This window comes from Micromys minutus (genome assembly GCF_963924665.1).
Source record: "Micromys minutus genome assembly, chromosome: X".
In the NCBI taxonomy this organism is placed as follows: Eukaryota; Metazoa; Chordata; class Mammalia; order Rodentia; family Muridae; genus Micromys; species Micromys minutus.
The window spans coordinates 46,689,439-46,755,773 of record NC_137970.1 but is presented as its reverse complement, the minus strand read 5'-3'; the positions used below and the strand labels follow the sequence as shown (position 1 = coordinate 46,755,773).

Below are 66,335 nucleotides of genomic sequence, written 5' to 3'. Positions count from 1 at the left end.
AGATTGCTTGCTGTGCAAGCATGAGGACCTGAGTTCAGATCCCCAGCACCCATGTAGAAGATTGGGAGTGGCAGTGTGGATCTCTCCCATCCCAGTGCTGGAACGTGGAGGCAGGAGGCAACCGAGGGCTTGCTGGTAAAGCACTCTATCTAGTTGGTGGACTCCAGGCTCAGAGAAATGTATTGTTTTTAAAAATATGGTGGAGCCAGGCACAGTGGTGCAGGCCTTTAGTTCTAACATTTGGGAGGCACAAGCAGAAGGATCTCTGAGTTCGAAGCCAGCCTGGTCTACAGAGCGAGTTCTAGGATAACCAGGACAACCCGGGCTACACAGAGAAACCTTGTCTGGAAAAAAAATACTTCCATTAATTAGTTAATTAATATGGTAGAGAGTGAAACTTTTCAGAAGAGTGCCTGGCCGGGGGCTGTCTCAAGAAGGACATGGGAACTTATTACTGGGGAGTAAGAAGTTTATTAGAAAAGTTGTTAACACTATAAACAGAGAAACAACAGTGTTGTGGGGATTCTGAGGAGAGCTCAGGCCCCAGCACTAGAGACAGACAGCATGGTGGGGTCTCTTCAGAGAGTCATTACCTATGGGGCAGAAATGGGTCTTCTAATACCTGGAAATTGCTAAGCTCAGGATTCACAGATAGGCTCTTAATACAGGGTCTGTCAACATCTGTGAAAGAAAGAGAGCTGCATGAATTATCTTGGCCTTGCCAGCAGCTGGATACTACCATTCCAGTCTTATAGACATTTCCTGAAATTGACCGCTGGTTCCATATATGCTTATAAACCTGTTACACACAGAGAAACACACACACACACACACACACACACACACACACACACACACACACGACTCCCTCTAGTTGCAGTGATACAAACACATTTGAATGAGCATATTTGTATAAGTTAGAATTTAGGGGGAATGCATGCAACTGCTTCTTTAAATAAGATGGGGATGTATTTTGTCTTTGTGTTATGTGTGGTGTCTCTGTTCTGGGGCTGGGCTCTCTCACTTTTGGTCTCATCTTATCTGGATGGTCAAAGCTGGCTGTTAACACATCTCTAAGGAACACGGTAGTATTTCCCTGCTTAATGCTGTTCTCCTTAAATTCCACTTCCTACAAGCAGGTAGAGGAAAAGGCTTGTAAACTCGGAGTCAGTTTTTGCCATTTTTCTGCTCAAAACCTCATCAGGGATAAGGATGATCTCTAGATGATGATGTGAAGAACTTCACAGGACATTGTTTTTCTTGTTGTTTTAGTTTTTGAGACAAGGTCTAATTGTGTAACTCAGACTGCACTTGAACTTATGATTCTTCTTTCCCAGCTTCTAGAGTGCTGCTGGGGTTATGGGTGTGGACTGTTACTCTCAGTCCTCTAGGTCATGCTTAAGTAAAAAATAAGTATGATACATTTTGTGCAAGAAGACTTAAATTGGAATGTGTACATATTCACATACACATATGTCATGCATATGTATTAGGGTTTGTATATACACAGACAAATTTGTATATAAACAAATTCCTATGACTACACACACACATTCATACATGTGTACAAATTTCTTTAATTGCTAAAAGAAATTTAGAAGGAAGCAGGCACCACATTAACAAATGGAGTTAGCTGTGGAGAGTGAGTGGAGGGGCACTAGGTAGAAGGTTTATTGTTTGAGATAAGACTTTCCTGGCTATACTACACTATATCAGCTAATAAATGTGGATAGAACAACAGAAATAGAAAATTATTATTGTACAATCTCTGAAGAAACAATAGTGTCAGGCCATCCTCACTGACTGCTAACACCATGAGGTGAAAGGTTCCCGTGGAGTGTCACAGTGAAAAGATTCAGCATGGCATGTTGGCTCATACCCTGCAATCCCAGCACTTGGGAGGCTGAGGTGGGAACACTGGGGGTTTGAGATCATCCTCAGCCTTACAGCAAGTTTGAATCCAGTCTGGGATACATGAGATATTGCCTTAAAAAAGGAAAGAAAGAAAGAAACAGAAAATGAAGACAAGGAAGATAGAATTACACTATCATCATCTGCATTACTTATCAAAACCTTTGAATAACTAAAAGTGAGATAGCTCTGTGACTCTAAAGTTGAACTTACACAAACCTCAGGCTGACTTCTATTTTACTAGGGAAAATAAATGACCGAGTTAAAATACATCACAAGGAGGCAAACAGACAAATCAGGAATATAGGACTTGCTTTTATAGGGCAATGATGTATTTTTCTCAAGAGATCACTGAAATGAGCAAAGTAGAGTGAACAGAAAAGGGGGCACATTGGACAAATCACTTATAGGACATCATAAAGCAACTGGGAAAAAAAATACAAGCCAATCAGAATAGTTTAACTAAGAACAGAGAGAAATGGTTGGTTTTGTTAGGTGTGACCATATTTTTAGATGTGATATACAGAAGGATAGACTAGCTAGGGTAAGTGATAGTAAAATTTGACTGCCTATCAAAATCAGGTGACGAGATTAAGGACATTTACTGTCTTATTCTCCATACTTAGTTAAAAAAAATCTTTCTACTTTCCCTATATGCCAAAGATTTTAAACCACCCATTTATTATTTATATAAAAACATATTTACAGTTACTAATTTATCTAGTCAGTCCTACTTGATCAAGCTTCCATTGACCTCTGGCCTACTGTTCCACTCTTCCCCTATTTAGTATGTTCCAGTTAGCATCTTTCTGCTTCCTGACAGTTTCATGTCTAGACTCTCCTTCTGGGTGTTTTGGTTCCCGTCTCTGAACTATACTTCCCCTGCAGTAAGCATAAATGTGTCTTCTCCTTCAGATCTCTGTTCAAACAATACATTGCTGGAAGACTCTCTTACCGCTATAGCTGAACTAAGATTCCCTGCTACCTATTAATTGATAATTAACTTTTCTTCATTGCAATAACTGAGGCTGATGCTGTTGCTTTCTTGTTTGCCTGTCTAGTTAGAATACCAACTCTTGGAGGGCTGGCCATATTTTATTTCAGCTGCATCCTAGCATCCCAACCAGTGTCTGCCACGTAGTAGGAATGCTATAATTGTCTATTAGAGGAGTGCACGACAGTTTGAAGACATGGAACACCACACCAGGATGACTCATCTGCTAATGTGCTAATCCTCTAGGAACACTGTGTACTGGCCTGACCTCTATATGTCATATGGTATGGGTGATCTTGGGGATGAAGATAAGTCATCTACTAGACACTGCTTGTCTTCAGGGAGGATTTGTTTGTACAGATGCTTTGAGGCTCTTGCCTGGCTGACCTCCAGGTCGTCAGGTTTGTAAAGAGGGTGGAGCTCTCCTCCAGCTATCCGCCTAACTGCTTCATCCTGACTCACCCAATTCCTGTCCCGGGCCATCCCTGCAATCTGTTTTCTTCTAGTTACTATGGTAAACAAGAAAGCTAGTTGTTGAGAAAAACTTTACCAGGCTAGGCAGGGGTCAGGGATGTCACACCACATGTGCTAAATTTTTGTTATTCTTCCTTAGACAGTATGTCCTACGGTTGTGATGTAGAGATTTATGTTCTGTATTGTTTTTCTATGACAATCTTGGGTCTGGGGACTGATAGTAAATTTGAAGGTTTCTTATTACAAGGAATTCTGCTCCCCCAATCTCCTTTCCCCCATTCTCTCTTTGTTGTCCAGATTGATACTTTCATGTCCTGCAGTCACAGGACAGAACTGAATATGGGCCTTTGGTCCCCTAGGGATACCGGATGAGAGATACTTGGACAGGAACACAATTCAACTATTTTGAGCTCTATGCAATGTAAAGGACCTTAGCCAATAATTTTGCTGTACACTTGGGTAATAGTGTTGTGTCATTGAAATTTGGAACAAAGATGTCACAATTTCCTGATAAGCATTGTCACAGGCTTTCTTTATTACCCCCAGCACCTTCCAAGTGCATTTCAGATATTTTAAATGTTATGCTTCTAGTTTTCAGAAGCAAACATGAAAAGTGACAACTTGCTTTTGCAAAAGGCATTAAAGAATGTCACAGTAATAAAGTATATATCTCAAAAAGACAGAAGTCTAGCCGGGTGGTGGTGGTGCACACCTGTAATCCCAGCACTCAAGAGGCAGAGAAAGGCGGATCTCTAGAGTTAGAGGTCAGCCTGTTTACAGAGCTTCTAGAACAGTCAGGCCTAAGTAGAAAAACCCTGCTTCAAAAAACAAACAAACAAACAAACAAAAACCCAAAGAAAAACCCAACAACAACAACAACAACAAAACCAACCAATTAAACAAAAAAGGCAGAAGTCTAAGAATGGATTATATAGGTATTAGAGAAAATCTTATTAAGCAGCTGGAGAGATGGCTCATTCAGAAAGTGCTCCCAACACAAGCATGGGAACCCAACTTTGATCCCCAGCAGCCATATAAAATGCCAGTCTGTAATTTTCGTGTTCTGAAACTGAGACGGGACAGTCTGCTGGCCAGCAACCCTAGCTGAATGGCTAATAGCTCTAGGCCTTGGTTTGTATTTCTCAGCACTGGCTAGCATTAGTTAGCAAAAGGTTCAGTTCTGTCTCATTGAGGCTTCTTTGCAAATGATAGTTTTTGCTCTTCAGCTGATTTCTATTAACATTGACAGAATGTCAGGAATCTCTGTGAGGCCCATGGTTACTCTTCCTCAGTTTTGATATTCTGTAGATTTAAGGTGGCATACCAACATGTTAGGCAAGAATCCCTTAAAAGGTTAAGGCTATCAGCCTAAGAGTTAGTTACATAGTTTTTATTTTCTAAATAAGAGGGGGCCAGCGCCATGTTGAGTCATGTGATGTCTCAAGTGTTGAAACCTTAAACAAAAAGAACCTCTGCTGGCAGGCTGTGGTGTCCTGTGGTGAAAAAACAGGCAATCAATTTATAGACAGACATACACACATGCGTGCACGCACACACACACACAGAGACAGACAGACAGAGAGAGAGAGAGAGAGAGAGAGAGAGAGAGAGAGAGAGAGAGAGAGAGAGAGTAGTAGTAGTAGCTTTTTCATTCTTTGACAAATTTGTTTTCAAAGATTAAAAAGGCTTGTATGTTTAAGATGGTATACAGAATTAATGATCAAGTTAAGTTTGTTTTTCTAGTTAGAAGCAGAGATTACAGAGTTTACCAGAATCACATGGGAATTTTCAATTTTCACCAGCAGTTCGTAACTAAGACAGGAGTCTGTAAACCAGGCAGAGTGAATACAGAAATATGTTAGGGAGTTATTAATAAATTAAGATCTGATGCTCCAGACTGAGAGAAGGACAGATTGAAATACTTTGGACTAAGATTCTGGTCTTACAGTGTTGTTTAGAGAATGTATTAAGAGATATTTGTTTTAAGATGGTATACAGAATTAATGATCAAGTCAAGTTTGTTGTTTTGCTTTTTGTTATTTGTTTTTTTTTGTTTTGTTTTATGTTTTTTTTCTTAGTTAGAAGAAGAGATTAGAAGAGATTACAGAGTTTACCCGAATCACATGGGAATTTCCACCAGCGGTTAGGAACTAAGATAGAAGTCTGTGCACCAGACAGAGTGAATGCAGACATATATTAGGGAAGATATTAATAAAAGGAGATCTGACGCTCCAGACTGAGAGCTGGACAGATCAAAATACTTTGGACTAAGGTCCTGGTTTTACAAACTGCTTACTTATTGATTTATAAGTGATAGTAAGTTAGTTTGTTTTGTGAATTACCCTGCTAAGGCCACGTGGCTCCTCAGATACTGGCTAGAGATGCTTTGTGATTATCTTAATTATTTATATTGTTTCAAAATGGGTGTGATGTTGAGTTTTTTGTTTATATTATTTCTCTGGGAGAGAATACAAGATAAAAGATATTCTAGTTGCCAACTAAGGGACACGCTATTTGGGGAGAAAGGTTTTGTCTTTGTGTTTTTAGAAAGTGTGATTTAGCTCTGTGTGCCTTCCAGAGTTATATAGGTTAGATTTGATACAGGTAGACCACCTGAAAAAGATCAAACAAAATAATTTTCGATACTAAAATGTTTTCTGTTGAGTTTTATATATATATTACAAAATGTGCAACTATGGTGAAGCTTGTCATCAGAATACTGAACTGGCCTGATTCCAGACATCAGAGACTACAACAACCGTCAGGTGGCTTTAATTCTTGAGACCTGTCCCCCCTTCTAAATTCTCAATGCCCATATATTCAGCTTGAAAAAACAATGAAGAGTCTTTGCCCTGATTCCCTGGACTTCGTGGGGGGGGGTGAAAGTGGTTATTGTAAGGTTATTTTTTATAAAGAATTTAGAAATAGTTATAATCTTACAGGGAGAAATTAGCCAGAATGAATTATATAGCCATAATAAGTCTTCTTTTGGTAACTAAGCTAAAGTCTTATCTTCACTGGTAGGAATATTTCTAATTGATACAAAGCTAAAGTTATAATCTTTACAGTGCTATAAAATTTATTTGATACATATTTAAGGTTTATACACTGTTTTTAATTGATTGAACAATACTAAAGGCTAAATAACAAACTCATGGTTCTGAGTCAATAAAAGGGTGTTTTTGAGATATTTCAATTAAAAATGGCCAAGAGTATTTGAGGCTTAACAGTTCAGAAATTCTTTTGTAGTTAGATGTTTTTCAAAAAAATGTAGAAATCCATAAATTCTGACATTTAATGTTATTTATCTTTTGTTGAGACATATCTGCTCCTCATGGTTCCCCTTTGCTGGATGTAATGAAGAAACTGAATATCTCTACCTTGAGGTGAGGTATAGTTTGTGGCTAGGCAGCCACTGGGCAGAAACTACAGATTTCATCTACAGACTAATACTGTTCAGAAAGGGACTCTTTGTGCAGAATAGTTGTCTGATAATCTTTGCCGAGCCAAAATTATCAGCCCTTCAAGATTTCTGCATTTCAAAGTCTGTCAGTGATCCTGGGCCAGAAAACTGAAGACTTGCTCTCACATGTTGCTAATAGGGGACTGTTAGTGGAGATTTGTCTCTACAATCTCTCTCAGCTCTAGGAACTGTGTTAGGCTTCATATGATTTTAGATATTTGGCCATTCTCAGATTTCTGACAGAGTTGAAGACTAATTTATTTTTATAGCTTACCCAAGCTAATTAACTTGGAGAAAACATAATCATTTAAAATATTTTCAAGTTGTTATAGTTGTACACAGCTTACATTTAAAGGTAAAGGGTTTTATGGTTTTTTGTTTTGTTTTGTTTTTAAGTAAACAAAAGGAGTGATATGTAGATTTATGTTAAGTCTACATATGATTGGACAGTCAAAGAAAAGGTAGGAAAACAGAAGAGGAACAGAGATTGAGAGAAATCTAGATGGAGCCAGGGAAAGCAGATTTAGATCCTGGTGGCGGTAATCTGACATAGGTAGATATAAATATTTAAAGGGATTCTATAGGTCTTTATCTCATATGGAGGGGCAGTTTGTATCTTTGTCTATTGGATGTAATTTTATTGTGTAGAGGGTTTGTGGATTGAGAATCTATTATATAAACCCATTTGAAAAGTTACCGGGCTTTGAGGTGATGTTTGTTATGGGCGGTGGAGGAAAGAAGACACCGGGGCAGTAATTCCACCCAGGACGGAGGCAGCAGGGCAGGCAGAGTGAACCACCTGGGAAGGGAATCGTGTGGAGGGGGCGTCATGCAGAGTGAGTGACAGAGTCCGTGTGCACTAGAGCGGCATCCGTGGAGTGAGACCACGGGTGCTCATAAAAGGTTAAGCCTTCTTTTTTTTTTTCCTTGCAACTTTATTTAAAAAGAAAACACAGAGATACATGTACAGATTATTAAAAATATTTTAGCATAAAACTATATGACTATATTTTTGTCAGTACTTGATTTTTTAAAAGGTTTGATAGTAGTAAGCCTTCTTTTTAATATTTAAAATAATTTTGCCTATAGCTGTCATACTAGATAAAATAATTTCCTTTGATTCTATCTTTTATGTACTCATAAGATAAATAATGTTTTTGCCAAAACAGTTGCTTGGCTCATTATCTATTTGCTGAGTCCAAAATCAAAGGTGTATAGTTTATGTTTTTTATAACTTTTGTTGATATTTTGAATTGATTTGACATTTCTCATGTATTGGAAAACTGAAAGGTTGTTCAATTTGAAGGAGACTAACTAAAATAAGTGAAGAATACTATAAAGGGGATCAGATTTCATGACCTCTCATTTTAGACTTTCAATGGCATTCCATTCAGTAACTTAGAATAGGGTCTGGAGAGATGGGTTAGTAGTTCACAGCATATACTGTTTTTTTTTTTTTTTTTTTTTTTTTTTTTTTTTTTTTTTTTTTTTTTTTTTTAGTAGACCTGAGATCTGTTTCTAGTACCCCATTCAGCTCACAACTGCCTTTAACTCCAGTTCCAGGGGATCTGATATCTCTGGCCTCATCAGACACCACCCCCCCCAATACACACATACACGTAACCACATACACTTACTCATAATTAAAACAAGAAACAAATCTTTAAAAAATTGCTGTGAGGATTTTACTTGTGATAAGAAGAGATTGCCTATAAACCCTATAGGAAGGCCAACAGTGCCAACTGACCTGAACCCTTTGGATCTCCCGAGACTAAGCCACCAACAAAAGAGCATTCACAGGCTGGTCCGAGCCTCCTGACATATATGTAGCAGAGGACTGCCTTGTCTCGCCTCAGTGGGAGAGGGTGTGCCTAATTCTGAAGAGATGTGATGCCCCAGCGTGGGGGAAACCCAGGGGAAAGCCTCTCAGAGGCAAAGGGGAGATGTAGATGGAGGCAAGAACTCTGTAAGGGGGGCTGGGAGGGGGCAACATCTGCGATGTAAATAAAAATAATTAATAAAAAGGGATTGCCTGCCAACATAGTTCTGCTGCCTGCTTATTTTGTATTACACACACACACACACACACACACACACACACACAGAGAGAGAGAGAGAGAGAGAGAGAGAGAGAGAAGGGGGTGGGATAATCCAATGTCTTTCAGTGAATGAGTGGTTAAACAACAGTGGCACAAACAGGCCATGAAACAGTGACTGCTCAGTTAAAGGAAGACTACTTTGATACATGCTGACTTAGATCGTGAGGGCATTGTGCTCAGTAAAAAGAGCAGGCCTCAGAAGATGATATGATTTTACTTGTATACCTTCCTTGAAATAACAAAGCTTTAGGGATGAGGAGACAGTAGTGACCTCCAGGGGATTGTTAATATAAAGGTGGTATCTTAAAGGATAACACGGAGGCATTTCTCTGATGATGAAACAGCACTATATTATCATGGACATTAAAACTACTCCAATCTGTACAGAGAGACAGTTTCTTCACATCCATGTGCTCATAGACACAAGAGGTGCACATGGATATAGTGAACACAGAATGAAGCCTATAGCTAGTGCATAGTAAACCATGTCAAGTTAGTGTTTTGTTATTGTACTTCATTTCTATAAGATAGAGTCATCAGAGGATTCCAGTCAGATACACAAGGGATTCTACTTCTGTGACTTCTGGTGAATTGACAAGTCACTTTAAAAATTAAAAGAAAAAGCATTACACTTTCACTGTGATTATTTTTCTTATAAGACTCTTTTCTTGCCACTAAGTGGGATTGAACCCAGAACCTCATAAAACTAGTCAAGCACTCTTCTACTGAGCTCCATCCCCAGTAATACTTAGTCTTAAAAAGCTCCCTTCCTTTGAGACAGAATTCATATAACACAAGATTCACCATTTTATGGAAGGCTAAGTCAGGAAGATCATGAATTCAGAACTATCGTAGAGTATGTAATGGAGTCCTTCTCAATAAAGCCACATATTTTTAATGGGGAATAAAAGGAGCTACATATAGGCTTTAAGACTTTAAAACTTCACCTTTTAAAAAAATATTTAATCTTTTTTTTTACACTCCAGATTTTATCCCCACCCAGTCTACCCTCTGACTGTTCCACATCCCATACCTCCTCCTCCCCCCGTCCTGTCTCCACAAGGATGTCCCCACCCCATCCCACCAGACCTCCCCACTTTCTGGGGCCTCCAATCTCTTGGGGATTAGGTGCATCTTCTCTGATTGAGTCCAGACCCCATAGTCCTCTCCTGTATATGTGTTGGGGGTCTCATATCAGCTGGTGTATGCTGCCTTGTTGGTGGTCCAGTGTCTGAGAGATCTTGGGGGTCCAGGTTAGTTGAGATTGCTGGTCCTCTTACAGGGTCACCCTCCTCCTCAGCTTCTTCCAGCTTTTTCCTAATTCAACCACAAGGGCAGCAGCTTCTGTTTATTAGTTTGGTGTAAGTATCTGCATCTGACTCAGCTTCTTGTTGGGTCTTTTGGAGGGCAGTTATGATAGGCCCCTTTTTGTGAGCACGCCATAGCTTCAGTAATGGTGTCAGGCCTTGCAGCCTTCTTTTGAGCTGGAGCTCACTTTGGGCCTGTGTTGGACCTTCTTTTCTTCAACCTCTTCCCCATTTTCATCCCTGACATTCTTTCAGACAGGAACAATTACGGGGCAGAGTTTTGGCTGTGGGATGGCAATCCTCTCCTTCACTTGATGCCCTGTCTTTGATCCCCCTGTCCACTGAAGGGCATTTCATCTAAGGTCCATCCCTTTGAGTCCTGAGAGTCTCTCACCTCCCAGGTCCCTGGTACACTCTGGAGGATGCCCCCACCTCCTACTTTCTAAGGTTGCCTGTTTCCATTCGTTCTGCTGGCCCTCAGGGTTTCAGTCCTTTTTCCCCCACCCAATACTTGATCTTGTTACTCTCTTCCCCTCCCTGTTACCTTTCTCACCCAAGCCTCCCTCCCTCATTTCCTCCCTCCTCCCTCCCTCCTGTGATTGCTTTCTTCTCCAAAGTGGGATTGAGGCATCCTCACTGGGGCCCTTTGACTTGTTACCCTTTTTGAGTTCTGTGGATTGTATCATGGTGGATATTAGCCAAATGAGTACAGAAAGCATCACCATTTTAAACTGAGATTTCAGCATGGCTTGCTTATCTTGCTTTCTTATAGCACCCAGTGCCACCAGCCCAGGGATATCAATACTCACTGTTAGCTGGATCCTCCCACTTTAACCATCACTCAAGAAAGTGCAGCACAGACTTGCTCATAGGCCAGTTTGGTGGGGACATTTTCTCTTCAACAATGACTCTAGCTTGAGTCAAGCTGAAGTAAAACTACCCAGCATATCTGGCATTTCTATGCTTCACATTTTGAAGAGTGTCAGTATTTTGCCAAAGTAGTTTCACCATTTTCTATTTCTATAAGCAACAGTCGATATGAATTCTGATATCCATACATCTCTAAAATTAGTTAATATGTTGTTTTTTATCATTCTAGATATGAAATGCTTTCATGGTGACATTGGTTTGCATTTCTTAGTGATATATGATGTTGAGCACTTTCTCATTTGTGTAACTTTTTTGAGGGGGGATAAATATCCATTCATATCTTTGCCTATTTTTATTGCTTTTTCTTTGAATCAGAGTCCCCTCATTAATTCACATTTGCCTTAAACTCATGATCTTCCTGCCTCACAGTGTTCATGTTACAAAGCCTATCACCAATTTATAGTTTTCTTTTAATTACTGCATTGTAATGTGTGTGTGTGTGTGTGTGTGTGTGTGTGTGTGTGTGTGTGTGTGTGTGTTGGCGAGAACTTTGGTGTGGAATTAGTGAGATATGGGTTTGAATGCTCATTGTATACAAAATTGTTTGGCTTTGGACAAATTACTTAACTTCTAAGGACTTTAGCTAAGGGTGACTGAGTACAGTATCACTGAGCCAGTGTTAACACTAGGCTAAAGGTTGTGAATATAACTACATGTTGAGTGGCCCATAGTATGAATTTGACATTAATTTGATATGTCGCTGTTGAATATTGTTTTCACCTCCTCCATTCTGGCCCAAGGTGGTGTTTGTGGGATCAGAGGCAGCTGCTCTGTGGATATCTGGGTCAGTTTCTGGATTTCTGCTCCACTGTGAAGCAGCTGTGCTTCCATCCCCTCAGCCTTTCTATGGAGACACATAAAGGAGGGCTGAAGAGAAGGAATAGGTTGTGTTATTAGAAGAACCATGGGGTAACTAGGAAAGAATTGCACAGAAGTTTATTCCACAGGGTTTTATTTTTGTGGGTTAAACAATGTGACAGCACTGTCATCTGAAATGTTAGCATAACTGATGGAGTCTTGCCTGTTTGAATTAGGAAGCCACAGTTTAGGATCCCCATTTTACCTAGTCCTTAAGTCATAAAGGAAGGGCCTTGCCTGGAGCATTCAAACCAGCCCTGTGCTAAGTAAAGCTGCTAAGGTGAAACCTAAATACGATGTCACTAAGGTTTGTGGGGAAGGGGCACAGAATGTCTTGTCTTCTCATTACTTTCATTGGGAATTTGATGAGAGTGACTTGGTTTATTGTCATAAAACAGCAACATGTGACAACCAGTCCTTTCTTGCCTCCCTTTTACTCAAATCTGGCTACTTGGGTGGGGATTCAGCTGCTGGACTGCCAATTCAGTGAGCATTTCCGGCTTTGTTGGTATCTCTTCACATCTTTAAAATCTGTCTCTCCTCAAATTCTTCCTTCTATGAGGCTTCACTTGGATCTCTTGTGTTTTGATCTTCAGTTACAGAGACTTTGACTCATAAAATTGTCAACTCCTGGGTCCTGGAGAAGTCGTAATCAGCTTTGTGTTGGTCAAACAGCTTTCGTAGGGCACTGATGTAAAGTTCAAAGTATTTTGCCACTGTCTCCTTGTCGGGATCAAGGATCTTGGGGACTGGCAAGGGTTCTCCAACTACGGAGAAGGAGCAGAGACAAGTGTCAGAGTCCCTATCCCAACAACTCTGCCCACACCACAGTAGGAGGGTGCATTCTATCACTATTTGGGTTTGTTCCTCTCCCTTCATTCTTTTCCCCTCACTCCAGCCATGTCCTGGCTCTCATTTTGTGCTTGCTTAAGTCTCATCAATGCTCCAGAGAACAAAAGCAAGCACAGAAATGAGCTGAATGAATGTATTTAAATATTGATGCTCCTACAATACCTGGTGAGCTCTGTTCCATCAATGAATGGCCCATGTCATCTGTTTGGTTGTCCTACCGTCCTGCTTTCAGCCATACCTATCACAATTCCCTTAGTGCACCCTGGTTGTGAGCCAGGTTGCCTGGGGATTGATGAATGGCTTGGAATGGGGGACCAAGAACTTGAGTGGCCTTAGAAAAAGTAGAAAGCTCACCAACAGTGATAATGGGATGGTTGAAAGGCAAAAAGCCCCAGGATCCCTTAGTGAGGCCCCTGCCATGAAAAGTACAGAAATTTATGCCTAGGATTCTTTTGCCAATTTTCTGGAAGTTTTTTTGGAAGAACCTTAGCCATGTGCCTTCAGGAAAGGTCTCTTGGTTGAAAGACTCGTTCTCACCAAAGGTATAAGAAGGGACAAGATATGATCTGCAAAGACAAGGACAACAATATAAGCTTTCATTAAGTCAAAATCTCCCCTAGGAACTCTCTCTCTGTTGTGGGAAATGTCCCAACCACCCAACAATACAACAAGATTTCAAGCACCCAGACATCCCCAACCTCATGTTTCATTCCTCCAATGAAACTTCAGTGTGGCTGCTGCCCATGATAGGAAGAAGGAAGATAGCCCGGGAGACCTAGCATCTTCATTCAGCATCCAGCGTGATCTTCCCAAATTGGGCATGCATACTTGCCACATCTTTCTCTAAAGCCCTCCCAGAGCTTCTCACTGCAGCCCTCACTGCTTAGCATGAATTCAGTGTTCTAGCCCTCCCTGCGTGGCCAGTTTCCCCACTACTTAACCATACAAAGTGTGCCAAGTCCTCTCCCATCTCTGCCTCTCTATTCTGTTCCCTTTGACTCCTCCCTCTTTATGTGGCAAATTCCATTTTACCTTTCTGTTCTAACCACATCCCCTTAAAGAAATCTTTGATCACCCAGATTCCCCACTGTAGGTTTGTTATCCCTCAGCTAGATTTTCCTCCTGTCCTTCTTTCCCACCTCCAGGTTCTGCCTTAAAGTCGTTTTCTTACCTGTCCGGCCAATCGAAAGTAAAAATCCTGACGTTCTCTTTGAATCCCTAGGATTTGGTCTGGTCTGGTCTGGATATATCATATTTCTCATTGAATGCTCAAGTTTTCACATTTGTTTGTTTACTGTATCATTTTTGAGGTGTTGGGGATTCAAGAGCCTTACACATGCTGGATAAGCTCTTATTACTAAGATGAACTCCAGATCTTTACACATTTTTAGCTGGAGACTGGATCTTGCCAACTTGTCTAGGCTGGTTTTGAACTTGAGTCTTCTTTCTTCAGACTCTAGAGTAGGGGGGATTACAGGCACATGCCTTTTTCCCCCCATTTGGTCTGATTGGCAACTCCTACTCATATTCTCATATTTTAACTTTACCACAGTTCAGCTGTCACTCTCTGCTACATCTTTCTCCATTATCATACTTCATTTATACAATAAATTCGTATTGGGTTCTTTTTTATGTCCTGGCACTGCTTTAGGCCATGTGGATATATCAGCCAATACAAAGAATAAAAAACTCTACACACTCAAGATGTTTACTTGAAGTGAGTGAGAAGGCTGGGGAGACTAGTGAGGAGTGAAGTCAGGGAGGTGGCAAAGATCAGGTTCTTCAAGATCCTTTGTTCTGGGTGGCGTGGGGATCATTGGAACATTTTGTGACACGATAGAACTTGACTCATGGTTACCAGGATCATTCTAGCTACAACTAGAAACTAGAATCTTCTGTAGAAACTACAATTCTGGGAATAGAATCTTGGAGGTGAGGGAAGCAGAGACAGAAGCAAAGTTCCAAGTATTGTAATGAACCAGTAGAGAGATGCTGGGTATTTAGACTGTAAGGATGGTAGTTGAAGTGGTATGTACCTGGATTCTCCATATGTTTTGTTATGATATGCGCATGGATTTGTCACCTATCTTACACTGTGAGTCTACAAGCACCAGGTACCATTTATTTCTGTATTCCGCTGGCCTGTGCTAAGCCTGACACCCAGTAGGTATTTGACGGCTGCTGAAAACACTATCTAGGGACATTCTCTGAGCGCCTATTTCCTGAGCACCCAACCAGTGCCTTCATCACTCTTGGGGGAGGGGGGTCTCAGGGACTCTCAGTGAATGAATAAATGCAAAAACAGCACTCTTGATCGAAATTCCAGACGCATGGACCTTCTGCTTTTCTTTCTCTAGCTTCAAGATCTAAAAGTACCCACCAAAATGTCTAGAGGTCCCAACACCCACCCCAGGCATAATATGAAGGATAAACGGGAGTAACCAGAGTAAAGATGGGGTATCTATTAGGTTTCCCAGAGAGGGTACCATTGTGGCTAGAGCTACAGAGGGAGGGCCCAAGGCACCCTGACAAGAGAGTCCCTGAACCTAGGGACCCACCCTGTCTTCAGTGCTAGCTTCACAAAACCTCTGCGCTTTTTGAGGTAGATCATGGAGACTCCTGGGCGGCACAAGAGGGATTCAGAAGCTCCACCTGGCACAATGATGACAGCATTTCCTGAGCCTTTCTGGGTCAGCTTGTGCTTCAGAGCCAACTCACTCACTGGACACATACCTGTGAAACCAAAGAGTCAAGCAGTGGATAGGATTAACTTGGTCTGAGTGTGGGAGTAGACTTCTTCTGGGCTCTTTGTGTTGGAGGCAGTTACCATTTTCTGCAGTTGGTTTTGTGTCTTGGGTTAACCTGAAAAGGTAACCTTAGTGACAGTTGCTTGCCTGCCTTGGTAGGGCTCCAAGGGTCCAGAGACAGGGCTGTAGTGATTTTCTCTGCCTGATTCCATCCATAGTCTCCTATACTCTGGATGAACAGGCTTTAAGTTGATCCTTTCCATTTCTATCCACAGGCCGTAGAGTTATCTTTCTCTCTGTCTAGACTGAGCACTCTGGAAACTCTTCAGAGGTATCTCCTCTGGGGATTATCATGCTAGCCAGTGATAGTGCACATCCTCCCTAAGATCAAGCTGCCAAAAGAATCCATTGAGTAGGATTTTAGGTGAGCAGGCTAACTAAGTCTCATTGAAATATAGATGAACAACAGAATGTGGATTAGATCCTGTGGTTCAAGGAAGGCCACAGACACTCATCTCTTTGGAATCCCATTATTTTTTTTTGCCTTAACATTATCTTCTGTTCTGTACAGGGGTGGTAGAATTTTCGCCTGAGGTCTATCAAAGAAACCCTTGCAACATGGTCATATCAACCTAAGAGGGGAGCTGAAACATGCTCTGAGATTTCTCTCAAGATAAATTCATCTTACCTTTTAGTTTTTCTTTAGTTGTTTTCTGAAGTCCAGAAAGATGAATATTCATCCACAGAGAAGGGAATCTGTCACAATGCCCTTGTTTGGAGCCTGGCACTAGAAAATTGTTCTGAATTCTGATGGATGACTCTCCTTTATCATTAGGCATCTTAAACAAGGATGAAGGGGTTCCCCGGAGGTGCAGGACATAGACCAAGTTGTATGTACTAACTGGCATGAGAGACTTTACAATGTCTTTAAGATGCTTTGAAATGAGAGCTCTCTCTCTTACTCTCTCTCTCTCTCTCTCTCTCTCTCTCTCTCTCTCACACACACACACACACACACACACACACACAGAGCTGGAAGAAGTCAATTGGCATCCCAGAGAAGACTCTGGCATGCTTTCCCCTGCACTCATGTTTAATTTGTGGCTTTTGCTCTCTGCTTTCCATTTCTATCTACACTTAGTCTTCTGATTGCCCTCTGTAAGGGATCCTAGAAACTCATGAATACCTGTAACGTTCCTTGCTGCCCAACTGAATTGCTTCTCACACTTTGTGCAGAATCTGATATTTGGGCACATACTCCAGATACTGAATGAACTCTTTAAAAAAATAAATCAAGTCTTCTTTCACAGAATGACTGCTAGGAATTATTGGGGTGGGTATAGTCAGTTGAATTTCAAAACAGGATGATTTATTGTACTCACCCATGGACATCACATAGTCTCGCACAAATGGGATCCAGAAGATCCCTTCCAAGGTTGCTAAATAAGGAGTGATAGAAGGGAAAACCCTGGAAAATCCAGTGGCTTCAGTAGCAAAGTTGACGAAGGCACCATAACTGAGAATGCCATGGGGGTGGCTGAGAATGATGTAGTTGTGCTTGGGAGAAAGGTCATGGGTCTTCACCAACTGTTAGAGAAAGATTGAGGAAGACTGATTAGGTAGAAGGAAGAAAGGATGTGAAAACTCAGAGCCCAGCTGATAGTCATGTCCTTGCTCACATGACTGTTATTGTCACAGAGATTCCCAGGGATTATGGTGGTAAGAGATGCTGGACTGGATTTGCCACCGTGGAAATGGTATTGTTCATCTGTCTCCCCACTGGCACATTTATTTTGGGTTTCTGTTCTACATTATACTGCTAGGCCTTCACCTTCACTGCTGGGCAGGAGAACCCTTGAAACATAGATCTCAGTAGGAAATGGAAATTCAAGCTCTAAGGAGCAAGGGTATCCAGAAGAAAGATGGGCACCCAGAGGAAAGATAGTTACCTTTACTGGGAAGTAGCTTTGGAAATACTTCCAGAGGGTCCAGTTTCGTACCCAAGCTGAACGCCTACCATCTGTGCACAGACAAAAGAGAAGGGCAAGTAGGCCATCACCAGTCCCTCTACCTCTCCTAGAGGTAAAGAAGTTGGCCGATGCTCCTCAAACTACAGAAACATCCTCCTTTGTGCATTTCAGATGTCCCGAGTCCAATTCCCAAACAAACAAGCAAGATAAATGGGAGACAGGTTGAGGCTGGAGGTACCTGAGCACAGATCTCCATGGGCAGCCAGTCAGAGACCTTTGTTCTCCTCGTCTCCTCACCCTTTTATCCACCTCCCTCTTCTGCCTTTCTATGACTACACCCTTAGCACAGATGGGGCTATGATTCAGCTCCTGTCTCTTACCTTGGTTATGGGTGTTCCAATCATAGGCAATCCAGGCTAATAAGAGCACAGACAAGAGCCATAAGTTACTGAATATCAGGACATAGGGTATACCCAAGATGGAAAGAGCTCCTGAGGAGACACAACCCACATAAGGCCTCTGGTTACTTTTAAGGTTTGATACATTTCTCACAATCTCACCTCACCAATGCCTCTACACTAAGAGGGATGGCAAGGCTGATATGGGGACCTTCTTCCCTTGGCCATTGCCTGACTCTTGTTCTGGTTCCTTGGATCTGGGTCCTCCTGAAGTCTGAGATCTTGTTCAAGAAGGCTGCAGAACCATGAGTTTCTCAGAGTAGGCCTTCAGCTGGGGTCAAAAGGTAGGGCTGCTTGGCAAAAGGAACATTGGCACATTGGCCTGGTGGTGGATTATTCTCACTCGGGCAGTTCAGAAAGTTACTTATGAAAGGTTTATTTTTCTTGCTTTGTTGAGCAGATAAACCCATACATGCTTGTGGTAGAGGCCTACCTGCAGTGTCCAGCTGTTTGATGATGAGAAGAAAATGTACATTAGAAACTGCTTCACTATGTTTTAGTCCCCTTCAAAGGATTTTAAAACATTTATAATGGGCAAAGTCTGATTTTCTTAGCAAATAGACATGGCCAGACTACAAAATGCAAACATGTTATGTCTTAAGGCAGTGAAGATTTATTTATTTACTTATTTATTTCTCCTAGGATGGAATCCAGGACTTGTTCATGACAGACAAGTGCTCTAGCCCTGAGCTACATCCTCAGTAACGTGTTCCACTTGAAATCAGCATGTAGTCTTAGGATACTTGCTCTAGGTATCTCCAGAGTGGACCTCACAGAAGCCCTTATGTTGTCAAGGCATCAACACAGGTTAGGCATCATGGCTTCAATCCCAGCACTTGGGAGATGGAGGCAGGCAAATGTCTGAGTTTGAGGCCAGTCTCGTCTACAGAGAGATAACCAGAGCTCCACACTAAAACCCTTTCTCTAAAAAACAAACAAAAAAGAGACACCAATACAGCAGGGGTGAATTTGGGATGGTGTCTGGAAGCTACTTAGTCCACCATTGAGCACCCATTATGAAGAGGAAAGGTTTTTGTTTTGTTTTCTTTTTTGTTTTTGTTGTGTATGTGTGTGTGTGTGTGTGTGTTTCTTTAGCCATCACTGCCTTGGGCACAGCTTTTCTCCAGCTCTTTGAAATGTCCATGAGGTGCAGATTTTCTATACCATTCTGACTCCCATAACAGCCTACTGTTGACGATTCTTCTCACAGGGAGTGCTGAGCTCCCCAGATCCTGTGCATTCCTCTGATATAAACATCCTCTACTGCTTTGTGAATTTTCCTATTTCTATTGCTGTTTATGCTAAAGATAACCAAGACCCTCACCCACCTCTTCTGATAGCTATTCTTTAGCTTTGTCCAGTCTCCATTCTTCTCGTAGACTCTAGCAGACCATGTCTATATGTTGCCACTATCTTCTGACCATAAATTTGGTATTTAAACATGTAGCAGAGCTGCTGGGGTGGTGCTCACTGGTGATCTTAGCAACTGGGAGGTAGAAGCAGGAAGATCAGGAATTCAAGGACATCTTTGGATGCATCATGAAGTTGAAGTCATCCTGGGCTACATGAGACTATCTCAAGAGGGAGAGCAAGAGAGTGAAAGTGAGAGAGTAAAAACTTACTGTGTGTGTGAGAAAGAGACATACCCATTTACATTAGCACATGGTTCCAAGATCTTTTGCATTCCAGTGAGAGGCATTCTAAAATATTTTACACACAAGTACTTTGTCTATGGATGGTTTTATAAGTTTTCTTTTCAGCAGTACTTTCCTATTAACAAGGTATTTATTTCATAGTATAAAAGCTTTTTTAAAAAACTGAAGTTTAACTTGCCAGACATTTTTGCCTTTGTATATTCCGTTTACAGTATTTTAAAAAACATCACTGTTCTGTGAAATTTCTTACCTTCATAATTTTTTCTCTTTATTTTTAGTAGACATTCTAGCTAGGAATGGTGGCACACATCTTTAATTCCAGCACTTGGGGGGCAGCTATAGGATCTCAGTGAGTTTGAGGCCAGCTTACTCTACATAGTGAGTTCCAGCACAACCAGGGCTATATAGAGAGACCCTGACTCAAAACAATAAACAAACAAACAAACAAAGCTTTCCTAAACTCAGAATTCTGTTCCCCTCATCCCTAGTAGAATTTGAAGTTAGGGCAGCTGCCTTTCAGCCCATTTTAACACATAACACAACATAAGCTGTGCAGAACAGATAGAGGCTAACTTTTCCAGTCTTCCCACTTTGTTAAACTGTGGTGCTATCAAACACATTTCTTTTGATATGAAACGTTTGGTAGCCTCTGGTGGGCATGATCACTGGCAGTCCCTCACCACAACTAAATCAAGATCTGTAGGCCCTAACTTGCACAGCCTTCACAGGAAGAAATTCGTGTTCAAACAGATGTTGCTACCATGCAAAAATGGTGTGAGACAGCAGTGTCTGTCCTGCAGCATCCAGACATCTTGCGAAGAGTCCAGGAGCAGGTAAGCCACAGAAGAAGTAGGAGTGCCGGGTGGCCAACCCAGTCAGTGGGTTCTGGGTTAACAATCTCTCTGCTTTTAGGGAGATAGGAAAGCAGGTCCTGGGCTACTGTAATGGTATAGCCACCTCCTGGAAGGCTTCACATTATCTCTCATTTCCAACCGTGTTTTGTTGGAAACTGTAGAGCACTGTCTAGATTAGATCAAGGTCATTTATTAACAGACAATTCCACTCTTTTTTCAGTTTAGTTTTTTTTTTTTAATCAATTACTTTTTCTTTCCAAGTTACCCTAGCTAAGATTTCTAGTTCTCCATTGAATAGAAATGATAAAAGTTGGAAAAGAGTTATCTCATTGTTCATCAAGTATGACCTAACTGTGGGCTTTTTATATGTGGCCTTCACAATGCTAAGATACATTTCTTTTACATCCAATTTGGTGAGAAAATTGACCGTGAATGAGTATTGAATTTTGTCAAAGTCTGGTTTCTATAGTTATTGAGCCAACCATGTGACATTTATTCTTCTTTGTGTTAATGTGATTAGCATTTACTCATTCTCACATGTTGAAGTTGCACGTATTCACATCCAAGGGATGCATTTTACTTGATCATTGTGAATAGTTTTGATGTGCTCTTGGCTTTGGTTGCTCCCATGTTTATTATGGACATGCCTTTCTATTTGTAAGTAGTCTTGCCTGAGTCTGCTCTCAGAGTGATGCTGACATTGTAAAACAAACTGGGCAGCTTCTCCTCTTATTTTGTGGCGCACACCTTTAGTCCCAGCACTTGGGATGCAGAGGCATTGGATCTCTGCAAGTTCAAGGCCAGCCAGGTCTTCAGCGTGAACTCCTGGACAGCCAGTGATACAAAGAGAAACCCTGTCTTAAAAAACCAAAAAGAAAAAAAAAGACATGCTGAGATGAACTCTTCTTTGTGTGTTGGTTAGAATTCAGTGACATTGTCATTGCCCTGTGGTTCTTCATTTAAGTTATACAATTTTCTTGTTTGTATGAGACTTTTCATAGTGATCCCTTGAGATCTCTTTCTCTGGTGGTAGTTTTAAAGTCTCTTCCTCATTTGTTTTTTGTTGCATGTAATATTCTCTTTTTATTGGTTCATTGGCTAACCATTTGTTAATTTTATTTTTATCTTCAAGAGCTGAACTTTCACTTTGGTTGATATTTTCATTTCCTTTCTCTATGGCCCATCCCTGTTACTCCTTTGTGCTGACATCAGTGGGCCTGTATGGTTCTGCTTCCAGTTCCTTTCAAGTATAAACTTAGGTTCCTTCTTATTTGAATTCTTTATTTTTTTTAGGTAGGTGCTTATCAACATAAACTTTTTTGTTGGATTTGTAAGTATTTAATAGTGTTGAATTTTAAATTTCTATTTTAAGTTGCTTCTTATTTTGACCCCTCATTTCTTCTTTCCTTCCCCCCACCCCTGTCTTTCTTTCTGTTTTGGTCTGTAAGTCCCCCGTCCCCACCCCCATGATAAGACCTCATTGTGTAGTCATTCCAGACTTGATCTGACCTAGAAATCATCCTACTTTAGTCTGCTGAGTACCTAAAAAACAAACAAAAATATGCAAGTGCACGAATAGGTGATACATTTCTTAAGATTTCCTCTGGATAACCATCATATCTGCAAACCTTTTAGTATCTTGTTACACTAACTAGAGTTTTTAGTGTATTAATACAAGTACTGAAGATGCTTTTCCCATTCTTGGAGATTGTATTTTGTCTTTCTTCACCAAGTATAGTGATGTTAACTGTGGTGTATTCTGTACATATTATTCTTCTTTAGATTGACAATGTTCCTGTCTATTCTTAGTTTGTGTCGAGGTAAATGCTTCTCCCCCACTGGGTTGCACATGTATCTGGGTGCATATGAAAGTTGATGTCAGTTGTCTTTCTTAATAGGCTATAGGCTTTCTCTCTGAAAGTGATGTCTAGTCTAGCTTGCCAGTGTACTCTAGGATTTCCTGTTTCTGCTTCCCCAGTGCTGGGATTACAGGCAGTTGACACACCTGCCTGGCTTTTATATGGATTCTGGGGATCCAAACTTCAATCCACATGCCTGTGCAGCAAGTGCTTTTTTCACAGAGCCCTCCTCGATCCCCTTTGTTTTACTTAAAAAATATTATCTTTAGAAATTTTTGAGACTATAATACAACTGTCCTTGGATTAGAATTATGACTTTCTTTGAATCAGTAGAACTGATTCCTACCAGTTCTAATATCATTCAAATGAGTCTACTCCCCACTTTCAGGTTATCACCTGGTCAAAGCCATCATTATCTCTCTATGTGAATATCAGTGTCTTTGAAACCAACACCCTACTTTCACTGGGATCTGGGTGCAGCCAGTACATCGCATTTAAATCTGGTTCTGCTGCTGTGCAGCACATAACAGGAACATGAGTCAAAAAGACATGCCGTGGCTTTATGAACTTATTAGCTCTTTGCTATAAATACAGAAAAAAGTTATGAGAATAAATGGCTTGGGCATGCCTATAATTGCAGTACTGGGGATACAGAGCCTGAGACAGAGGCAAGTTCACATGTGTGTTAGGAAAGTGACCATTATGAAAGAAGCCAAGCCTCCTAAGTTTGGTCTAAAGGGTCCTTTGTGATCCAATCTCTGGATTATTTATTGTGCTCTGTTTTAGGCCCTTCAGCTCACTCTGATATTGGGCTCAGGGTTTTTGTGCATTCTGCCTTCTTTGCCTGACAAGCTGGTTCCTCAGCTGTTTGCCTGGCTAGCTCCTAATCACTTTTCAGACTTCAGGATAAATGTCATATGTTCAATAATTTGAGGCCACCTTTGACATGTCTCTCTTCCCTAAATAAATGAGTTTCTCGCATCCATTCCCATCCCTCCATCTCTGTTGCCCCTGATATGCTCTAGGTGTGGGTTTCTTCCAGTCTCCACTGTGGCCTTTTGTGTGTCTTCAGCTGATGTTCCCCTTCTAGTCATTTCTGAAGCTTCTCCTCAGCATCTTTGAAATGTACATTTCCTTTTCCAAAACCCATCAATACTTCCCCGTTGTTGAGTAAATCAGGTCTCGACGAATTTGTTCAGCTCTGTTCTGAGTAGACCCAAGTATTCCCTAGGTTTGTCTCACAGTACCCTTCCTCATAACTTCCTATGCTGTTTGTCAATGTTTCTCAAAGTGTAGTCCCATATGGATGGGATTTTTTTAAACATATAAAGACTAAAAAAAATGACTTTGTGGTAGTGTTATAAAGATTTCAGTTCACACAAGCTATTTAAACTACAGAAATTGTTCATTTAACAAAAGCATTATGCTAACTCTCACAGATGGTATACACAGCGGTAGAGAGAACAAGAAACCTGAAGTGGAGGAATCAGGTGCTTGACCACTTGAGCACATTTAGATACATTCGGCCATTCTGCCCTCTTATTTTGATTACCTTCTCCCCAACTTTCTGTCTACCAAATTCCTTCATCCTTCAAGGTTTACCTTAAGATACTTCCTTCATGCTCTCTGGTAATTCCACGGGAAGAATTAAAAGCTTCTTTCTCTACACACTGAAAACATAACATCGCGCCCCTGTTTATTATTGTTTTATTTATGTTCCCTTGTGCAACTAGTACCACATCTGTCTGTCTCCTCAATAGACAGTGATTAGCACATTGCCAAGCATGGGGTGATGGCTCATGATAAACTGTTGCTACATAGAGCTGTACAATATCAAGTGGATTTCCAAATTCTCCAAGTGGCAGGTGAAAGTTAACAGGATGAGAAAACACCAGTGACCTCATTCTCAACAAGAAAAAGTGCTCTGTGGGCCTCTTGGCATGTCAGGCTACAGTGGCCAGCTGTTTACAGTATTAGATGAAAACCCTTCTAGGAGGAAACATTATGCTCCAGGGCAATGGCCAAAGTCAGGGTGTTGGCAGTTGGTTCAGTGCTTTCAGAAATCCGAGAATGTAGTTAGATTTTCCGAAAGAAATGTCTGTGCTTCTTCAGATTATTTATTGGAACTAAATCAATGATAAATACTACTTGTCAGAGTAGACGTCAGTAAAATAATGGAACGAGCATTGACTGAGCCTACCTCTTAGGAAATCTCTGTGCTAAAAGCCAGGAGGAGATTGTTGAGGACAGGAAGAGAAAGGTAAAGTGACTAAACATGGAAGTGGAAGTAAGAGTGACCTGGGATGGTGAGTGCTGGACGGTAGTTATGAAACTGTGCTGGTTGACTTCAGCTTGGCATTATCTCATTTGATTTTCTCACTACTTTGGGAGGTAATAACTTACCTTTTTATAATAATAAATTAATAACTTATTATCCTTACTTTACAGATGAAGAAATGAAGGCTCAGAGAAAATACAAATCTTCATGCCAAGACCGGAAAAAAAAAAAGAGATTACATTTGTTGGGTCTCTAGCAAGTGTCTGACACTTTTTATGTGACAAGAGCTATTTTAAGCACTTCTCTGTGTTAACTCATCAATAGACAGAGACACAGAAAGCAAAGTTCCTTCCTTCCAGAACCTCTTGGCCTTATGTGGAACATAACCTCCCAAAATGAACTCTAGTTGTCAGAGGAACAGAGCAAGGGTGAGCTCGAGGAAGGTTCTAGAAACAGTCTAAGGTCTTCGAGTAACATTCTAACCTGCTTGAGTACATGAAGGAGCCATAGAATAAGTTGGCTTTGGGAAGAAAGCTTCAGAGATGAACCCTAATGCTAGAGGGCATACGTCATATCAGGTGCCTGTGGGAACAGGAGAAACTAAAGGCAGGGAATTGAGTGAAGGGGTTCCATGAGTCATATGACTAGGAATGGAAAGTCTAACAATGCTATGGCTTCTCCAGCCAATTTGAAAGCTGCCATGGAAATCAAGTATGATGATACATGTGTGTTATCCCAGCACTTGGGAAGCTGGGCTTTAAAATGAGCTCCTGTCTCAAAATAAAACACAAAAGAAAAAAAAAAAGGAGGAAAAGATGCCATGGAGATTGTGAAGTTTCAGCCCAGTGCAGCTAATTGGCTGTAGGAATGCAAAGGCATCGTGTAGGATATCTTGTCTGGGACTGCAGGGATGCATCAAATATGCTCAGTTTTCTAAAACCCCATTACCATTCTTCTTAAAGTTGCAATGAAATCAATGTCTTTGTTGCCCATGTTTGAAGCACTTGTCATGCCTCTATGGACCAAACAGCAAGGCTGACATAGTTGTGAGATGTGGTATTGTGATTTGAAGTTATGCCAGAAAAAGTTCATGTGTTGTAAACTAGATCGATGCAAATGTTTAAGGGATGGGTCCTTTAAGCTAGAGTAACAGTGTTATTTCTGGGGTGGGCTCATGATAAAGATGAGTTCTGATTTCTCTTGCTCCTCTCTTTCTTGCGTACTCTCTCACTCTTCTGATTTCCACCTGAGAATATCACAAGACAGCCCTTTGCTGAGGCTGGCACCTTGATACTGGGAGTCCCAGTCTCCAGCACCCCAGACACAATACTATTATGCACGAGCTGCTCAGACTGTGGTATTTTGCTATAGCAACAGAAAATAAAGGCAGATGGGACAGTGGAGCTCCAAATGATGTTAGTTTCTATAATAAAAAGGAAAAAAATTAACATGGATTGAGTATTTTCTCATCTTGTTGGTCTGTGTTTCTATGGTGGATGGGACTTGCCTGACTTGCTGAAGGTCACATAGAAAATGGCACTTTCACGCACAGGTTTTTGTGGCAAGCAAGTGACAGAATGGATCTGACATCCAAGACTATGCCCTCTTTTATTCGTAGTAACAGAAAATCAGAGGAAGGCAAGCACCCACATTAAAAGGATGACTAAAGGAGGAGAGGACATGGAGTTAATGGTTTCTCTCAAGGAAGATGAAGTCTAGGAAGAAGATATATTTAATGCCACGTTAGCGTCTATAAAAACAAAACAAAACAGAATTGGCTTTAATTCTCATGGAGCTTATTAGGTAGAAGGGTAAAACTGGGGTCTGCAGTAATGTCCCTGAATGTAAGAATTTAATGACTAAGGGGTAATAGGTTCTAGTTACACACTACATACTTTAATAATTTATTTTTTATAATAATATCTTTGGAGGCCCTTGTTATACAGCCCTGACTGGAACTCACAATGAAGCCCAGGCTAGACTAAAACTCATAATTCAGCAACTATCCAAATGCTGGGATTATAGACTTGAACTGCTATGTCTAGATGCATCACAACTTTTTGAAATGTATTCATTTGGATGCCATACTTTTTATCTTCACTGCTCCCCAGAAAGCCAGAGTGGAAAAGAATTTCTAGGCTCCTTGTTTGAAAGTTAATTTAACTTCTGTAACTAAATAATTGAATGTTGTGAGTTTTCTACGATATACAAGATGCTATCCAGTATATTCTTGAAAAGTGCCCTAGGCCTTCAGAAGTGGCACAGTCTAGAAAGCATTACAGAGAGGATATGGGTCAAGTAATTTCCCTAAGGAAAGGGACAGTCTAGGAAGAACATTCATCATCCAGTCAAGGAACTAGGCAGAGTAGAAGTGAAGGGCCATTCTCTCATATCCCATGAGTAGATTGCTTGAAATAAAAGCTATATAAGGGGATATGAGCTGATGCAGAGAGTAGAAACTGTCAAGGATGCCCAGGTTACTAAACTTGTACATCATCAAGCTAGCCATGGGAAACCATTATTTTTGAGCATCAAAGGGATATCAGTGTTATTTTTTTAAAGCTCACACTGGGAATCAAGTTCAGTGTGATCATGAGCTTGGGTTTAATCCTCAAGACTGGCGAAAAAGACTTTTGGAAGCATGCAACAGAATATATTAAAGAAGGTGGAGATCTAGAGGGCCAGAACTATTTTCCATAGCTTGGAGAAATGGCAATGCCAAGCCCAGAAGGGACACAGAGAAAGGAAGCCTCTGAAAGGAAGCTACCATCTTTCCTAACTCATCTTTTCACTCTTTCTTCCTCCCTCCATTGTACTTAACCTTCTGTCTCTTGGCTCCCATGCCCCCTGCTTTCCCTATTTCCTCTGCATAATCCAGCAGCAGTCAATATTGGCTATGATTCTGATATCATTCAGAGAAAATCACCGAGGAGGCACAGAGCAGGACAGAAGGAATAAAGGAAAGAGAGAAAGAGGAGGGAGGGAGATTATTTCCATGCAGAACATTTCCCATGAACACTGCTAAGGGTATAAGCCTTATAGAATTCTGAAGCTTGGCTAAAGTTACATAGTGAACTGTAATCTCACTCTGATGTTCTTCTGGACTCATGACCTGAACACACCATACTAGTCTCCCCTCCCAGCCTCCTCAACCTGCTGTAAGATTTTCTTGACTTGGCACTTTAATATTCCTTTTTCATGGCTCTTTCACTTACTACAGTCCACAATACAGTATAGTGAGTGGTCTCTTTTCCTAGCCCTAGCATATGAAATGCATATACTGGTTGAATAGTTTGTTTCCGTTAGTTGATAGCAAAGAGCCTATAACTACTTCATTGTTATAGTCAACAAAGACAGCTCCAGGTCTTATAATGAATATTCTTTCTATAACAGAATTTGTGTTTGACGCATTTGATAAACAGAATTGAATATATTTGACACCTCTGCCATTACACTCTATTAGACTACTGTTTTGGTAATCTGTAAGACCCAGGATTCTTGAATTTTCTTAGCATAATCATTAAAGAACAGAAACAGAATGTTATACAAATGGAATGATAATCAGTCTAAAACAAGTCAAGACAGAGGGCCAAGAAACACAGGAAGACATGCTCAGTATCATTAGTCATTAGGAAAATGCAAATCAAAACCATAATGAGGTTTCATTTCACACTCATTAAAATGATAAAAGAAATCCCAGAAGCTAAGAATATTAGTGATGAGGCATCAAAATCTGAACCCTTGTGCACCGTTGTGAGAAATGTAAAATTGTGCAGCCACTGTGCAAATCGGGTTGGCAGGTCTTCAAAACATTACAAAATAGGATTGTCATATAGCCCATAGAATCCCTTTCTCTTTGTATATCCTGAAGATTAGAAAGCAGGGATTCAAAGTGGTTGTTAAGCATTCATTCTTAAAACAGCATTACTCCTAACAGCCAAGAGGGAGACATGCTCATTAATGGATAAATGAGTATACAACATTTAGTGCAAGCATAAAAGTGATATTTGATTTTTAAAAGGAAGGAACTTTTGACACATGATACCAAATGAATAAACCTGTATCGCTTTATTAAATAAATAAATAAGCAAGTAAATAAATGAGTTAGTAATAAAATAGGAAAAACTCATATGGACAGAAATTAGAATGGTAGTTTCTGGAGCTGGGCAGCAGGCAGAGAGGAACTTAGGGTTTGATGGGTACAGAGTTTCAGTTTAGGATGATGAAAAATTTTGGACATGGCTTATAACACTATAGAATACAATGTATAACACAGTGGTTAATGAAACTGAACTGGTGTTTAAAACAAGGATTTTTTTTCTCTCTATTTATAATAATAAAAGAAAAGCTTTAACAAAGCAGACAAAACCCCCCTTTATTTTTATGAGTTTTCACTGGTGACACAATGGTGCCATCATGTGTCCCTAACATTCCCATTCCAGTCCTCCAACTTTTCCAGGGTAGCTCATAGGGAGCCAGCGAGCTTTAGTAAGGAGGAGGAGGATGCCCCTTGCTTTCTGGATATCTTACATAAGGCGTCACCTGATATACCCTCTAGCTTAGTCCTGCTGGAAATCAGTGTCTGTCCTTTGAAAGGGAAAAATGGATAAAGAAAAGGAAAGTCGAATTATTTTCTGGGAGCAAAGTAAAACTTATACTGAAAATAGCTGCCAGAGTAGCCAGAACAGCATGAGCATGTGTGTTCAAGCCATACCAAGGAGATCTGCCTGAAAGTACACATTTATACTTCTCTCCTTGTTTAATGGTGCTGGGGTTGAAGCTGGTACTTTTTTTCCCTTGCAACTTTATTTTTAAAAAAACAGAGATACATGTACAGATTATTAAAAGCACTTTAGTATAAAACTATATGAATATATTTTTGTCAGTACTTGATTTTTTAAAGGTTTGATAGTATGCATTGAATTTTTACTATTTACAATGATCATAAAGTATATGTAAAACAAAACATAACATGGAAATAGTCAACGTTTTCTTGACTATAGAGATTAAACAATGTATAAAGATTAAACAATGATTTTTAACTACCAAAAATTGCCACAGTTTTAGCTCTTGGATTATTAATGATTTGAGGTCCAGGTGTACCCCACTCTGAGAGGGTGCTATACACTTATTGTTTTTTTTTTTTTTTTCTAAGAAGGACTGAGGCTTATACTTTTTGGCCTTTATTTTCTCTTTCTTTCTTTCTTTCTTTCTTTCTTTCTTTCTTTCTTTCTTTCTTTCTTTTTTTAGCTTCATATAGTCTGTGAGTTGTTTCTGGGGTATTCACAGCTTTCTGGGGCTAGTATCCAATTATCAGTGACTGCATATTATGTCTGTTCTTTTGTGACTGGGTTACTTCACTCAGGATGATATTCTCTAGATGCATCCATTTTCTTAAGAATTTCATAAAGTCATTGTTTCTAATAGCTGAGTAGTACTCCATTGTGTAAATATACCACAATTTTTGTATCCATTCATCTATTGAAGGATATCTGGGTTCTTTCCAGCTGGTACTTTATATTGAGTCACAGCTAGTGTCTGTCTGCCTGCTTGCCTGCTTCCCTCCCTCCCTTCTTTCCTTCCTTCCTTTATTGCTGAGAAAGGGTCTCACTTTATAGATCAGGTTGGCCTGGAATTCAATTGTCACTGTGCAGCCCAGGTTGGCCCTGAACTCACAACACTCCTATCTAGGCCTCCTGAGTAATGGGATTGCAGGTGTTAACTACTACGCCTGCCCAGTTTTGACTTCCTTTTCTTTAAAAAGATATTTATCTATTATTATTATTATTATTATTATTATTATTATTATTATTATTATTATTAGTGTATGTACGTGATGTGTGCTGGGTGAATGGCCTCATGTGTCATGTGCTGTGTGTAGAGCTCAGAGGACAACCTGAAGGATTCACTTATTGCCTTCAACCGTGGGCTCTGGGAACTGAAGTCAGGCTTGGTCAGTAAGAGCTTTAATCTGCCGAGAAAAATCTCAGCAGGTTTCATTACTTTATCTCGACACAGCTAAAGTTGGATAGCTGATGAGCTTGGCATGATCTGTTTTTAATGAGGCACAGGAAGCTTGCATCTTCTGGGGGCTGTGGATCCCCTCTGACAGTCTGCTAAAGTGTACAAACCCCCATTTGAATAACATTTTAAAGTGCATCGATCCAGTACTCGCCATACAAAGGCAGCCACTATATTAAAACACAGCTATCACATCCCTCACACAATACAGTAGCATACATGTTTCTCGCTCAATTCCTTAAAAAAACAGCTTAACAGTGGTTCTAGTAACTACTGGGATTTTTAAGTCACCTTCAGCTTAGGCAGATTTTTGAGGTGCCTTTAATAAACAATGCCTCGAATGAAATGCAAATCTCTGCCATGTCTGCTACTGACAAAACCTTCGGTGCTGTCATCAACATCCAAAGTTTGTCACCTATGTTCATCATATCGAAGGAACAGCTATGCCACAACTAGAGAGGAATGACAAGAAAGCCCCATTTCTTCCTAGCAAACTGGAAGTCCCCAAGCTAGCCCCTTAACTCTTAGTCAACAAGCCTCTGGTTGAGAACCTCTGCCCTAACTGTGGTACTGCCTAGGTCCTACACATCTCGTCACTCAACATGACACCATTTCTTCCCACCCAGTTTCTAAGCTTGCCTCTCTAGTTGACTTCCCAGGAAAGCTATGGCTTCTGGCTTGATTCAGAAGCCCAATAGCCCATTAAGCTCAACGCTGATCATTGAGTCTGCTGAACAAGAGCAAGCTTTTCCTGAAAATTCCAATGTTACTCAAACAACTCTCAGAATTTACTGAAAATTTTTATAAACATTCTTATAATAGAGAAATCACCTTAGATCATTCTAGTAACACAAGCCTATCAAGGAATCACCACTTTGGCCTTTTTTTTTTGGCTTGAAGGGCATGATAGTTTATTTAAAAACCAGAAACAAGACAACAAAAACAACAACAGTAACAAATACACTGGTACCACACTGATCATGTGACCAGCATACACGTAATGGCTTTTTTCATAGGTATTAATTAACATTGCAGTATCTTTAGATACTGAACTGTTTCAATCGGACCAAGAACATTAGAGAGTAAGGATGAAAATGGACACTAGTGAGTCTGGTACATTAACCCACAGAATTCATTTAAAGTCCCATGAATTGGTGGCATTATTATGCATTATTATGGTATTATTATGCTATGTGGTTAGGGAGGATGAAAGTTATCTCAGGAAGAGGCAGCATGAACTTTATACTTCTTTGTACTTCAATCTTTAGTTTATAATTTAAACTAAGTCCACCCTGGCTAAAGCACCATCATACAAGACACTCAGGTAATGCCCTTGCTACTATTGCACAAGCTCAGTAATTTTGTTAAAAAAAAATCAAACTGCCCTCAAAACACAGAGGCAAATAAATGTGACGTTCAAACCATTTGAAATGAGGAGAGCTTCTTCAGTACCAGTTCAAACTTAAATGGTATCATTATAACGTCCAAAATTCTGGAATAAAATTAAATTCTAAATATATATGGCTTTTCTTTACCTAACTGTAGTCAATGAGAGGAAGTTGCTTTTTAAGAGAATGTGGCTTTTGGCAACAGTCCCATGTGCTTGGAGTAAAGACAAAGCCAAATGATGCCATGTCCGGCTCAAAGTTCCGAAGTACACAGATTTTACCAGAGGTCAAAATGATCATACCCTGTTCTTAAAATTTCAACCCATATGTGATTACTTCATAGAGAGTAAATGTGCTGTTAAGTGATTATCCCACTCACTTTTCCTTGCTCCGCCTTTCTGCAAGCTGACCCTATTGTGTAACTGCAGCTCACCCCCTCTGAGACTATACCCCCATGTTACCATAGTTTGGCCCATTCTTAAACATGTTTTTTAAAAAAGATAATTTGTAGAGGAGAACTCTGGTAATATTTACAGCAGAGCAGCTATAACCTCACTCCTGGCCCCAGGCCTCCAGTCCAACCCTGGAGGGGTGGAGGGATCCAAACAGCTGCTGGAACCTCATTCGGGGTTGCCTGGCCTCTTTCTGGATCTGTTCCCTGGTCCTTGAGGTCTACTCACCTAAAATTACATAAACTGGAATCCACTGTAATACGGAGAGTGTTCGGAGGCCTTCCTGCAGATCTAGACGGGAGAAAAGGGCCATGGTCTAATGCTTCACTGTGGCAAGGAGCCCAACCAGAAGCTCTAAGTCACTTAGATGGAGCTGATGGCAGACAGTGCTCTAATCTCTTCTCATCAGGGCTGGTTACCTGCTGAGCTTTTGTTAGGCTTGACTGAACCTTTCCTCCAGTTTTCTGGCCCCGCCTCAACTTCCCACACATAAGGTTGCATATTAGACTATCTAATGTGTTCTTTCTGTACATGTAGCGGTAATTTTGATGAGGCAGCAGTGGCTGTAGGTAACTTTAGCTGTCAGGTGGTCTCTGACTGATTAGTGCAAGAGAAAAGAATGGCTTTGCTCACCTTACCTAGAAGCTCTGCAAAGCAGACTAGTACCTGCTTCAGAAAGGAGACCAGGGGCCTACATTTGCTCCTGCTCCAGTGGCCACTCTGGTTCCTTCAGTCCAATAGAGTTAGTTTTCAGCATGCATATCTGGACCTCTCCAATTCCTCTTTGTGTCTCTGTTCCCAGGGTTCTGGATCAGTACCAGATCAGGGTTCCAGACACCATATGGTAAAGTAGGAAAAACACTGCTCAAAGCTCCAGCTCCACCATACTCTTCCTTCCCCGCAATGACTATTCCCCTTTGAAATTAATCTATTTCTCTCACAGTGTTTGAAAATTAATGTTGGAAGGCAGTATAGTGGGTAGGAACATAGACTTCAGAGCAGGACAATAGGAGTTTAAACCTAAGCCTTGGCACTTGTGACTCCTCATGCGATGGTTTACCCACTGTAAAGTGGGGACGAGAATGCCTGCTTCAGTTTTATGTTGAATGGGTACCACTTGCTCAGCACATGGCCTGGTGTGCACACCAGCCAACACAGAAACATTCCCTGCTCTTATCATTCTTTTCATTCACTTCATGGCTACTGACCATCTCTTTATTTCTGGTTATGACTCATGCTCCTGTCTACCAGCCTTCGCAAAATTCAAGATCATCCCAAGGTCCAGATCTAGAAATTTATTTTTTTTCCCAGTCATTATCTATTAAATGATACTATTTGCAAGCCACTGTTTTTTTATGAACTGAGAATCCAGGGAGGAAAAATGAGGGACACAATTTCTGACTTCAATAAGCTTAGGGTCTAAGAGAAGAGATAGGCAGTTTTTTTTTTTTTTTCTGTGTAGCCTTGGCTGTCCTGGAACTCCCTCCTTGACCATGCTGGCCCTGAACTCAGAGATCAATCTGCCTTTGCCTTTTGAGTAGTGGCATTAAAGGTATGTGCCACAACTGCCTGGCTGTGATTTAAATGAAAATGTCTATATACTTGGATTTGGAAAAGATCAATATTCCCTACATAATGCCTTGAATATGGAAGGGAAGTAAGCTGAGCTCTTCTTGCTGATCTGATAATGTGCCTCTTTAGAGTTGAGCTTTGGGAAGCTTACTGCTAAGCTCATGAGTTTAATTGTCAAATGTACCCCTTCCTCCTGAGTTAGCTAGGGCTCTCCAGTTGCTTCTTGGAGCTTTATGGCCACCTAGAGGGAAGACCATGTCCACTGAGAATTTTCAGGGGAGGAGAAAGAGGCAAGGGAGGACATCCTGACTCTCTCAGAAGCAGCAGATGTGGAAGGGCCTGCAGAGGCCATGCCAGGTACCAGGGGAAGAGCTGTGAGGCTCTTCTTGACCAGGTTGCTGCTCTTTTCCACTTTGAGATGTGGAATTGAGGAAACCTAGAAAAGTCTTGAGGTAACATATGGAATCAGAACAAGGGAAGGGCCAAACCGTCTCCCACCTCCATGTCCCTAACATACAGCTCAGAGACATCTAGTACAGGGTAAATGTTACTTAAGTACATGCTGCTGGAACCAACAGAGAGAGAGAGAGAGAGAGAGAGAGAGAGAGAGAGAGAGAGAGAGAGAGAGAGAGAGAGAGAGAGAGAGAGAGAGAGAGAGAGAGAGAGAGAGCGCCCTCCTGGTCCCCAAGGAAGTAAAAGAATCTTATTCAAGGATACAACAATTGTGGTACATATACACAATGGAATACTACTCAGCCACCAGAAACAATGACTTGACCAAATTCTTAAGAAAATGGCTGCATCTAGAGAATATCATTCTGAGTGAGATAAGCCATTCACAAAAGAACAGACATAATATGCAGTCACTGATAGTGGGATGCTAACGCCAGAGGCTTGCACTCCCCCAGAAACAACTCACAGACTGTATGAAGTCCAAGAAATAAAGAAAACAAAGCAAAACAAAAAAAATATTTACAAAACAAGAAAACTTTAACTATTTCCATGTTACATTTTGTTTTACATGTACTTTAGCTCATTGTAACTATTAAGTTTTCAAGGCATACAATCAAACCTTGAAAAAAATCAAGTACTGACTAAAAAATATATTCATATAGTTTTATGTAAAAATTATGTTAAAATCTGAAAAAAAGTACTGACAAAAATGTATAATTTTAAGCAAAAAATGTTTAAAATCTGTACATTTATCCTTGTTTTGTAAAATAAAGTTGTTTTATAAAAAAAAGAATATACATAGCATGTGTATATGTAAAATTAAAAGGCAAACTACAAAAAAAAAGAATCTTATTCAATGTCACACAGCTAAGAGCTTTATCTTCAATCTGCTTTGACTTCCCTGGTGGCCTAAATCATTTACTGATGATATATAGACTCCCATCACTCATTACCCAACTCCTGACTGGAATACATGCTGTTGAAATCCAGGACAATACCAAGCACACCAATCGGTTGTCCAGTGCCAGAAGGCCTGTCCTGAAAACATACATATGAATAGCATTAGAGAGAGAGGAGAGGCATATGAGAAGACTTGGAGGGAAGAAAGGGAGAAATGATGTTATTCTAATCTGAAAAATGTGCTGGATAGCTTATTGATATACTTCCCAAGTCTTAGTTTTCTCATTTGGTAGAAAATATTAACCAGACATAGCTGGGTGTGTTGGCACATGCACATAACACCAAAACTTGGGAGGTAAAGGCAGGAGAATCAGGAGCTCAAGATCATCCTTGACTATATCTGACTTTGAGGCAAGTATGGGATATATAAGACCTTGTCTCAAACCAAACACCTAAATAGAAAAGATTCCTCCTCTTTACTTACTGTGAGGTTTGGAAAGCCCCTCACATGGTGTCTGGCACCCAGAACTGTGCCATGGCACTGGAATTCAGCCATGGGGAACAGTGGAATCTACTAGGCTTTGGGGTGAAGAGCAGGATCTCTTAGGGTGTGAAGATACCAAAAATATGGAACTCTGCTGTTACATATGGAATAGTTGCTTCTGAAAGAAGCTTCAGGCTTAGGGGCCAGGAGAAAAAGAGAAGACTGGAAGGTGGTTAAGTGGAATTGCTCCCTGAAAGTTTCTTTGCGTCTGAGGCCACCGGGTCTAGAATGTAGTAAAGGAGGTACAGGCGTGCTGATTGGACAAGGGTATCTGAGAGGGTCCAGGGGAACGCAGGATACCTGGAATCATGGGTCACTTGATCACTTATTAGAGCATGCCAGCACACTTAGCTTCCAGTGTCTGGTTTAGGCAAGGGTGATCAAACATTCCTATTGTATGGGACTGAGTGGTTGTTTAAGATCTAGAGCTTTCTGGACTAATCTGCTATGACCTGGGGCAAAGGAGAACAATGGGTTTTTCCAGTTGATGCTCTTACCATTGTCTCTTGTGCTTCAGAAGCTTGCTGCCCACAGATCTTCACATGACCTTTAGAAGGATTGCTATCAATGACTGTTTTTACAAAAAGAAAACCAAAGCAAGTAAAGCAGCAGCCGCAGCAGCAGCAGCAATGGTATCTGTAGCAGTCTGCTTTTTACAGCTAGGTCCAGACAATGAATTCCAGGTTAGCCAGACCTAGCTAAAGAGCTCCTGCTATGATGGTAATTAAGAGACTAAAAACAAAACAAAGAAAGGCATGTCAATTATCTACTTCAAATTTTCAAAGATGCTGTTGCTGGGTCTGTTCTCCTTCAGTCTCTTTCCCAAAAACCTTCAATGATAAATGCTTTTAATCTCAGCAGTCATAAAGCTGAGGCAGGAGAATCACTGTGAGGTCTAGGCCATCCTGGACTACATAAGGAGACCCTGGATTATTTTTAAGGGTTCATTTTCCTTCAATTTTGAAAAGTCTATACTACATATCCCTTGTTCTTCAATCTGCCCCAAGTTAGGCTCCTCTTTGTCCATGGCAGTCTCACACCAGCCTGACTCAAATCCATCTTTCAAGGTTCAGTGAAAATAGTCCCCAACACCCTGAGCTCTCTGAGGCCCTAAGGCACATTATATGAATGTTTGGGTGAGCTCATACTGAAAAGTTAGTCTGTGTGCCTAGATCCCATCTGGACAGCCAGGTTCTAGTAGACAATAAGCTTTTAGCATGTGGGCTTTGAGTAGCCAGTGTGTACACGGGACTCAGAAGCCAAGAGGGCATTCAATGGAAAGGTTCCCTTTCACTCTTCCCCTGTAGCACCCTACCATCCTCCCCCTTTCCCTGTGACTTCATCTGGATTTAAGCAAATCAGGCCACTTGCTTGCTTAACTGAATAAAAAATAAAAAAAGCACTGAAATCCCACAAGCAATCTGAATGTTCAAAATCTGGGGCTGGGCTACATCAGTGATGTTATACTAACATTATGGTCAGTAGGCCAATAAAACTACCTCAAGGCACACTGCTGCATTATTTCCTGAGCTTCCAAAGAGGCACAGTGAACTTCATTTGGTGGGAAAGCAGTCTCCTCGGAAATGCTCCGTTTGTCTGCCAGCTATGGGAATGACTACCCCTTTAAGGCAAAGAGATTCTGAGTTCTCTTTTATGCAAAGTTGTTTGAATATGAAAAGAATGAGGCTGGATTCTTGTGAATCTTCCTGATGAAGCAGTGTGATTCATGATAGGACTCATTCATTCCCAGACCCATTCAGCAAGTCTGAATACTTGCTTTCTTAGTAGGGAGAAGCCAGAAACAATGGTGAGCTTTTCAGGATGAGCACAAGTCGGTTAGGTTACGGGAGACACAAGAAGCCCTGATGGAGAGAGCTGGGGATGGCTGAGTTCATTTCAAGGCTGTTAAATTCTAGGTCTGTTTGTACATTAGGAGGAGTGGTGTTGCACATGGTAAGAGACAGGCTGAAATTTAGGTGGAAAAGTTAGGGCAGGTAAAAGCCCTAAGCTAAAGATGATCTGGGGCACAGAAGGCAAGGTTGAAACAGGAAGAGAAAGAAATGAGAGGGACATTGGATAAAGCTGCCAATGAGTCTCAACTAAGACTATTTCTCAATTCCTTGGAGCCAGGGCAGGGAGCCAGGGCCGGGAGCCAGGGCCTAGGGCAGCAGATGCTCAATATCCCCTTCTTCCTTTGTAGGACGCATGTCCTCATGGCCTGTGTGTGCTGTTTGTTGTTCTGGAAGGCCTAGCAGATGAAGGGAGCTTTGACTGACTAACAAAATATTCAGGAGTCCTAGAGTGAGAGGTTGTCACAGAAAGCTTTCAGGCTTTCCCTTAAGCAAAGACCAGCCAGGACTGAACATAGGGTTTGGCAGAAGGAGCAAGGGCCAGGGATATTTTCCTGTAGGTTAAGGAAAGAGAAGGTTGAGGTAGAGGATGTATAGTAATTTCCCAGTCAGCAGATCTCAGATGTGTCCCCCGAAAGGCTCAAAAAACAAAACTGATAGAACTATTGCTCAAAACATGAACAGAGAGCAGTTTGCTACCAGGATATATTCTGTCTTCATGTTGTTTCAGGGAGATGGGGTATAGCCCAGAATTAGCTCATCTGGGATCCAGGCTCATTAGAGCCAAGTGATTTTTGGACACTCATTTATCTGAGCATCAATTTTGTCTTCAACATACCCAAGGTTTGGTAATACGTACCTCTGGTAGCTATAAGGATTAGAAATGCTCTGTACAAAGCTCCTAGTATATAGTAGGATTTTACTACACAGTAGCTATTAGCACTATTGCTATTACCACATTCTAGTGGTACTGGACTAAGACATTGCTCAGTCTTACTGTCATTGAGGAACGAAGACTATGAAAGCCGAGTCTCTGCTTATTATTCTTTTCCATGTATTTGTCAAATGCAACCTGGAGCTGCATATGTGAAACCCAGTTCTCAGATTCTACTACCTAGAATCTTTTTGTCTGTTGTTTTGGTGTGCGCATGTGCACACACACATACACACATACACACACACATATCACGTCACAAATGTGCCAAAACCTTTTGGCTGCTGCTGATCTGCAGAAGACAGATTGAGGAAACACTGAAGCAATGAAGAATCATCTCACTCCATCTATACATATTTCAGAGTGTATCTCTACAAGATACAAACTCCCCCCTTAAAACCACATAACTTAGTCTGGTGGCAAGTGCCCATAGTTCTAGCCCTCTGGAGGCCGAGGCCTGGAGATTTGAGGGCAGCTTGGGCAACAGTGAAACCTAGACTTAAAAAAAAAAAAAAAAAAAAAAAACAGGCATCATAGCACAAATTGAACAATTCCTTGTATAGCAAAACCCCAGCATTGCTTGACTGCAGCTTGGTTCAGTGGGTAGAAAGGAATGCAGGTGCTGGAGAAAGCTGTTTTGCAAGGAGAACATGGTGACAATGTACTATTGCTATAGAATGACCCACTGGGATGGGTGGAAAAGTGCCAATTGTGCCTATTAGCCAACCCAAGGCCAAAAGGAAGCGGAGGAGGCTCTTTTGGAGTTCAGATGACAGAGAACTGATTTTAGTTTCAAAAGTCCCTCCTTTTAAAAGTCCTTTAAGTGATAAAACTGAACATGTTGCTCCAGTCACAGAATCTCAAGAACTGAAACTAATCCAGAACACTATCTCAGGTTTTAAATATTTCTTTCTACCCCCCCTACTCTGTCTTTCTCAAGAGGATGTTGAGAGGTGCAAAAATAAAAAGGACACCACCATGGAATGCCCTAAAAAGAAACGCTGCATCTGATATTGGCAGTACCCTTCCAGAAACCCAAGGCCACCCAATATTGGTACTAATAATAATACCAATAGAAAAAGACAAAAAGATGACCGTGAGACCTGGCCTCCTTGATCCCTCTCTTCCTTTCCCTTTACTTCCTCACTTTACCTTCCTCTCAGTACCCTTTTGTTTTTATTTCTTTTGACAGTGTTATGTAGCCTAGTCTGTCTTCTTCTGGCTATGTAGCTAAAGCTAACCTTGAATTCCTGATCCCCCTGCCTCTACTTCCACAAGTTGGAATTATCCTTGTGTATCACCACACTGGACTTTTTCGGTCAGATCTCATTATATAGTCCAGGCTGGCTTTGAACCTGAAACCCTCTTCTATGTTGGAATTACAGGTGTTCACAGTGCACGGGGCAAATGCCTGCACTCACCTTATGCATTTCGATGCCTCGTTTAGCAGTGTCACAGAGATAGGTTCCGGAGTCATCTCTCTGATAGTTTCCTCCACTGGAGAATGAAGATATTATCTTGCTTGACAGGGTGCGAGAATAAATCAAAAAACAAGCCCCCCCCCCCCCCCCGCAAAGCAGCATATGCATGAGCAGAGATGTAGGCATACACAGACATACGCATGATGAGCAGAACTGAGAAGCAGTCAAGAGCATAGAGAAAGCCTGGGTCCTGGAATTCACCCAAAACCACTGCCTCTGAGACCCTGGAAAGCCTGGCTCTCGTGGGAGTAGAGAGGTGGTACTTTTTTGGTTCTGAGCAGTGAGCCATCAGGCATATAGTGCGAGGAGAATGGAGGAAGATGGGTTGCTCACCAACTCCCTCGGGCTTTAGCTGAGGGAGTAGAGGCGGGAAACTGGCAGAACCTTTTCTTTGCTGAGTCAACTGAGGAGCCCTTACGCCAATGGTGTTTAAATGGCAGTTTTAGTTTGGGGTTTTAAGGATGCTCCCACTAAGAAGTTGTCTTAAGATATGTGACTAAAAGGATAAGGAATGGAGAAGTGTAGGGTGGGCTTGGGAAAACAACTCTGCTTTGTCCAACTTTCTCTGTAGCACAAGGACAATATTCTTGCTTCTGCAAAGCCTTTGTGTTAATAATAGCGGGGAAAGTGCCTCCTAGTAAAGGCTTATTACTTGCTCTTTCCCTTCCTAGTGGACAGATCAGTCACGGACCTGATACCAACATGAAAGCCTTATTTTCCAGTTGTCTGACATTATACTTCATCATCCCAGACCTAGGAGGCACTGAACCCTATACCCTATATCCACTGAAGAAAGACACTTTTGGGTTTTTACTACACGAACTCACACAGGCTCCACCTGTCCAAGCCAGGATTAGAACCCACTTCGTGTGGTCTGCCTCTTGGGTCTCTTAATGAATTTGGACACTACAGAAAGTATAGTCTTTAAAGGACTCAGACCAAGGGGTAACCCAAGCTGCCAGTCTGTAAATAAAGTTCAGGGTGAGGTTCTAAGGGCAGAAGAAAAAGCTGTGGCTAGACGTAGCCTGGCAACCACTGGAGGAGAAATGGGAACACTGCTTCTAGCTCAGTAGGAAATTTCATCCATGCTCTACCAGTTTCAGGAGCCTGTGTGAGGGGGAGATGGATCCTTTATTAGGCAGTATACAAATATATTATCGGTAGCCTTCTTGCTGTCACCACCCACGAAACAACCTCCTCCTCAGCACCTGACAGCCCTCTACTTCCCACCCCATAAACAAGAGGGAATTGAGTCTCTGCAAAGCTTTCTCCTCAGCTAGACTGCAGGAGCTGGAATAAGAGGGCTGAGTCATTTTCCTCTTCAAAGGAAACCAAAGTGGACTGGAGCCACAGAACAAAAGGATGTTCTCTAAGCAGATAATAGGCTGCTCTTAGAGGGTACCAACCCCTCTATTCTAGAAAGTGGATTCTTTCAGTGTTAAGGTGCCTCCCTTTTCTCATTTCCTCATCTAATCAGTGGGAGTATCAAAGGCAGCCATTCCTACTATGCCAGGCATGGAATCATATAGAGAAAGAAGTCATCCCATGTGTTGGGGGTGGCTGTTTTTCACCTTAGGCTTAGGCTAATGCTCCTGTGATGTTAAAGGATACATCTTAGAAGCATCTTCTCTGGTGCCCCCATTTCACTTGGCCATAGATAGAACTAGGTAGGCAGGTAGGACTTTTATAACAGAGGCTTTTTATTTACTTAGTGCTTCATGTAGCTGAGTCTGGCCTTGAACTCACTTTGTAGATAAGGATGACCTTGAACTTCTAAGCCTCCTTCATCCTCCAAGAGATTACTGGATGAGCAAACATATTCATGAGATTAATTCTTTAATGCCCCTTCACCCATAGCTCTGATTTCTGAAACTCTTCCATCATCTCTTTATAGCACTGTTCCATAGCATGGGCATTGTTTACAGGGCTCATAGCACACCTAGTGGAAAGGAGAAAGTCTGGGCAATTCTTGCTCAGAATGACAGTAGGTGACAGGAAGTTCCATATACTCAGAGACCCACAGATGAATCCTGGAGCTCTCCACAGACAACAAAACTAGCTGATACCCACATCTGTGCATAGGCCCACATAATAGAGGGGGGTTTATTTTATTTTTGTAAGAGAATCAATTCATACTATCATTGATTATATAGAGTCATTTCTTGGCGCTCTTTTCTGACCACTTAAGAAATCAGAATACCATGATGAGATTAATAAAGCCAAACAAAAATTCACTGGTCATTACCTAGGGTACAAGCAAATATTTGACACTATCAAATGCAATGCAAGACTCCAAATGGCTGCTATCACTGCACCCTCCTGAAGTTGCCCTTGGTGTGAAGGTGTGCACCACATTGTCCTTTGGCCTACTGGAATGATTAGCCCATGTTCTGTCGGTTGCCATAGCCTCTGGGATGGGTGTCCTTCCAGTCATCCCACTCTCGCATCCTGTGCACAGCTTTCTCCTCATTCTCTTCATCCTTTTGCTCTTCATCTTCTTGCTGCTGAGCTGTTCTTTGGAAATCAGCTAACAGGAAAAGGAGAAAAAGAAGAAATGAAACCAAGGAAACGCAAATTGACATTAGGAGCTTAGCTTTGCTCTGTACACAGTACAAGCATGTGTGTGTGTGTGTGTGTGTGTGTGTGTGTGTGTGTGTGTGACTGTGTCTGTGTGTATAAGTATGTATGTATATTTATAAGAGTTTTATGAGCATCAGGAGCCCTCAGAGGGCAGAAGAGGGCATCAGATCCTCCAGACCTGGAGCTACAATTTGGTGTGAGACAAGACATGGGTACTGGGACCTGAACCATGGTCTTCTGCAAGAGCAGTAAGTGCTTTTAAGTACAAGTCATCTTGCCAGCCCCAATTTTCTTTATGATACTCACATTATCTTTCTATGTACTTATTTTTCCTTAAATTTGTTAATGTCACAGAACTTTTACACTGTCAAGCATTCGTGAGAATCAAATGAAAGAAATGTTACCATAGATAGTCATTCACTCTGATACTTGATTTGTCTGTTTTTTCATAATTTTACATTCTTTGATAATTTTTAAACAAGACTTGAAATTTAATTACTGCAGGTCTCCAGTTTTCCAGCAATTTGCTTTAAATAAACTTCACATTTGTCTCAGTTTACCTTTCAATAACACAATACCCACAAAATTTTCTGATAAAAGTATGTGTTTGTGAGGAGGGGTGGCTTGCCACAAAACAACTTGTGGCGGGTGTTTCTTTTTAAATAAGATCCCCCAAAGCACTGGAAAGAAAACCAAAAACAGACAAATGGGATTAACTCAAACTATAACAAAAAAAGTTTCTGTGCAGCCAAAGAAATGATCAACATTACGGAGATAACCTACAGGTTTGGAGAAAAGTCTACAACTAATTAGTGATATATATCGAGAGTATAGAAGGAACTCTGAAAACTCAATAGTAAGGAAGCCAAACCAAACTGTACAAATAATCTAATTTGAAATGGGGGGCTGGAGAGATGTCTCAGAGGTTAAGAGTACTTGGTTGCTCTTCCAGAGGTTCTGAGTTCAATTCCCAGCAACCACATGGTGGCTCAAAACTGTAATCTCATTTCCAGGGAATCTGACACCTTCAAACACCAATGCACATAAAATAAAAAATAAAAAAGGGCATCAAAAGACATGCAAATGACCAATAAATATATGAAGAAGTGGTTAGCATTATTACTTATTATAGAGACATTAGCCAAAAGTACAAGACTTTCAGTTAGAATGCTGCTTACGAAAAAGGAAAAAACTAAGTTCTAGAAAGACTGTGAGTAAAAAGAACTCTTGTATATTATTGGTGGGGTTATAAAGTAGTATAGTCACTGTGAAAAACAGTAGGAAGTTACTTACAAAGTATAAGCAGAAGGACCATATGATCTAGCAATCCCGCTACTGGGCAGATATCCAAAAGAAATTATATTAGTCTGTCAAGAAGACTTTTGCACTTTCATGCTCATTCACAGTATAAAACATGCAATCAACCCAAGTGTCTATCTTCTGATGACTGGATAAAGACATGTTACACATACATAATGGAATACTATGCAGAAACTTAAAAAGGATGAGCATCTTGTCATTTGAGGCGACATGGATACAACTGAAGAGCATTAAGTGAAATAAAGCAGGCGTAGAAAGGAGCATACACGATCTTACTCAGACATAGGATCTAAGAAAAGGCTGACAGCATAGAAGTTGGGAGTAGCACAGTGGTTCCCAGAGGCTTCAGATAGTGTATGGGAAAGGGTGGGATGGATAAAAGGATGGTTAATGGTCCTAAGTAACAGTTAAGCTGGAGGAAAATTCTGGTATTCTATTGCATAGAATAGTAACCGTAAATAATGATAATATACTAATAGAAGGAGGCCGTTAAGCTCAGTGTAGAGTGAAACCCAAGGTTTCATCCCGACAGCCACAAAAAGTGAACGGAAAAGCTAAAAGAATTTTGAATACATTCTTTTGGATATCTGCCCAGTGGTGGGACTGCTAGATCATATGGTTTGTCTATTTTTATTTGTTTTAATTAAGTGAAATGTTTGTGAAAACAGCTTTGTTTATTCTGATTTGAAAACATTATACAATATGTATGTATACTGAAACATTGAATGATACCCCTAAGTTTGTACCATTTTTCTATGTCAATTAAGAATTCAGTCTATTTATGTATCCAGTCTGATAGTCTATGTCTTTTTATTGGGGAATTGAGTCCATTTATGTTAACAGATATTAAGGAATAGTGGTTGCTGTTTCCTGCTATTTTTGCTTTTAGTGGTAGAATTATGTCTGTGTGTCTTTCTTCTTTGGTTTTCTTGTTTAGTTATTTTCTTGTTTTTTCTAGGATGTAGTTTCCCTACTTGTATTAGGTTTTTCATCAATTATTCTTTGTAGGGCTGGATTTGTGGTCAGATATTGTATAAATTTAGATTTGTCTTGGAATATCTTGGTCTCTCCATCTATGGTGATTGAGAGTTTTGCTGGATATAGTAACCTGGGCTGACATTTGTGTTCTTTTAGGATCTGTATGATATCTGTCCAGGATCTGCTAGCTTTCATAGTCTCTGTTGAGAAGTGGGGTGTAATTCTGATTGGTCTGCCTTTATATGATACATGTCCTTTTTCCTTACTACTTTTAGTATTCTTTTTTTGTTTTGAACACTTGTTGTTTTGATTATTATGTGTTGAGAAGAATTTCTTTTCTGGTCCAATCTGTTTGGAGTTCTGTAGGCTTCTTTTGTGCAAGCTATATTACAAGGCAATTGTGTTAAAAACCTCATGGTACTGGTACAGAGATAGGCAGGTAGATCAATGGAATAGAATAGAAGATCCAGAAATGAACTCTCACACATATGGTCACTTGATTTTTGACAAAGGAGCTGTAAACATTCAATGAAAAAAGGACAGCCTCTTCAACAAATGGTGCTGGTCCAACTGGCACTCAGCACGCAGAAGAATGAAAATAGACCCTTTCTTATATCCTTGTACAAAGCTCAAGTACAAGTGGATCAAATATCTCTACATTAAACCAGGTACACTGAAACTATTAGAAGAGAAATTAGGGAAAACCTTAGAACACATTGGCACAGGGGAAAATTTCCTGAACAGAACACCAATGGCTTGTGCTTTAAGACCAAGGATCAAGAAATGGGACTTAATGAGATTGCAAAGTTTCTGTAAGGCTAAGGACACTGTTAAGAAAACAAAACGGCAGCCAACAGACTAGGAAAGGATCTTTACCAATCTTACATCTGATAGAGGTCTAATATCCAATATATACAAAGAAATCAAGAAATTAGACTCCAGAAAATCAAACAATCCTATTAAAAAATGGGGTACAGAGCTAAACAAAGAATTTTCAATTGAGGAATATCGAATGGCTGAGAAGCACCTAAGAAAGTGCTCAACATCATTAGCCATCAGGGAAATGCAAATCAAAACAACCCTGAGATTCCACCTCACACCAGCCAGAATGGCTAAGATCAAAAATTCAGATGACAGCAGATGCTGGAGAGGCTGCGGAGAAAGAGGAACACTTCTCCACTGTTGGTGGGGTTGTAAACTGGTACAGCCACTCTGGAAATCAGTCTGGCGATTCCTCAGAAAATTGGACATAGTACTACCTGAAGACCCAGTTATTCCACTTCTGGGCATATACCCCAGAGACACTTTAATACACAACAAAGATATATGCACCACAATGTTCATAGCAGCCCTATTTATAATAGCCAGAAGCTGGAAAGAACCCGATGTCCTTCAGTAGATGAATGGATACAAAAATTGTGGTATATTTACACAATGGAGTACTACTCAGCTATTAGAAACAATGACTTTATGAAATTCTTAAGAAAATGGATGCATCTAGAGAATATCTTCCTGAGTGAGATAACCCAGTCACAAAAGAACAGACATAATATGCAGTCACTGATAATTGGATACTAGCCCCAGAAAGCTCTGAACACCCCAGAAACAACTCACCGACTATATGAAGCTCAAAAAAAAAAAAAAAAAAAAAAAAAAAAAAAAAAAAAAAAAAAAAAACCCACCACCAACAACAAAACCAACAAAAAGTGAAAGCCTCAGTCCTTCTTAGGAAAAAAAAAATAAGTGTAAGCACCCTCTCAGAGTGTGGGACACCTAGACCTTAAATCATTAACATTCCAAGAGCTAGGAATATAGCCTTGTGGCAATTTTTGGTATTCAAAGATCATTATGTTTAATCTATACACACCAGGAAAACTACAACTGTTTCCATGTTACATTCTGTTCTACAGGTACTTTATGCTTATGGTAACTAGTAAGACTTCAATACAGGCTATTAAACCTCTAAAAGAATTAAGTACTGACAAAAATATATTCATGTAGTGTTATGCCAAAATGCTTTTAAAAATCTGTACATGTATCTCTCTTTTTAAAATAAAGTTGTAAGAGGAAAAAAAGAATTCAGTCTAAAAGCTGATAAAGGTTTGGTTGTCAAATATTTATGCTAATTATACTTAACTTGTGTGTGTATGGGGTACTGGAGAATGAACCCAGCTTCAAACACTGAGCAAGGTGCTGTCCTAACTGAGCTGTACCTGCAACCTCCATTTTCTTCTTCTTGTGGCCCTAGGGGTGTGGGAAAATAAGAGGGCACTATACATTCTAAGCTGGAACTTGACCTCTTAACTACATTCCTGATCTCTAGTTATCCTTTCTGAAGCCAAATTGGCTAGTGAAAATGAAAGTCTCCCAATCTTTCTCAACATATGAGCTAAGTTTCTGTGGACTATTTCCTTGCAGAATTAGAAAGGCTATTTCTCTAGGGTAGTTACTTTTTCTTGATAGGAATGTTCTTTTCTCTTGTTTTTGACAGCAGCCCACTGTTCCCAGTCACCAGCAATAGCTCTCACTATGGCAGTGTCTCAATCTCATTTTCTTCAGGGAAGGAATCATGGAAATAAAGTTCCTGGGTCTCGAAATCCCTTTATACTTAAAAGCTTTTTATCAGATGCACTGTCTTGGCTCCTATTTTTCCTTGCTGACGATCATATATATTTGCTACTTGATTTTCTCACAAATGAAGTGTGTCATAGTTCACAGGCAGGCTAAGACTTTTTTAAAAAAGTAAATCATTTACAAATGTTGAGATATCTATGATATTTCATTTAATTAAAAAAATTTTTTTAAACCTAGTAGGTTTATTCAAATCAGTCTTACTCATTCTGGGTAAAATTTTCAGGAATATGCTATTTATACGTCTTTAATATTTGTCATTTTATCCAAAATCCTCTCTATCAAATATATAATTCTTATCCTTTATCAAAATATAATCCTTAGTTTATATTTTTCCTTGTTTAAAAATATTTAAATCTTTTTTTCATACAATATAATCTTGATCACATTTTCTTCTCTCCAAGCTCCTCTGTTTATCATCTGTCTTTCTGTTGATTCTCTTCTTTTCCCTGGTAAGGCGCTCTCCTTTCCTTTCCTTCTGCTTTAGCTTTTCCCAGTTTCCTGCTCCTGATTCAGAAGGCTCCTCTGTGGTCTGCACTACTTTTCAACTAGTATCTCCCATCTCATTTAGAAACCATTCCTATTTGCTCTTTTGTCTTGTTTTGCTCTTTTATGTTTTGAGACAGAGCAGCACAGTCTAGGCTGGCCGGGGACACAGTGAGTGGCTCAGGTTGACTTTGTTTTCAGCTTGTCCTGCTTGCCCCTCCTAAGAGCTAGGATCACAGCATTACTATCACCCTGGCTTCTGTGAACTTCCTTCTAGCTTGTTAACAGGCACTTCCAAAGTTCTAATTCATGTGTGTTCCTGGGTAACCGCCCCTTTCTTGATCAATATGGAATGATTGTTTTAACCAGTCTTCTGCTTCATCTAATATCACCATAGCTACTGGTAATAAGGTACAGAGTTTTAGATTCTTTTCACTTTTGATAATTGACTTTTACATTGTAAAATACAAAATTTCCTATTGATAGTAGGCAGTTGTATAAAGATCACTGATTTTTGATTTCTCGTTTACATTTAAGGAGTTCTGGATTTGGCCATTCACTAGATGAGCGGTGGCATCTCACTGTTTTAATTTCTGTTATCCTAATGACATGATGTGAAGCATCTCACATCTTATTTAGTGAAATGTCTAATTAAGATAAGTTTGGTCTATTTTATTTCATCTGGCGGTACATTTTCTTATTAAATCTTAAGAGAGTATTTTAGATAGCAGTCCCTTATCAGATACACCTTTTAAAATATTTGGTATCAGCCTATAATTTATCTTATTCTGTGAGTGTATATGTGTGTTTATGTGTACACTCTCTCTCTCTCTCCTCATGACCTGGTTCAGGCCGCCGGCCTTGTTTAGTCTCCTATTTTCTCTTTCTGCTCTGGACTATTCCAGATGCCTCTGGCATCTTTCATATCTACATATCTCCCTCTATCTCATATCTACAACAAAAACCTCCTCAACCATTACTTGGAGTGGTCACGTCCTCATTTCATTTAACAGGGTGACAATTTCCCTGCCCTCCCCCAGGACTTTAATATACTTGGCTGTCTTTGGCTCCTACTGTTTCTAATGGAACACCAACAAGAATTCCCATCTTTGCTATCTGTGTACTTTACTTCTGTATACTTTCAAAATTTCCTGCATAGGAATATATTTGTCTCTGTGCAGAGACCAAAGGTTGACACTGATGATCTTCCCAAACTGCTTTCTAACTTATACTTTCAAGGTCTCTGAATGAACATGGAATTTACCAATTTGTCTAGCCTGGCTCAGCAGGGAGCTTCAAGGAACCTTCCGCCTTTGCCTCCCCAGAACTGGAATTAAAGGATATACACCATTATACCTGGCTTAAAACAAAACAAAACACGACTTCTAGGGACTGAACTCATGTCCTCATGCTTGTAGAGATATACATATGCTCACAGAGACACATATAAGTAAGTCAAAGCCAAATCTTTAAAAATATTAATAAATATTATTTATTTGTGTTTGTATATGTGTATGAGGTCACACATGCCACATCATGTTAGAGGAGATTAGAGGATAACTTATGAATTGACTGTTTCTCCACTATGGGTCATGGAGATGAATGTTAGGTTTAGTCTTGGAGGCGGCCACCTTTATCTGCTGAACCATCTCAATGTTATTAGTATACATACTTTATATACACAGAGCGCCGTTACATAAGAATTCCAGAGCATGAAGGTATCATACGTAGAAAAAGTTTAAACTCTGCTCCATCATGTCCTGTACAGCTGTGATATTCAGTGGGCTAAAATGTATTTTACATGTATATGGGATGTGTACCCACATGCGCATGTACAAGCCAAGGGTTGATTGTGCTGCAATACATTATATACTGGAGTGAAATCCTTTATTTGAGCCAAGAGCTCGTGTTTCAACTAGTCTAGCTCACTAGCTTACTCTGGGAGTCCCATCTCTGTTGCCTAAATGCTGAGATTCCAGGCCGAGCACCACATCCACCCAGCAATTACAAGGGTACTAGGCATCTGAACTCCATTTGTGATGCTTTTGAGGCAACAACTTTAGCTGCTGAGCTCTTCTTGGTGCTTAAAGCTATCTTCCTTGGTCTAGCTTCAATATACCATGGGTTAATTAAGATATCACCCTGTGCTAAGCTGAGGAACATCTGTATTATAGAGATTTCTAGCCTCTAAAGAATAATGACTTGTACTTCTAGAAGGCCTTGGAACTGCTTGAAGCCAAAACGCCTATTTATCTTTCTTGTATTGATAAATATTCTCCAGTTCATTCGGGCTCCTCTGGTGTGATTCTTTCCTTTCCAGGATTTTTCAGATCGCTTTGCATTGCGATGGTCTACTTACATTCAGCTCTCCCATTCCTCAGCCAATAAGTCTACAGATTGCTATCTGAGTTTTAATTATTCTATGTCCTGAAAGTACAGCATGCCCAGAGGTGAAAAGCTATAAAACAAAAACAAAACAAACAGTACATCTTTCAAATGGCCACTTTTCCCCCTATGTTATTAGAAACAGTACTAACACAGGAAAGTTAGGCTTGAATTTAAATCCTAGCCTGGCCACTGTATTTGTTAAGGCAAAGTAAGTCACTTCTTAGAGACCATATCGTCATCCTAAAATCTAAGAAAGTATGAATGTTTCCTTCGCATAATTAAGAGTCGAAGGAGACAAGAAAACTAAGGCTCAGCTGGGTACACAATGTCTCATCTGTTATAGGGCAGCAAGTGTATAGGTCACACCAGGCCTGCATGTGACTGCTCTTCTGCTACATAATGCATATTTCTCTTACCCTTCCCCATCAGCCCTTTCAAAGAAGCTTCAGAGTACCAACCTACTAGGGCCTAACCACCAAACTGGGCACAGAGAATATATAACACCAAAAGTCCTGCTCTCAAGGAATCATAAGTTCCCTTCCGTCCTTCAAAGTGCAGCCTGCCCTCCAACTTATGCCTGTTTCTGGTCACTTTGTAGGACATGTAGGGAGTTGCTGTTTTATGAATATTTCGTTCAGTTTCTCTTTTTTGACTGTACAGGGACCAGCATGATACAATCTGCTGTCAGTGTTACAAGTGGGTTTTTGGTTTTGCTATCTGTTTTCATGGCATAATTGGAGAGATCCAAAAATGACACTTCTCTGAAGCAGCTATTTGCTTTAATGGTAAATGACATTGACAAGATGACTTCTGTCAGACTGCTCGGGTTTTTAACTGTGAAGGCAAAAGAACTAGCAGTACATACATCTCAGCACTTCATACCTGATGTGGGCTTGGCTATTCCCCGATCTGGTAATGCTCCGTATTTCTGATGTTGTTCATACCAGTCATTCACCGTCATAGTTGCCAGGCTTGGATAACCAGTTCCAAACACTCTGCAAAAATCACATTTCATTTAGAGAACTAAACAAATACAGCAAGATTGGATAGCCTTTTTCCTCTTTAGTGATGAGGCAGGTTTCATTGCCCTACATGGCAATCTTTTGGGGACTTGTACAAACTTCTTCAGCAATGCAGAAAAGGGGGCATCCAGAAGACAGCATTGAAGTCAAGAGCCCAGGGTCATCTCCCAAAAACTAGTTCCAAGGGCCAGCACTCTACCGCGACACTGTGAATTGGCAATTCACAGTTGGTGGTTCTGAAACATGGAGAATACTTTCCTGTGAGCTTGTGGAATAGCTCAAAACCTCAGAATTAAATCACAAGTAGGCAGATACGTCCTTCTGAGAACTGCTCAGGAAGGCAAGATAATAGGGAAAAACATGTAGAGCATGCAATTCTGTATTTGATTCACTGACTTCATTCTGTGTTATCTGCTTATTTTCAAGTTTGGTGTGAAGAGAATGTCTGAGGAAAGTAGCAGAATAGCTTTAGTCTCTCTGCTGAAAGCGCACCATCCATAGCTGAAGCCATGACTTTGCAAGAGTGCCCATTTTGTATTTTACTCAAGCATTGCATGGAACCATCGAAACTAAGGCTGCGGAGGCAGGTCAGACTACAGGAAGTACTACCTACTTGGCTTGTGCCTTGTTCCGAGTGAGGATGAAGGGTTTCATTGGAGGCTTCTCTGGAAGAGATGAGTGACAAGCTGATTCCTAAGAAGAAAATTAATTTTAGAGGTTCATCTGCCAGTTTACTCATTTTGTCGCTGAAGTTTTCAAGTCCGTTTGGTGTGGAAAAAGCTCTAGGTTCAAAATTCCCTCCCTTTCTATCATCAGTGGTCAAGCTTTATACTTTGTTTAGATTTATCTCTTCTCAGGGAGAGTTAGGTGTGAAGATCAGAGGATGATTTGGAAGAGTCAGTTCTTGTTTTCCAACATGTGGCTTTGGGGGAACAGACTTGGGTCATCAGCCAACTTGATGGCACCTTTATTAATCAGTCTTGAGGGGTGTTATGTACTTTGCTAAAATGAGACAGAGCAAGAGCTCTCAGGAAACTTTTTATCACAAAGAAAAAACCATTTGGTTTCAAGATCGTCCCCATCTAAAGAATGGAGTTCTAATGCCTCCTCCTGCCATGTTCTACATAAGCTCCTCAAGCTGAATCTGAAGCATGTCCCTTCAGACCAGCCTTCTACAGAAAAGAATTCAGAGCTTTCTCAAAGTTCTTTCCAATGTCATTATGCCATTAATTTCCAAGAACCTCTAGGATATTTTAGAAAGTGTTGTCTGTCAGTAAGGGAGGGAGGACAGACCAGTGGGTTTTATAGAAAGCTATCTAGGCATGCTGAAACAAAGTCTGGTTAAGTAGAAAACGGTCACCTCATTTTCATAGTACCAATACCACACAAGAGAGAACAAAACTACTTACACCTAGCAAAGCAGGGACAGGAAAGGACTCAGAAGAGTCTAACCTCAAAATGCCAGAAAACCACTCATCTGGAAAAAAATGTTCAAGGGGCCTGACCATAGACTAGTAAAAGTTCATTTTTTGGTCCTTTAATATGAAGGTTGCTATTTTTCTTAGCTAAGAGCTCCCAGGCTCATTAGGACAAGCCAAATGAAAAGGCAGCTGTGCCAAGGACTTGGATCAATTATTGTGGTGGCTGATCAAGACATTTCATGTTGGGTCCTGTACCAAAAAGCAAGTGGCTATAGTGCATATACTTTTTTGAAACAGCTCCAGAACAAGGTTGGGATGTTCTACACTCAAAAGCTCTTCTACAAGGTTGTATATGAAGATGCCCTGCTTCGATGTCTCCTGCCTGGGTGATCAACTAGTCTGAGTGTGCAACTGGGTAAGGCTAAATTCTAAGTCCCCAGCCCACATTCACTCTCTGCTCTTTTGCCTCATCTTCCTTGTCTCTCTCCCCTACTTCCCACAGTTCTGCTCTTACCTGTTCTAGTCCTGTTCTTCCCCTTCTCTACAATTAAGTAGATTATAAAGGTCCCCTTCCCCCTCTCTGCCTTCTTTTCCCAGCCAAAACCGATTCAGATTTTAATGGAAAAGCATTTCCTTGATACCACCCACTTAGAACTAAGTACCTTAGATTAGAAGGTATCAGGGAAGGCTGCTGTAATGAATCAGAAAGTGACTCTGGCAAAGCATCAGCCTTTCTCCACTTGTCCTAATGTGTGCAATGCTGTTATGGAGATTGACAAAGATTTAGTTTTTGCAGTGCTGAGGATTAAATGAGGGCAAGTTAATTAAATGCTGGACAAGTCCCCATCACTGAGCTACTTTTCCAGTAAGTTATTTTCTAGTGTTTTATAATTTTTGTTTAGAGATCTATGGTTTTGTATCTTTGACAGACCTTAAACTTGTAATCCTTCTGCCTCAGCCTCATTGAATAGCTGGAACTGTCACTGCTATATCCAGCTAAGGATTTTCATCTGATTTCTCTCCTGCAGAATGTTCAAACTTCTGGTGGCAGCTTCCCATTGCTCTATGGTCAAGGACAAGGCTTACCTCTCTTGGAGAGTCTTTTTCTTTCAGGATCTTTATTTCCTGGTCAATGCTCTCAATCTCTTCTAAGCTGATACCAATCCACCTCCGAAGGTGAAGGAGGTAATATTCACGAACACGCTCATCATCTGCTTGACCACTTTCCACAGCAGATTTCAGTGCAGACAACCTATGCTCCACCTCCTTCTTCTGCTTGTATCTGTTCCACAGAAAAGCATTACCCATGAACTTAAAAATACAGATTTCTTCAAAAGGCTATAGTAAGGTCTGCCTTTGCAGATGTCCAGGTAGTATGTATGCCGCTTCCTACCTTGAAAGTAGAGTCTATGATCTAGGAATGGGTTCTATAAGCCAGAACCAATTCTCACACTACAAATCAAGACAGGACCTAGGCATATCTTGATCTCGGTTGAGACCTATCATCTTTCAGCATGAGATGCTTTAGCCATTTGGATGTATCAGTCCTTACTCAGCTGGATGCTCAGTGTCAGAGTGCTTCCAGTAAGTCCTCCACTTTGGAAGTCACATCTTCAAGGCATGCCAAAATCTGAAAAGGTCACTGTTGACCTGCCACCAATGCCAGGACTTCCTTATGAAACTGCTGAAAAGCTGGTCATCTTTTTTCTTTCAGGTAAAACCTTCCTGAGGTAGATCTTCTGACTCATCTCTATCTAGTTATAAGACTCAATGATCTCAGCTGCCATTTCCAGGATGCATTCTAGTATCTCATCTATCATTCGTCTGCCAATTCTCTCCAGAGTCCGACAAGCACTTACAAAGGACAGTCCTTGCTTTCAAGCAGCTTTCTTCCTAATGGAGGAAGACAAATCAAAAGGGATACATGCTATGATGCAGCAAGAAGCAAGGCAAATGGACAGAACAATGATGGGGAACTAGGCATGCTAGTTATATAAAGTGAGCAGAAGCCATCCTTCTGAAGAGATAGCCTGAGAAAAGTCATCATGGAAAGAAAGTGGGAAGTCATCTGACAGCCAGAAGAGGAATCTAAGGGAAAAGCAAATGTGCATGGAGGAGTGTCTACAATAGACAGAAAGCAGGGAAAAGAGATAAGATACCAACATAACTTTAGGTAATGATGACCTTAAGAAATAGGGAGACAGCAGTGCAGGTGGCAAGAGATAAATGCATTTTAAATACAAAACAAGTGACATGTTAGATATGAAGGCTTGCAAACAAACAGGAGCCAAGTCAAAATGCCAGGACTGCCAACAAAAGTGTATCAAAATCCCTTGGCCTGGAAGCCCCATTCTGCACTTCCAGAATAGAATGCTCTTCTGCAGGGGTCCCTAGATAAGTTCTTAGCTTCAAGTGGATGGAGAGTTTAAGGTGAGGGGAGTGTTCCTCAAAGTTAATACAGAACTCTATGTGGACGCAGTCTCTTCTTTCCTTCCTTTGCATGCATGCCTTCTTCCTCTTTTCTCATTTCCCTCATCCCCTGCTTTTCTTTTCAATCTTATTTTGCCAAGAACAGGTTTATCCCTAAGTCAAGGACCACTGCACTGGAGACACTGTTATAAAAACCGATTAAGCTCTTCTTTAACCCAAAAACAAAGTATCTTGTATGTTACAAATTGTTATGGTATCACCATTATGTAGCCTTTTGGGTAAAACAATACAAAGGTCAATTCCTAGTTCAGGAGTGCTACTACAAATAGTACTTGAGAATGTTTAACTGGTTACACAAATGGCTACTTATCCTCTTCCAGGGAGGTGCCTAGGTCATAGGAAAACAACATACAAGAGTCCTAGAATGTATATACTTTAGGGTAAATTCTGGGTGAGCCTAGTGGTCCTCTAAGTAAAGTTGTTTGGCTTTTCTCCTTCTCCATGATCATTCAACTCATAAACTATCTGCTCCGTTCCTTCTTTTCTATGTTTTGTTTATGAGACTTAGCTCTTGTCCATCCTTTAGAATCCTGGTTCCTCAGCACCTGTTTTTTCAGGCCAGTGGCTTTAAAAAAAGCACACAAAACAAAAAGCAAAAGAAAACAAACGTCTCCCCCAAAACCACACAGAAAATTTTCTCTTAGAAAAGGAACCTTTTTTACATGAGAATTTGAATACACAGGACCTCAGTAAGTAAGATACAGCTAAAAATGTGCCTTGGCAAAATTAGAGGAAGGCTCTCAACATTACTCAGACACTGGTAGAACCATAAGGCTCTAAAGGACAGACTGACAACCACTGTCTAAACGACATCAGTGTTTTAGGAACCCCTGACTGGGAAGTTTCCTTATGCTTTTCCAAGCAGTTACAGAGCACTAATTACAAATCTGTATCAAACGGGCCAACTACAAATGTCTATTATCAGACATGGTTAACGTTTATGCAGATTACATACCAGCATCATGCTAACCTGATGGCCAGGTAGTTTTAACACTAAATTTCTCTCAATCTTCAATTCTCTGCTCCACCCTACCTCATCTATCATTTATTTCATCCTGCTTTCTATCAATCTTGTCCCTGTCCACTTCTGTCAGGCATCAGGGTCAGTTATCAGCTTCCATATTAAAATACATGTTCACTCTACAGTTTTCTCCCCCCCCCCAGAATCACCTTTCTACAATGCACTTGATACCCTGTCTAGTGACCTATGCATTAGAAGGAACAGTTTCAATTCTACCTTGGCCATTTACTAGCCATGTAATTTTGGTCAAGTCAATTTGAAAAGCACACTCTCATAGCTTTATAATGCAGATCTACTTCATAGGGCTATTATAGGATCAAATGGAAAAATGCGCAATAAAATTCTTTACAAAGAGCAATATAAACAATGATAGCAGATGAAAAAACTAAGTTTAGGGAGGAGATTGCCCCATCTATTAAGTGGTAGACGTCTGTCACCCCAAAATGATGATTCTAAAGAATCAATGTTTGCAATGCTGTATTGCTTCCATCTTTTAGAAAACTACACCGTCTGTCTCTCTAGATACCTCCAAGGTTTAACTATAATGTAATACTGGTATGGGTACCATGAGATACAGTACAATTGGAATACTAAAAATACACTACTAGTCAAGGACTCTGACTTTAAGTCCCAAGTCTAGAGACTGAAAGTTATACTATGCTAAATATCACGAATTAAAGTATGTGTTAAGGTGTGTGTGTGTGTAGGAGTGGCCTCAGAAGGGATATAATATTTTGCTTCTGCACTTTGTTGGGTCTCTTCTGATTGGTATTTCCTTCCTTTTTCTCTCTCTCCTAACTTGCCCCAACTCTGAATTTCTATCTTTTCCACCTATATGTTTTCCCCTGTTGGAAGAGACATCTATATTCACTAAAGTAGAGAGATCCTAAATGATTTGCATGAGTCACAAAGTTTTAGTTGTATATTTCCATTTGTCTATGGAAGTGGCTGTCTAGTTGTCACTTAAGGACCTAAATGCACTAGGTCTTATTACTTACCCGGCTTCTACTTTCATTTCTGTGAAGAGAATGGAGGCGCTGTTACTCAAACACACTCATACTCAGTCCTCAAAGATGATTAAGAGAATATGCACAGGGAAGCAGATATGAGAGAAGACATACCATTTAGGTGTTTTATTTAGGATAGTCTCAGTATCTAGAGTCATGAATAGAAGGAGTTACAAAAAGCAAGATTCTAATAATTTTGTGAGGGGGATTTTCTTTTCAGTATGGAAAATTGAGCCCAGGCCCTTCAAGCATGCAAGGTTAGCACTCTATCATTTAGCTACCCATTTGCCCTGAACAAATTTTCTAGTCATGTAAATACTTCTTATAAAAGTAGTATCTGGATTAGCTGTAACTTTCCTTTTATTGTTGTGTTCCAGTTGCGGCCCCGGTTTCCATTCAGTATTCTGTACACAGCCCTTCATGCAGACGTCTGCTCATACTCCTCTTAGTGCTTCTGTCAGATTGGACTATTGTCTGTTCCCTGTACATACTCAACTCTGCTTCTGTTTTGGATATGCTGTTGTTCCTTCTGTTTGTCAACAATAAATACTGGAGCACTTTGTACATGCCCTGTGCTAAGCATACTGTGGTGCACAAGAGAGAAATGTCTCCTACCCTTACAGAGCACACGTTCCAGGAGAAAAAAGAACTTGAGATGAACACATGACATAACTGCACGACAGCTACGTGCCATGAAGCAAACAAACGTGGAGGGAAGAGAGAATGACAGATGTTAATTACTTAAGGAGACTGGTGGGAAAGGGCTCTCTATAGAATAACATTTAAGCTGAGACCTACACAATGAAGAATTAGCCATATGAAGAAAATTGAATACAAAGAGAACAGCACATGCAAAGAAGGAACTGGTCTGTTCAAAGAACTGGAAGGTAGCCACTGTAGATAGGGTCTGGTGAGCATGTGATGAAACTGGAGAAACAGACATTAGATTACACAGGGCCTTGGCTACCTGAGGTTGGGATGTATGATGGCTTAGATCAAAGTGTGCCAGTGGAGATGGAAGGCAACAAGGATGTAAGATAGCATTTGTTGTCAGAATTCATAGGCCCGGGGGATGGACTAGATTACAAAATTCAAAAAAGATACAGTTTGAAGCTACCTTGTAGTTTCCTGCTTACATATCCAGGTGGATGGTGGTGCACTTACTGAAACAGTGAAGACCTGGGTATGTGTGCACTTTCGGGAGTGAAAAGCCATGGTTCTGAGCTAGATGTAGAGTGCTTTCCTAGTATGCCTGAGGTCCTGGAATCAATCCCTAGCACTAAAACAGAAAAGGAAAAGAAGAAATAGGAAAAAACCTAGTATCTGTGAAATACCCGTAAGTGGTGTTAGGATCACGGAAGAATTACAGGATAGTATCATGAGTCCAGGAGCATCGGTATAGAGGTAGTATTGACAACTCACCTGTCACATCGGTTAAAAAAAAAGTTCAGATCAAGATTACAGGCCAAAGAAATGGAAATCAAAGTTAGATACCTTTTCCTGTTTGACTACTAGGATTTGCTAGTGTTGACATTCAGGTAGCGTAAAGGGCGAAATACTTAAGACTTTGTTCTTGTGGATGGTAATGTTGTTGTCATTCCCCAAGAGTCTTAAAATATTCAAAGAGGATCTAGTCCAAGGAAACAGCAATCACAGCAGTATAAATGTTTGCTCATAGTATTACTTAGAATTCCATACACACCCCAAGCAAGCAAGCAAGCAAGCAAGCAAGCAAGCAAGCAAATAAAAAACCCACCCCAAAATGCAAGCAAACAAAACCAGATCTAAATACTTGACAGTAACAATTTAAATGATTATGGTACAACTAGAGAATGGAATATTACAAAACCATCAAATATGGTTTGAAATGACAGGGGAAATGCTGACAACATTAGCTTTTAAAAAACAGGATAAAAGCTGTATTATAGTATTCTTCATAATTTATTAACTAAAATAACTGTATATCTGAAAGAAAAACATAGCAGAAAGTTAACAGTGACATCTACGACTACTAATTAAGGCTTATTTTTGATTTAAAATATTCTTGATTTGCAAATTTTCAACAATAACTATTATTACTTTCATATTCAGGAAATCTATAGTTTCTAATTTTAGTGATCTTTCAAGACTAATCTCACAGGTCACTGGGTTGAAACCTTTTCCTCACTCCTCCAACCAGGTGTTGTCACTTCCTTACCTTTCTCTGTATCTCAAGGCATCTACAGTCTTTCTGGGTGTAGACACCAGTCACTAGCTTGGGTTCTGATCTATGCCTATGGGCAGTTGAGTTTCCAAGAGTAGATTCTGGAATCCATTTGGTATCATCCTAGCCTATGTCTTAAATCATTTGCTGTGACTCACTGTTCCCAATTACAGTTTCCTTCCTTCATACCTTTAGCCCCTGAACTTGAAAAATTTAAGATGTCCCCTCTCTCTTCTGCTTTCTCTCTGTGTATATGCACATGCACTATGACTCAAACTTGGTGCCTTGTATATGCTAGGTTGAACATATTTTATTCACAAGGTTACTGTCTATCAATCAGAATCAAAGCTTCCTAATAATACTGACCTTGGCTAGTTTTGTAACATCTGGACCAGTTCCTAGCATTTGTGAAGGGCTTAGTGGGTATTTGCTGGATAAACTAATTCTCAAACTTCTAGAGTCCAAGTCTTACCTCTGAGTCTTAGGGTATCAGGCATCTCTATTTAGATATCTTGGAGGTTACCTCAAATTCCACACGTCTCAGTACTTGTTATGCTCTACCCTATCACAATCCATGTTTATAACTTAAAATATATTCTTATTACCTCAGAATTTCAGATACACTGCATATAGTGTTTGGTCACATTCACCCGAAACTCCTTCCAGATCAAACTGACCCATCCCATCTCCTTGTCCTTTTCTTTCTTTATAGCCCAATCTGTGCTATTTACCCATGGGTACAATTTATGCTTCCTCACCACATTAAAGAGGTACCACTGTTATTTAATTTCACTTAAGACTGGACCCGAGGCTTAGATAGGTTAAAGAATGTACTCAAAGTCCAATGCCTTATAAGGAAAGCTGAAACTCCAACCCAGAGCACTGTTTCTGCAGTCTTACTTTTAGCCAGATGTATAACTGCACTTGATCTGGACTGAACTATGCTAAGAGTTTAATATGTTAACTCTGCTAGTCCTCCATAAAATACTCTATGATGGAGTACTTACTATCTTCATTTTACACCTGGGGAAATTCAGAAATCTACCCCAAATCACAAAGTACCTAATGATGGATTAGTACTTAGGATTTGAACCTCTCAAGTTTGCTCCTTACCTTCCTCACATCCTCAGTTCTCTCTGGTGTGAACCCTACAACACTCTTTCTCATTATTCCTTCTTCCTCCTTCCACCTTTTGGCTCTAGCCTTATTTTACTGCTCAGGAGCAGGCCCTGTTCTCCACCTACACAGCGCCATGTCAGCTCTGATCATTTAATGCCTCAGTGGCTTTACTAACACTATTGCTCTGGTGGGCTAATGCCATCCTCTCCTCTTCCCCAGCCTCACATTCCTAGTCCTCTTAAACACCTCAGAACAGGACATCCCCTTCCTGAGAAGTCTTCTCACTTGTCCCCTCTCTGCCTGTGTGTTTCCCCTCACAGCATGTTGTACTGCCTTGTCCACGATACTTTCCCTCACCAGAGAACCATGATCACCCACATTCATACAAACACCCAATCAGTTTGTATCACCAGGACCTAACTTTGTTCTTAAGACACTGAGCATTCATTGAATTTTCTTTTAAACTAAGATTAAATCAAGGTTACATGATACTGTTCCCGGGGCTATGATTAATTCAGGATGCTATACATTCTAGCCTGTATGCCTTCTGAACAGAATTGCTCAGTTAATAGTTCAAAATAGTGTGTACTTTTGGAATATTTTCCCCATACAAACAGCATTATGCAGTGATATGGAAAAGGTTATGATTTACTTTGCTGAACCTAATGGTTAGGTTGATAAACATTGCTACTAGTGTGAACCATAAAGTGTATGTAGAGGGGCTGGAAGGGGGGTCCTGAAGCTTTAGTACAACCCTGTACTAAACTATGGTAAAGGCTTGTTAAGATTCAGGAAAGTTTGCTTTCACCAGGGTCTATGTTCATTAAGAACCAAGAAAATAACATACACTATTCTGTAGTACACACACACACACACACACACACACACACACACACACACACAAACACATGCACCCCCAACTACAGCCCTCGAATTACAGCCATTGACCCACCTCTCTATTTTAGCCTGTCTTTGAGATGCCATAGCAACGAGATTTGGATAGGCCATGGAGGAGCTAGCAGTATTATTTTCAGCTGAATTATTCTTGGTTTGGGGTAGCACAAACTCTGCCACATGATAGCAATGACACTGAGTTAAGAAATGTATGAAGTGTTCTCGAGCCCGCTGCAAATGATCTAGACGCTTGCTGGGGTTGACTTGTTTCATGGTGAGAGCTCCTTGCAATGCTGGCAACATCAGGTACTTCAGGTCGGTGGAAGCAATCTCTTCCAAATCTTCATTTCGGCTGGAAAGAGCAAAGAGGAGGTTATGACGCCTGGTTGAGCATTAAACTGTGGCCTTTGCTTCTAGGGAAGAATAGGGCTGGGAGAGTGATGCGAAGACATTGGCCAGATTAAAAGAAAGTGGCTGAGCTTGCATACCCAGGACTAGGCTGTCAGCCGTACACGAGGGAGCATTGTCCTGGGATATTAGACATCTCAAAAGAGAAGTGGACAATGGAAAGAATGCACACAGGGTGAACAAATAGAAAACGAGCGGTTTTAGCCTTAAAAGTCCTTTCCACCCAAGTGCAATAGCTCTGCCCTTGCTAACTATTCGTTCTCTGCAGCTACTGCCCTCTCCCCCATACCTGAACAAATCAAGCTGCGATAACATTCCAGCAGCCTTCTCAAGGAGTTCTAGTCCTTTGGACACCTTATCCTGGATTGTTCGGGAGCCGGTGGGTTCAGTTGCTATTTCCACGTCCTCCAGAAGTTTCTCGCTCGTTTTGAAGAGCTCCGGAAGCCGCGGCAGCAGTAACTCTTCTTCAGACGCTGCCATCTTGTGGAAAGAAAGAAACCCGGAAGAATTTCTACTGAAGTCAAAGGTAAACTCCGTGAAGACGAGCCCCAAAGCTCTCATGACACAGGAAACAGTACCGCATTGGCCAGCGGCTTGTTAACAAAGCTTCCCAAATGACTTCTGGGAATCGCAGTTTTTCTGGCCCTGGCAACCGTTTCTAGGGACTTATTTCCAGTGAGCCGCCTGTTTTAAAGTCGTACGTGCTCTTTTACTAAAGATGGGCTCCACGTGGCCAGAAGTGGAATTGCAAGTTCCTAGGACTCTAAGGCCCGGGAGTGGCGGGGCTGATTTCTAAGCTCCAGCCGCGCGAGGAGGCGAACATGTTCCGCGCGTGGAGGACCACACGCGTGCCTTGACTGGGAAGTCAAGTCGTTCGCCGAGCACTGATGACTAGGGGCCATTCTCTCGGTTTTTGGGTCGGTGTACCATAGCGGGCTTGAAGTTGCGCTCTCAACTAGTGCCCACCCACCGCGCCACAGCCTTCCCTATACATAGGAATGCCCTTTGGACCAGCACCCTGTGAAGCCTTTCTCTTCCATCAGGAACATTTGAAAACTTGCAACTCTCATCTACCAACAGCTGCCTTCCTTTCTTGTAACTTTCCTTCCAGGTCACACTTCTATGCAATCTTTGACTCTCACCCAGCCATATGGGTTTCTTCTGTGCGCGCATACTGCACAGACCACAATGCATTAATGGCTAGTGTTTTACAAAAATCTATCTACCTTCCAGAATGATTCTGATCCATCTTAGCACCTCCTCATACTTAAGTTACCCAGTCATGATATATATAGAAAAATAAAGCCATCTCTTTGGAAATCAGCCCAGCTTTGCACAATGACGCTGTTTAATAGGTGGCTGGCTATGTTTAATAGGTGGCTGGCTACCTAGTACTCAGATATGGTTATCTTAAATTTAGATGTGTTGTAAAAGTAAACTATATGTCAGATTTCGATTTCATAATCAAAACATGTAAAAATATCTCAACGCTTTGACTACATGTTGAATGAAAATATTTTTTTGAGATAAGGTCTCAGGCAATCCAGTCTGGCTTTGAAGAAGAATGAGGTTTAACTTCTGATCCCACGTGTGGGGATTATAGGCGCGTGTCACCACATTTGGTTTATATGGTGCTGGGGATTGAACCCAGGGCTTTGTGCATCTTACACAAGCACTCCACCCGCTGTACCACATGCACCCAAATAATAGTATTTTAGTATTTTCAGTTATGCATTCTTACATTTTGGTTTTTTTAAAATATATGCCAACTAGTTTGTTGTTGTTGTTGTTGTTTTGAAACAAGTTCTCAAACTTGCTATGTAGGCAAGGATGATAATGAACTTCTGACCCTTGGTTTCCACCTCCTGAGTGATGTTCACACCTGCAAAGTAGTGCAGAGTACAATCATACCTGGTTTATGCTGGGGAATTGAGCATAGAACCTTGTGCACACTTACACAAGCACTCTACCAACTTAGTTACATTCCTGGTCCAATCTAAAGAAAATTTAAAGCAAATGTATAATAAATTTATTATTATATTAATAAATAATATTGTGCCTATGTTGTATGTATATTTGGGCACACATGCCATGGCACACGTGTTGAAGGCAGGGAATACCTTTGTAGTCAGTTCTCTCTTTTCATCTTCATGTGGATTCTAGGAATTGAACTCAGGTTGTCAGGGTTGTGCGGCAAGTGCATTTACCTGCCATCTGGCTTGTACTGGCTGGTTTTGTGTCAACTTGACACAAGCTGGAGTTATCATGGAAAAAGGAGTCTCAGTTGAGGAAATGCCTCCATGAGATCCAGCTGGAAGGCATTTTTTCAACTAGTGATCAAGGGGGGAGGGCCCAGTCCATTGTGGGTGGAGCCATCCCTGGGCTGGTAGACCTGGGTTCTATAAGAAAGCAGGCTGAAAAAGCCAGGGGAAGCAAGCCAGTAAGTAACATCCCTCCATGGCCTCTGCATCAGCTTCTGCCTCCAAGTTCCTGCCCTGTGTGAGTTTCTGTCTTGACTTCCTTTGGTGGTGAAGAGCAATGTGGAAGTGTAAGCTGAATAAACCCTTTTCTCCTCAACTTACTTCTTGGTCATGATGTGCAGGAATACAAACCCTAACTAAGAAATGACTGGTTAGAAAATTTAAAATTACATTTATGGCTCACATGATCCTGTCATACAGCATTAATGTAATATGTAATTTTAGGTCTTTAAAGGAAAGGATATCATTGCTTTGAACAAATAGTTACAAATACTATTGATTCACTTCAGGCATTCTCTGAGTTGTTCTAGGAGATTTAAATTACATAGGAAGTACTTTGCCTACCTCCTGAAAACAAGATTTGTAAGCCAAATATGGATAAAAAATTTTTTCATATAAAACAACTAGAAGGCAATATAGGACAGCATTGTATTGCAACCAAGAAATGACAAAGCATTCCATGATTAAAAAGAGTTTAGAAAGTTTTTAATTTTTTAAGTTTTATTTATTGGGAGATACATACGTTATGGTGTGTGTGGGGGCAATTTAGGGGTATTATTTCTCTTTCTACCACGTGGTCCTGGGAATTAAAAAAAGGCAAACACCTTTACCCACCGAGTCACCTCACCAGGCCCTCAGAAGGCTTCTTAGATAAGACTTAAGGAATTTGAAAGTTAGAAAGGAGCCTCAAAATTAGAAAAAATACGTAAGAAATAAGTGATTTGACCAACCCATTTATGACAAGGTTAGTGTTCTCTGAGTAGTTTGGATGTTTCTGCTTATCAGCCTTCAGCTGGGTGAAATTTAGAGAGATGGAGAAAGTTGGAGAGATTGCTCTTCCAGAGGACTTGAACTCAGCTCTTAGTATCCATGTCAAATGGCTCAAAGCTCCTACAACTGCAGTTCCAGATCATGGAAAAAACTCATCTTGCTTTCACATGCACCTGCACACATCTGGTGTACACTCCAGTACACACACACACACACACACACACACACACAAAGATAGAGAAAAGCCTTTCATGTGAGATAGAATGAAGGCTAAGTGATCACAGGGCTTCCCAAAATTGAGAGGGAACCAGGCCCAATGATACAAATAACCCACCTCTTGCAACCCCTGTTTTACATCCCAAGGCTGAGTGAAGTATTTTTGAATTCCCTATTTAATTTTCTGATATTTTGAGTAACCTTAGTAAACTGATCTTTCAGGATTAACCTTGGCCAGAAACACAGAAAAGATAGCTATTGTGGTGGAGACTTGGAAATTTAGTAATTGTGGCACTAAAGATACTTACTCTGTTCCTCTGCGTTTGCTTGGATTAAGAAATACCTTTGTTTGACTATTTCCATGTTACATTTTGTTTTACATGTACTTTATGCTCATTGTAACTATTAAGTTTACAATGCATACTATCAAACCTTTAAAAAAATCAAGTACTGACTAACAAATATATTCATACAGTTTTATGTAAAAATTATTTTAAAATCTGAAAAAAAGTACTGACAAAAATGTATAATTTTAAGCAAAAAATGTTTAAAATCTGTACATTTATCTTTGTTTTGTAAAATAAAGTTGTTAAAAA

General features: G+C 40.5%; 2 protein-coding genes across 2 annotated transcripts; both read right to left on the bottom strand.

Annotated features, from left to right (window-relative positions):
• Positions 1–12,648: 12,648 nt before the first annotated feature.
• On the bottom strand, positions 12,649–32,883 carry DGAT2L6 (diacylglycerol O-acyltransferase 2 like 6; the record flags this gene model as incomplete). The annotated part of the gene is made up of 7 exons (XM_080910081.1): positions 12,649–12,803; positions 13,243–13,454; positions 15,447–15,621; positions 17,018–17,222; positions 17,585–17,655; positions 17,986–18,096; positions 32,799–32,883. The coding sequence occupies 7 exons, from the start codon at positions 32,881–32,883 to the stop codon at positions 12,649–12,651; spliced, it is 1,014 nt and encodes a 337-aa protein (XP_080766207.1).
• An 8,783-nt stretch (positions 32,884–41,666) lies between these two features.
• Positions 41,667–62,752, bottom strand: IGBP1 (immunoglobulin binding protein 1; the record flags this gene model as incomplete). Its single annotated transcript, XM_080909555.1, has 6 exons — positions 41,667–42,831; positions 51,570–51,682; positions 52,323–52,402; positions 54,217–54,412; positions 61,923–62,216; positions 62,562–62,752. The coding sequence occupies 6 exons, from the start codon at positions 62,750–62,752 to the stop codon at positions 42,683–42,685; spliced, it is 1,023 nt and encodes a 340-aa protein (XP_080765681.1). The 3' UTR covers positions 41,667–42,682.
• Positions 62,753–66,335: the final 3,583 nt, after the last annotated feature.